This window comes from Nicotiana sylvestris, chromosome 12 (assembly GCF_000393655.2).
Source record: "Nicotiana sylvestris chromosome 12, ASM39365v2, whole genome shotgun sequence".
Taxonomy (NCBI): Eukaryota; Viridiplantae; Streptophyta; class Magnoliopsida; order Solanales; family Solanaceae; genus Nicotiana; species Nicotiana sylvestris.
In genome coordinates, this window is record NC_091068.1 from 15,799,171 (window position 1) to 15,871,259 (window position 72,089).

At 37.4% G+C, this 72,089-nt stretch overlaps 3 protein-coding genes across 3 annotated transcripts in view; 1 reads left to right on the forward strand and 2 right to left on the reverse strand.

Annotated features, from left to right (window-relative positions):
• The first annotated feature begins 1,615 nt into the window (after positions 1 to 1,615).
• LOC138882717 (uncharacterized) lies at positions 1,616 to 2,125 on the forward strand. The gene has a single exon (XM_070163337.1). It carries the CDS (start codon positions 1,616 to 1,618, stop codon positions 2,123 to 2,125), a length of 510 nt encoding a protein of 169 aa, XP_070019438.1.
• A 7,484-nt stretch (positions 2,126 to 9,609) lies between these two features.
• LOC104235380 (protein arginine N-methyltransferase 1.5) lies at positions 9,610 to 28,990 on the reverse strand. The gene is made up of 23 exons (XM_009789116.2): positions 28,754 to 28,990; positions 23,591 to 23,708; positions 22,654 to 22,763; positions 20,391 to 20,480; positions 20,197 to 20,265; positions 19,458 to 19,549; positions 19,244 to 19,319; positions 19,062 to 19,148; positions 17,328 to 17,418; positions 16,574 to 16,665; positions 16,453 to 16,488; positions 16,303 to 16,371; positions 15,050 to 15,118; positions 14,856 to 14,909; positions 14,663 to 14,737; positions 13,875 to 13,967; positions 13,648 to 13,751; positions 13,136 to 13,184; positions 12,940 to 13,026; positions 12,104 to 12,209; positions 10,718 to 10,805; positions 10,423 to 10,516; positions 9,610 to 10,153 (listed from the first exon to the last, which is right to left on the reverse strand). The coding sequence occupies exons 1-23, from the start codon at positions 28,889 to 28,891 to the stop codon at positions 10,070 to 10,072; spliced, it is 1,971 nt and encodes a 656-aa protein (XP_009787418.1). The 5' UTR covers positions 28,892 to 28,990; the 3' UTR covers positions 9,610 to 10,069.
• Positions 28,991 to 70,439: 41,449 nt separating this feature from the next.
• The window catches only part of LOC104245048 (uncharacterized), a 3,885-nt gene continuing 2,235 nt past the window's right edge, over positions 70,440 to 72,089 (reverse strand). The window contains exons 2-3 of the mRNA XM_070165550.1: positions 71,586 to 71,792; positions 70,440 to 70,853 (exon numbers count right to left, since the gene is read on the reverse strand). Of these exons, the coding sequence (XP_070021651.1) occupies positions 70,571 to 70,853; positions 71,586 to 71,792 (490 nt within the window). The 3' untranslated portion in view covers positions 70,440 to 70,570. The remainder of the gene's footprint in view (positions 70,854 to 71,585; positions 71,793 to 72,089) is intronic.

A 72,089-nucleotide genomic window follows, 5' to 3' on the forward strand; every position in this document is an offset into this window, starting at 1 on the left:
TAAAAAATTTCACTTTGGAAAATAAAGTACTTCATATAATAATAACTTTATTTTTCGGACTCAAATCTTATACTTCTGATTAAGGATATAAGGGTATTTGTCACCCCACACAACTTTGACGGTAAAAGTTATAGTTAGAAAATATAGCTTTGGTCCTAATACATATATCCATAAGAGGTGCTAGCTAATAAACCTGCCAATTAGTTAGTTTAACCCTAAACTCTAATGATATCCTATATATACACTATTATAGATATTGAAAAGAGACGCTTTTCATAATACCAAAACAGTTAGGGTTTAGTAATGATGTTCCTTTAATCTGCATTAAGCTAGGCTATAGAAATAAGGGAATTTATCCGTCTTATGAGGACTCACAACAACCAATAATTTGAGTCGTGGTTGTTACAGATGATTCGCTTCCACTATAAACAAAATTCGTAAGTCTCCGAACTAGTTTTTAATACAGTTATGTTAAAGTTTGAAAAAGTACCACACTTTTTGTATTATAGTAGTACTTATTGCTAGTATAGACGACAAATAGTGTAATTTTGGCAGGTGACCTGTGAGCTGCTGCAAAAGTATTCACAAGTTCTCGCAGTTTAAAAAAAATTATACTGAAAAACAATATCAATATACGGTTGAAACTTCTCTATAACAGTCTTATTTGTTCTAGACCTTTTTAGTTGTTATAGCAAAATTAATGTTGTTATATAGAACATATATTATATCATAACATGAAAATTGATTTCAAAAGAAACTTTGACTTTTATGAGTACAACACATTAATGAGGCTATGCATACTTTTTTTTAATAAACGATATAATATAAATTAATATGCATCATAATACAGGATTTTCGTGGACCAATAATTCATGCAAAATAGACTCATAAACTAAAGAAGTAGACCTATTTACAGCTTGTTTGAATGGTTGTTCCCTTTGTATTGTATCGTATTGTTACTTTAAATATAATGTTTGTTTTGATTGTTACTTAAATTTTACTGTATCATATCATTAAATCATCATTACTGTTAAGAACTAATTATTTGTATTGATCGGTTAGTTAGGAGTTAGTGGAGTCGCTAGTTAGTTAGAAATGACAGTTGTACCAATCAGCTAAGTAGTTAGCAAGTTAGTTAGTGGCTAGCCGACTTTGTTTTAGCTTAGTTGTACAATTGTATATAGTGGAGGTTCCACTCATTTTTCTTTTCTCAATTAATTCAATTCGAAGTTATGGAATCTTCTCTCATCTTCTTCCTCTCTCTCTTTGTGCTCTCATGGCGTGAAGATCACAGTTGCACTACCATTGAAGCTCAACTTCAAGTTGCAGCAAAGCTTCAGATACTGTTCTATTGGCTAATTCTGATATGGTATCAGAGCAAGGAGCATCAATTTTGGACTCGCTTCACAAAGTTTGCTAGTTCTACTTCTGCTACTGACTATTCGAACTAGATCGCGCACATGCAAATTCATTTCTCCATTGATTTCGAGTTGTAGTTCTGAGGACAGGTTATGTTCTTACTTCTGATCTGTAATTGTTTGAGAATTGTTGCTAAATTCCTAATCACCATATTTTCTAGCCCTCAAATCGCTTAGAAATTTTCTGGATCATAAAGATGAGTACTGGTGAGGATGATAATCAATCAACACCGACTGTGACTGAGTCTCTTAACCAGTCAGGTGTTGATACTAGTAGTCCTTTATATATGCATCCATTCGATAATCCTGGGGCAGCTCTAGTTCCTGCTCCATTTGATGGTTTTGGTTATCGATCATGGAGAAGAGGTGTGATGCGAGCATTATCTGTGAAGAATACATTGGGATTTATCAATGGAGAGTGCAAAAGACCAGATCCAGATTCATCAAAATTCCGCCTATGGGAAAGGTGTGATGATATGGTCACATCGTGGATCCTGAACTCCTTTACCAAGGAAATTGCAGATAGTATTGAATATGTAGCTGATGCATTCGAATTGTGGAGAGAACTTGAGGATCGGTATGACCAAACAAATGGGACAAAATTGTACCAAATTCAGAAAGAGATCAATGATCTATCTCAAGGATCCCTTGATATCACTAGTTATTACACAAAAATGAAAAATTATGAGAGGAACTTAATACCTTGATTGCCAAATCTCATTGCACTTGCAATTGCTCATGTGGAGCTAAGGAAAGTATGCATAAGGTTGAACAAGATATGAGACTGATACAATTCCTTATGGGATTGAGACATACACTGTTGTTCGAGGCAGCATATTGATGATGAATCATCTTCCCTCAATTGCTCAAGCATTTTCTTTGTTGATCCAAGAGGAAAGGAAGAGAGAAATTAAACCAAGTGGTCATTTAGCACTGGAGTCATCAGCTTTGAATGCTAACACAATCAGGCATGGGACATTCAGAACAAACTACTCTCCCAACAACAATCACAGCAACAGGAATAGGCCTTTCTGTGATTATTGTAAGAGGTCAGGGCACACCAAAGAGAAATGTTACAAGCTTCATAGATACCCACAGAACTTTGGCCACAATCAGAATCTAAATACAAGTCAAAGCAATTTCAATAAAAATGCTAGGCAGAACCCCAACTATAATTACAATTCAAACAACAACAACAATAACAGATTCAGTAAAGGCAATAGAACAGTGGCCAATGCACATATAGCAACTATTGACACTCAACCTGCAGAGACTGAGAAGTATGCCAGTCATGACAATGCTCAGAATGTGAGTCTTACCCAAGAGGAGTATAGCCAGTTGGTGAGCCTGCTGCAATAATTTCAATCAGCAGGAGTAGGAGACCATGGAACTGGAGCCAATGCTATATCAGGAGCAGCAAACTTTGTAGGTATGATAGCTTGTACTTCCTTAATTGACTTTGGTAAACTCTCATGTGAATGTTTCAAGAACAAAGTTGATTCATGGATTATAGATTCAGGGGCATCAAATAACATGACCTTTAACAGATCCTTATTAACCAACATAATAAACTTACCTTATCCCCTGTTAGTCATACTTCCAAATTGCTACAAAGTAAAGGTGACAGAAATTGGTAGTGTGACTCTCACTTCTAAGATCACTCTAGATAAAGTAATATTTGTTCCCACTTTCAGATACAATTTAATCTTTGTCCACTCTTTGACCTCTCACCTCAACTGTCTTGTTGCCTTTGTCAAACTTTGTTGTATATTGCAGGCCCCTTCAATGAAGAGGCCTCAGATGATTGGTAAAGTGAGATATAGGCTATATATCTTATGCCCAAGTTGTTTGAAGAAGAACAATGCAAGCTCTGCAGTAAAGGACAATCGTATACTACCTACCATTTCTACTTGTTGCACTTGTAACACACACTGTCCCTCTCATTCTATTGTAAATATACCATTTCATACCAATAAGTGTATATCTTTTCCAATTGAAAGTAATTCATGTGCAAGTGTTAAAGAACAAATTTCTTTTGCAAGTCCATCTTCTGAATTTCCTAGCATATTCTCTCATTCTTGGGCTGAAAATAATGTGAATGTGTTGTGGCATAATAGACTTGGACATGTCCCCGTTGTCAAAATGAAGAAGATTACCTCTATACCTGCTAACTTCTCCCCCAAACAACCTTTCAACTGCACCATTTGTCCAATGGCTAGACAAGAAAGACTACCATTTTCTCAGAAAACCAGCACAACTAACAGAATCTTTGAACTTTTTCATGTTGATATGTGGGGTCCATATCATGTTCCTACACATGATAGACATAAATATTTTATAGCCATAGTGGATGATTATAGCAGGTCCACCTGGACTCACCTCTTATCCAACAAAAGTAACGCCATTGAGATACTCAAAAATTTCATGAATCTAGTGGAGAATCAGTTTGGTGTAACTATCAAGTTCATAAGGTCAGATAATGGACTGGAGTTCACCAGTAGAGAAGTAACCATGTTATTCCAATCTAAAGGAATCATTCATCAAAGAACTTGTCCCTACACACCACAGCAGAATAGTGTGGTAGAGAGAAAACACAAATACCTTCTTGAAACAGCCAGAGCCCTCCTTTTCCAATCCAAGCTACCCCTAAGATATTGGGGTGAATGTATCCTTCGTGCCACTTATATAATAAACAGACTACCATCCAATTCTATCAGCAATAAGACACCATATGAGTTGCTATATAGAAAATTGTCAAAATACTCCCACTTTAAGAGCTTTGGTTGCCTATGTTACCCTACTGTACCAGTACCACATAGGGATAATTTCAATCCCGAAACAATACCTCATGTCTTTGTTGGATATCGTTTCAACACAAAGGGGTACAAAGTTCTAAGTCTAGCCACTAGAAAAATTCATATTTCTAGAGATGTGGTTTTTAATGAATCCATTTTCCCTTTTAGTGTTAGTGTGAGCAAATCTTCTAAATCATTTGTTCCTTATCCAATTATTTTCATTGAATCTCTAAGTGAACAACCTTCTGAGAATAAAAATGTCACACAGACTCCTGAAATCTTGAATGATCAAAGGAGTGTAGACAACACATTTGTTTCTATGTCACTTATGCATGTAGCTAGCCCTTCACCTTATGGAACACCTAGATCTTTACCACCTAATGTATCATCACAACATAACACTAAACAGGCCAATGTAGAACAAGTTCATCCAACAAGACGGTCACACAGGGTTCACAAACTTCCCACATACCTGCAGGACTATGTCAATTCCCTACCTCAACTTAAAACTAATTATGCTTCCCTAAATGCTTTGTTCTTTGTTAATCACCATATTGCCTCTGATCTACTAACTCCTGATAGTCAGACTCTTGTGAGAAATGTTTGTCATGGCAGGGAACCATTATCATATGAGGAGGCAGCCATTGATCATGCATGGCAAGCTACTATGACACAGGAATTTGATGCATTATACTCTAACCACACTTGGGATTTAGTGATGCTACCACCTGGGAAGCAAGCAATTGGTTGTAAGTGGGTGTATAAGGTGAAACACAAAGCAGATGGTAGCATTGAGAGGTTCAAGGCCAGGTTGGTTGTCAAAGGTTACACTTAACAAGCAGGCATAGACTATATAGAAACCTTTTCACCAGTTGTAAAAATGACAACAATCAGGGCCTTAATAGTTACAGCAGTTAAGAAGGGCTGGTCCATCTCACAGTTGGATGTGAATAATGCTTTCCTCCATGGGGATCTCAATGAAGAAGTATATATGCAGGTACCACCTGGGTTAGTAATAGACAAACCAGGTTTAGTCTGCAAACTGAACAAGTCTCTCTATGGTCTGAAGCAAGCAAGTAGACAATGGTATGCAAAACTGACTGAGGCATTATGCTCAAGGGGCTACACACATTCCATGTATGACTATTCACTCTTCTATAAAAGGAATGGAAATACATCAGTATATGTTGTTGTATATGTAGATGATGTGTTATTGACTGGAACTGATCAGCAAGAGATTGCACAGCTCAAGAGCTTCCTACATGAGCAGTTCAAGATCAAAGATCTAGGACAGCTTCATTATTTCCTGGGACTGGAAATTATGTATAAGGATGATGGGGCTATTATATCACAAAGAAAATTTGTGTTGGATCTGCTGAAGGAGTACAATTGTCTGGAGCACAAGGCTTGCTCTTCACCTTTAGACCTTACTATAAAACTAAAAGCCAAGGAAGGGACAATACTGCATGATCCCACTTACTACAGGAAATTAGTAGGCAAACTAAATTTCCTAACCAACACCAGATTGGACATAGCATATAGTGTTCAACACTTAAGCCAGTTTATGTAGGAGCCCAGAGAACCTCGCCTGAAAGCAGCATTTCACTTGTTAAGATACCTAAAGAATGAATCCTACCTTGGGAATTTTCATGTCAAAGGATGGGGACCATACAGTCAAAGCATATTGTGACTCTGATTGGGCAGCCTGCCCAGACTCTAGGAGGTCCATCACAGGCTACCTGGTTTTGTTGGGTAGCAGTCCTATTAGTTGGAAGTCTAACAAGCAAGAGACCATATCTCTTTCTTCTGCAGAAGCAGAATATAGAGCCTTGAGGAAGGTTGTGGGAGAGTTGGTATGGTTACGCAGACTATTCAAAGAATTGACTGTTCATTTTTCCCTGCCTATTTCAGTCTTCTGTGATAGCCAGTCTGCCTTGCATATTGCAAGGAATCCAGTATTCCACGAGAGGACCAAGCATATAGGAGTCGATTGTCATTTTGTGCGTGATCAACTACAAGCAGGCTTGATCTCTCTCCATCATATCAGAATAGATAACCAGCTCGCGGATATCCTAACTAAAGCCTTGACAGGGATCAAACACAGTGCTACATTAGGCAAGTTGGTTGTGTTTACTACACCTCTAACTTGAGGGGGGTATTAAGAACTATTATTTGTATTGATCAGTTAGTTAGGAGTTAGTGGAGTCACTAGTTAGTTAGAAATGACAGATGTACCAATCAGCTAAGTAATTAGCAAGTTAGTTAGTGGTTATCCGACTTAGTTTTAGCTTAGTTGTACAATTGTATATAGTGGAGGTTCCACTCTTTTTTTTTCTCAATTAATTCAATTACGAAGTTCTGGAATCTTCTCTCATCTTCTTCCTCTCTCTCTCTCTTTGTGCTCTCATGGCGTGAAGATCACAGCTGCATCACCATTACATAACGACGAAAAGTGTCACTTTATGGAACAACGGATTTGGTGTGGTGGCATCATTATTTTCTCTCATCTTGCCCTTCCTTATTATTAAATAATCATATTTTATCCTTTATCCTACTCTTTTATATAATAATTCTACTTTGTATCCTATCTTTTCTTAGTCATATTGCAAGTTTATTGTTCATAGTGTTGGTACGTGACATCATGAAACAACGACAAACAATACAGTCTATCCAAATGTTATATTCATTAAACAATACAATACGATATCTGCTACTGATCCAAACAAGTTGTTAATAATTGTCTAGCAAAAATAGTTCCTAATTTATCTGCTACTGATGCTTCCATAACAAACAGAGGGGGAACTGACAAACATGCAACTGTTTTTTTTTTCACTCGCTTGTGGCTCGACTAAATTCGGATTCGCGCCGAAAAATGTCATATCGAGGAGTAAAATGCTCCCTAACAAAAGCGACTTCATATTCAAGACTTGAACCCGAGACCTTGGGTTAAGGATGAAGGAGTCCTTACCACTCCACCATTAACCCTTGTCAGTAACTATGCAACTGTTATATAGCCGTCAAGTATCATATGGAATAAAATTTTAGTTTCATTTGAAGTTATTCCTTCTTTACCTTCATTCTCTTCTTTTTTTTTATAGTTCAAATCTAACTAAAAAGGAAAATGTCCGATTATCTGCAAACTAATTCAATGCCTAGCAAATGGATGTCAGAATATATAAGCCAAGATTTTATCTTCTGCAATGCAGTGACTTTTTGTGGGATTTTATCTTATTTTTTGGATAATTTTTTGGGGAAGTGTCCAGGAAATAAAATCTGAGGTAAAATATGTGAAAAAACAATGAATGCTCCTCTAAGTTTGAATGCCTCTGGTTATTTCTCGTTCACTTCACTCTTTCACTATTCCCGCTATTCTACGTTCTTGATCCATTTTTATCTTCTTTTTTATATACATATTATCGGTTAATTATCTAAATATAAATACACATTATTTTTCAGTTTGTTGGCACACGTTATCTTTTTATCTGTACAAAGAGACTAATACATATATATATATATATATATATATATATATAAACTATTAATATTTATTTTTTCATTTTACCCTTAATATGACATACCTATAAGATCATTGATATGATAATTTGCTGCAGATCCATCAGAAGGGTAGTTTTGATAGTTTATGTACAATAACATAAATGATATGTTTCAAAAAATAAATTTATTAAGTTATGTGTCGACCTATATTATACCAAACAGATTAGGAAGGATGCCTATCTCGTTGGCATAGCAAGAATTTTTACCAATGAAGTTCAAAAATAAAAATAAAAACAAAACATACGAAGTCAAGAGGTCTCATATATATGCATAAATTTATTTATTTTTTTACCTTATATACAAAATATTATTTCCCGACAAAGGAGGTTCAGATGAATCCCTTTTCGCCCCTAGCTCCGTCATTGCATAAGAGTATGCCATGTTGTTTCACATGCAATATGCAGACTATGGATATGGATGATAATGGTTTGTTTATTTTACTAAATTATCTATTATATATATTATACATGTAAATCTTTTGATATACTTATCCAGCCGTTACAATTATTAGAAAAGAACAAAGACACCGCAAAATTATGGTGTTTTTTAACATGTCCAAAGATGAACATAGATTTCTAGGGAGCACAAATGGGGAAGAACTCTGAAAGACAGATCTGCAGTCATTATCGTGATAATCAATGTCAATTTGTCTCTTTTACATATTTGGTTCTCAACCTCTAAGAAGGCTCAAAAGATGTTCTTTTATTATTTCCTCTATCACATTTTACGTGATACGCTTTTTTTAGTTTATTTTGAAAATGAAAGACATATTTTTATATTCAAAATAATTTAACTTTAAATTTTTTGTTTTATTTATAATGAAATTTTATAACCAAACAAATATTTATAATTAATTTTAGTCCATAAAATTTAATCTTTCTTTCTTTTTAAAATTTTGTGCCAAGTTAACTAGTGCTACATCAACTGAGAAGGAGTAATTAGTACTATATTATGCAACTTGCTAAGCACCTAACATGAACAAAACTTGAGCCAGTGTTGAGAGAGGGAGAGCTAACTAGTCAGTTCAGTGGGATAATATAAACTTAAGTTCTTGATCAAATTGACCTGTCTTGTTGGGATGACAATTTTATTGATTAAATCATAAAATAAAAGAGAGAAAGAGAGAGAGGAGAGAATAGTGTTTGAAGGATGGATGTGTTAGGATTATTTTATTTTTATAATAACTATGGTGTCCGACCAACTTGTATGCACCTAAATTAATTCTAAATGTTACTTATTATTTCCTACCATTACCATCGCATATATGAACTAACACGGTCTACGGACATATGGAAACCTAGTGTTTTTGCATCTGTACCTTAGATCTCGTGATTCTCCATCTACTTCATATACCATTAGCCCACACCTTTGGACGCAAAGGTGTTAGGATTGTTGGGAGATGCATGCACATTCTTAGGGCCAGGCCATACTCGTCCCTCGCCCGGTGACAGTTGCACATTTTAAAAATAGTAACATAATAATAATAATAATAATAATAATAATAATGTTCATAAAATAACGGGCACTACTTGTGCAAAATCCTGTGTATATCATTATCCTGTGTAGTTTCAACCCACCAATGATAGCATCAAGAAGTCTTATCAACTATCCCCAAGGGAGCTGGCTAAAAAGCTCTAACGCATTGCAAATACACCTCCAGTACCAAAGCTTCATTTTCTCTTTTGAATACTTTATACAAACACTATATGATATAGTCTAACTGTACCCGTAAATCATATCCCCTATTCAAAGCTTGACAAAGATACACCATATACATAACTTTAAGAACCAATGAACTGTGTAATCATCCCTCCTCCTCGTCATTTCCTTAAATAGAATAGTGAAAGTAAAATAAGAAATCAATTAAGAAATACATTCATACAAATAAGACGAAGATGCTAAGTGATTCAGGGGAAAAACAATAATACCATCACTCGGCGTTTTATCTTATACATGTTAGAGCAACTATGGGATTTTACACGAGGAAGATCACATATAGCACAACCCAAAATACATCCTAAAATGAAAAAGATTATTCGACTACATTGATTTAACGTATCTGCACCTAACTCTACAAAATTTCTACTGAACAAAATTTAAAGGGACCATGAAGAGCACAGACAATCAATTGGGTGCTCAACACCAGTTGGCATTTCCACAGCTTTCGCGAAATATCAGCGATGTGAACTGTGGAGGCATGATTATGACAGTTTTAACAAGTAACATTAGACTTGTAAATCATTTGAAATTCAATATCACACCATGTTGTCTCGAAAGCCCAGACCACACTGAAGAAAAATCTTACAAGCCAACCCAGTAAGAGCGACCATTACAGTTGTGTATAGGAGATGAACTGGGAGAAGTCACGCACCACTCGTACCAAACCTATTTTCCATGAAGCAAAAAATTCAGAGATTGCATTCAACAACTCATAATGAGGTTAGGAGCAGATACGTCTTTCAAGTAAATTTTCACATCTGGGTCCGAGTATGGAAATTCAGATTATCGAGGACAAGGATTCAGTTTTCACTCAAAAGGGAATTTTCCATTCTGCCCGGAATTTCATCCAAATCACTTCATGATTTTATTATCAAAATCATTACTCTATGTGATACAAAATGGGATCAAACACAAACATGTTTGGAAATAATTACCTTTGAAGTACCACAGCAACGCCAAATATGAACTTCTAGAGGAACACCCGGTTGAGCAACGATAGGCGTCCGCAATGGGAAAAATATAGGGAACCTGGTAAGAATGAGTAAGAAGTTAAATCGAGGTGTACTAACGATTTAGTGGGTAATTAATTGTACTTCACCAAAACAAAGTGCTATAAAAAAGAGAATAACACTACATCTACACCAAAAGACTAAGTAACTCAAAGAAGATAGCTCAAATGCCTCTACACGCCCCTAGAAAAAAAGCAGGCAGAACAAAGAATTGGCATACCAGCTGAACATGTTCGGTGTTGCTGTTGATGGTTCAATACCAAGATGAACGTCCTTGTAAAGTACAGCATCAAAGTAGCCTGCAAATCCTGTTATTTATAGGCGAAATCAATGAGAAGTCAGGCAGAAGTAAACAGAAACTATTCTTGTATAAAGCTTTACTAAACCAAGCATTGGTAAAACCAACAATCTAACACCACATCAGTCCAAAAGATTAAAAGAAACTATGTATTCCTAACTCATCAGTCCCTTAGCTCATGGGAATATGATGAATTCCGCCAATGCTGGACATGGAAACTTAGACGGATAGACTTGACAACATTAACGAATTGCAATAACAGTAAAAAAGAAACCTTTTGTTTTCTGTATAATCATCGACAGATTACCATTGGCATCAATACAATATGAAGTAACTCGCAGAAGGATGAATGACTTCTCCTCGCTTAAAAGAAAAAACAGACAGGGAAACAATTGAGCAGTAGCACATATTCCTTTTGAACAAGGCACCGGTGAAACCAGCTCCCACTTGCCAAAACCATTATGCCTCAACCCCAAGCTATTTTCAGATGGCAATAAATTCTTACTAAATCCATTTGGCTCTATTTAGATGAAGGAAATGGATCTGTTTGGATCAGGAGCCCAAAAAGACCATTAATTGCTAGATATTATGACACATTCATGCTAATCCAAATCGAATGAATAAAATGATTTACGTTCACTGCGTATTCATCAACTTTGGTTTTTCCTAAAGTTACTATAATTTGTTCTAAGATATACTTTAATTTTATTTAGCAAAAAAAGAATGCTTATAATTTCTTCAAAGAGGTTTATTGGAAATGGGGCCAGGTCAAAATGCCAATTGGGAACTGTTGAATAAATAGAAAACAGTTGCAAAAATGGATATATTATATGGGCAGAACGAGGAAACACAACCAAGGTGAAATGTAGACATGCCCAAAAGTCCATCCAAGACAATATATATCATCCGCTCTGACCAAAAGGTTTAACCACTAGCCCAGCGAACAAAGACTAATAAACTTATGGTTCAACAGCTGAGTAAATAATGAAAGTGGTAACATAGGGACAAAATTTTGTTCTGGATTAATGTTAAACTGGGTTCAATGAGCATCTCTAAAATGTCACCATTTCTTCAGTGCATCTATCTTTACACCATCCTTCACTAAAAACTAAGGCATCATTTGGACTATATTATCCAGCAACAATTTCACGATGAGGAGAGTGTTTAGATACCCATCTTTTTTTTCACCCTTTATCACAAATTTCTGAATCTGTAGCTGATTAGTAACGACAAACATCATTCTTCATATTTATGGTATTTAACTACAAAGTGAAGCACATGAAATCAGTATATGAGAATGACAAATACCATGAACCAGGGCTGATCCAGTGTCAGTGGGTATCTCAAATCGTAGCTTCTTATACCGATGATTGCTTTTCGTAGTTGAGTGCTCTGGATGATTGAATGTAAAGACCTAACAAAAGATAGAATAACCAAATTTAAGCTGCAGAAGTGATAGCTCCTCCAAATGACATAATACCTTTGAGTTAGCACCAGCAGTACCTATGCCTTCTTTCTTTTTTCCTTCTTTTCTTTTTGGGTAATTTTTCCTCTTTAAATCATCAGGTTCTCTTTACTCTTTGCCTTTGGGACACAGGATGTGGTTCACTACAGTGAGGTTGGAAATGGGATGCTCCACATCTCAAAATCACTAGTACTCATAAAGTCATAACATTTTTCTTTTTCATGCATTGTTAATTTTTCGTTATTTTCTTCCTTGCTCTTGTGGAGAAGAGGAGTGTTATGTCTGGTTCACGTTACTCACTTTACTGTTCGTGAAACACATTGAGTGGATTCAATCATCAGTATGAATTTCATTATGTTTCTGTGCTAAGCTTCTTCTTTGTTTCCCCGAAACCAGTTGCAACATTTTGAAGGGAGAAAATTTACAAAGGTAACCTTGTGATTCTTTTTTCCCAGGAGTCAGCAGTTTAAGCAACTCTTATGAGTGTCTTTGAACATTTTGCAATGTTTAGCCTTTTCAACATTCCCAGGAGTCAGCAGTTTAAGCAACTCTTATGAGTGTCTTTGAACATTTTGCAATGTTTAGCCTTTTCAACAGTGTGTAAATTTATTTGCTGATCTCATTAGCGGAAAAACTGTAAAATTCTAATCAGGATGCTTCATGACGTAAAGGAACTTACTGGTTGAGGAGAAGTAAGTCTCGCTATACGATGGAGCTTGACAACATAAGCAGTTTCGAAGTGCACAAGATCTTTGTGAGATTTGATCTGTGATAATTGTATCAATCATATAAAAGCTAAAATAGATAAAGTGAACATGCAAAACTTAAAAGGGAGGTCACTACACCCCATATAATATTAAAAAATGAGGGCTTACATCGTTGTATAATTTTGAAGCAGTCACAGGCTGGAAAAAACTTGTATACCTGAAATAAGCAAAGAAATTTAATATCATTGCAGATTAGTAAAAATTGTAAGTTTAGACGGACATAATCCACTTCTAAATCGATTGCAAAATGTGCAGTTAAGAAAATAAAAGAGATTGAAACTACAGGAAACAGTGAGAAGACAAACATCGTTTCTCAAGGAGACAAATTTCCAATATAGGTGTTTATGTCACCAAAGGAACTTCAGTGCTCCTCATGGAATTACTGTACCTCCCCAAATTTGTAATGGAATCACAGAAGTCTAATATTATCAGACATGTGAGCTAATTAGTAAGTTTCTACTGCAGATGCTCACAAATGAGCAGGCGCTAACCCTATTCATATACGATCTTCACTGCAAGAGAGCAGTGAAATATTAATCAGATATGTGGATCGTGTTTAACTAGTGTATACCCTTAAACATAAAAAAACAAATGACCATATACAGTATTTGAATACATACGATGATGGAATTGAAATTCCGTCTTCCTTAAGGAATCTCTGAGCACCGTCGAGACACTCAGGTGACAGCTCATTGTCACCAAATGACCCAAGCAATTCACTAACCTGTATTAGTTAAAAATATATGATGAGTGAGGAATTCAAACGACAATTTGCAAATGAAAGAACAAACATTATATTTTATGAAGAAGATGAATTGTTTCTTGATCTGAAGACTCGGTTTAATACCAAAATGTCAGCTTTCTCCGGAGCATCCCAGCAGCGCATGTCACTTGAAACTATGGTGACAATTTTTTCCCAGCCCTCAATCTTTAGTAAGCTCTGTCTCAAATAAACAGTGTACGCCAAGATAATAAACATTAATGAGTCAGCTAAAACAGTAAAAGAGAAGTCAGTTAGCTCCCAAATCTTCCAACAAAGGGTTTTATGGAAAGAGAATAAAACAACTAACGATTTGGATCTTCCACCAAATTTGAAGTCAATAAAGATCCAGAATCCATAAGTGATGTGAAATGCATGGAACAAAGGATTCAGAGTTTTGCTTAATCTTCAAATTATGATTTCCCCCCTTTATACATTTCAGGTATACGTAATATGTCTCTCAGCATCCATACATCCAGCTTTATATTGCACTCTTTACATTGTGGGACGTCTCAAAATGTTTAACACCGTTCCATTTCCATTCAACTTTCACAACATTGAAGAATTCAAATTCATTAAACTATTTGACTTTCATATTTTATCTGATGTTTTAATAAATTTTCTGTCTATTACTTCAATATTTCTTCCATTATCCTCAGATAATTTATATATAAGTCAAACTAGAATCTAAACAGCCCAAAATTTCAAAATCCAGCCATTTCGATGCTTTCTTATTTCAGTGGGTATCTTAGAATAGCTACTGGAGTTTATGAGAACTAAACACATTCTAGACTTGAAAAGAAAGGAATAGCCACAATATCCACGCATCAAAAGTTCATGAAGCTAAATTAAAAAAGACAACAATGAATGATTACATGTAGGGTGACAATTGCATTTGGATTTTTCTCGACAGCATAAACTCTCAACTTGCGTCCAGTTTCTTCAGCAGCCTGTTAGCGACAAGGTAAACAAAACAAAAACAAAAAAGGATGATATATTGGCAAAAGTCAATAGTCTGTCTTCCATTTTTTTCTTGTTTTTACATTCTCTACAGTAAGACATTTACACCTGCAAAGAAGCTCTGACGAGAGGTCCACGTCCAGCTCCAACAACCATTAACACCTGCAACAAGCATTTAAAGAAGTCAGATTAACGGCTGAGGATGCCACCAAAATTAAACTCAAGATGAAGTCCCGAGCTGTTTAAATGAGAACAAGTTAACATCTAAGCAAGATAGATAATTTTCAAGACAAAACCCTTACAGTAGTGATTGTAGATGCATTTTCATCTGGAACCCTGTCCACTAAAGCTTTCGCAACCGCTCTTTGATACTGCGCCAGAATAGGAGTCAACAGTGATCAGGGAACACAACTTTACTAGTAAACAATACACTTACCGCTCAATATTTACCAATTAACCACTGACTCTTCCCCAACGTTATGAAGGGAAGGCCAGTTGCGAATAATTAAAAGGACTACGGAAAGGAATCAAGTGAAAGATAATAAGGTGTAACATGTGAGTGTATATCCGTACATGTATTTGCTAAGGATGATGAAAACATGAAAAGCAAAGCAATCAGGCAGCTACAGTTTTCAACTATATGATGAATGAGACAAAACATTTACAACAACAACCCAGTATAATCCCACTAGCGGGGTCTGGGGAGGGTAGTGTGTACGCAGACCTTACCCCTACCCTGGGGTAGAGAGGCTGTTTCCAAATAGACCCTCGGCATCCTTCCCTCCAAGAACTCCCCACCTTGCTCTTGGGGTGACTCGAACTCACAACCTCTTGGTTGGAAGTGGAGGTTGCTTACCATCAGAGCAACCCCTCTTGTCGAATGAGACAAAACATTTATTTTACAAATATGATTTCCTTGTATCCGAAAATTTTATTGTGCCCTTTGGCTTCCACTGGATAAGGATGCAAGTTAAGAGAAAGAGCAACCATCTTAAGTGTCTTCAAAATGCAAAATATAGAATTATTAGGGTAGCGAATTTAAATAATCCTTGCTTTAGTGGGAGTATAAGGTACAGATTAGATGGAGTTTGTTCATTATCAGATCAATTCTACCCCAACTTGCACAACTATTTGAATTGTAGTCTGCATTTCGATAAATTTTGAGATTCCTCAAACGACTTCATACGAAAATATTTGGGGAAAAACTAAGGAATAAACACAAGCACAATGAAAGAGTCAGATCTCTTGCTATTCAAGTGGTGAAGACTAAAACCAAAGTGCTAACACCATGTTGTCAACATCTGTACACGTCCCTTAACAGGGCAGCCTCTTGTTTCTCCCAAAAACAACAATAGATGATAACAGATTAAATTTTAATGGACATTTTTCTTTCAAACAGAAATGAGCATTGCAAAGGTATACCAGTTTTAATTTTTTTTTATAAAAGACACTGCTTAGTACTTCAGAACATTCTAACCTATAGCAACTACCAACAAGCCCTGACTAAGTTTTGTTTGAGCTTTGTTGCTATAATTGACAATAAGCTTGCACATACCTGTATGTACTTGATCGAATCTTTCTCGAATGTTTCATAAGTTTGCGCCTCCAAATTGTCCATAAGAGGCTGAAGGAAAGAAATCAATAAAAAGAAATTCAACTACCATATAGAAGAAAATTATGAAGATAGAGAAGAAAGTGAACCTACCTGTAGGGGAGACTGTAAGTAATCTCTATAGCCAAGCTGAAATAGAAAAAACTCTCATTTAAGCTTAATAGAAAAGCGCCACCCAGTCACTAACACCCCCAATGCACAGGAGATACACTACCTCAAAGCGTTCTTGTTCGGGAAGTGGATCCATCCTCTGGTACAAATAAGCAATGTAGTCCAGGCATGACCTTAGCGGATGTCGCTGCATGCCTGAACAATGTTAATACAAACTAAAGCATTCTTGCTAACAATAAGACTGCACATAAAGGAATAGAGAACCTAATGCTTGCATTTCCAAAGGTGTATGCTCTGGCGATTGAGAAAGAGGCTATGGTGGTCGATTGTTTTACGAGAGATAACAAGGGTTCACGAAGGATATAAACTTCCTAAGGCCACCAAGACACAAATAGGACAAGACTGAAGAAATCTTCCTGATGGGGGTAAGGGGGAGATGGTTTGAAATAGATAGGAACGAAATCTTTTATGATGATATCTTGTTATATTGAGTTAAGAGAAGGAGACAACAGGGAGGTGAAGAAATATTATGTGGCACAAGGCGTCGAAGAGATGGTCTTGTTTCGCAGTGCATGCTATATTAGTAAATTAAAGGAGATATAGGTGAATTGGAGTTTCTTATACTTAGAATATGGAGAGGATACGGATCATCTTGGTTGCACGTTAGCTTGACAACACAATCAAAACGGTGGTTTTATGGATATTCAACATTTCAAGAGTATTATTGGTGACAGTGGAAATAACAACCGCCAAGTAGGATATAACAAAAGATTGGAGTGCAACAAAGGCAGATTAAAATACATCATTGGGACTTTCTGATTATCAAAATTAATCTCAATTACAGTTCAATGTCATACCATCAACGCCCTCACTTGGATTATTACTATTGTGATTTGACCCTGAAGTTCCCGCGGGGAGATTCTGCATTTGTTGTCCAGAAATCACTATCTGCAGGAGACATTTACAAGAGAGAGTTCATGGTAAGATCTCAAAATGATGAACATCACATGATTATCGAACAAGATAATTAGTTAGTAGAAGAGTCGAATGCAGATAACAATTCGGTAGATAACTCGGCATATGAAAAATAGCCGATATGACAAGTATTCTCAACTTGCTAGCAAATGGTTAGATGGGATGAAGCAGCTATACTCAAATTGGAAGTCTAAACACATTAAAGGAAAATATGTGAGCTTAAAAAGATCATTCATTCTAATGAAAATATTGAAACCCCTGCTAAACAGATGAATTACGACAAAACCATCTGAGAAATTTTACATATCCATCAAGTCCGAGAAACATATGCATGTTACTTGAGCAAAAACTTCAGTAACTCATCTGTAGGCAAAATTTTGAAAATAGGTCAGGACCAAGCTAAACTAACGTACCAATGTATTAGCTCGAACCACAAGAGATGTATATAATTTAGGTAATGAGTTACTAAAAATGGCCAAAACTGGAATAAGTGTACATTACACAAGAATCGTGATAAATAAAACGGTGGTAGTGTAAGTACTAGCTTCCACTTTGTCTTCAGTGTTAAACAACCCAACCCCCTTCAGGCCCACTTGCTCTTCAGTTTCAAAGAATCCCAATTCCATTCAACTCCTCACACACTCCACCTTTTATCAAGTAAATAAAGCTCCTCTAACACTCCACTTATCATTTTTATTTCTCCTTCATACACTACAAGCAATTTCCTTCCACCAGGCAATGCACCATTTCTCTTTCAAGATCCTGCTTGTAACTGACTATTCATATGCCCAGGCTACCGAGCTTTCGTCATCATCTATCATACCTCCCCCAGAAATGAGTCACCAGCAAGTGGTCCATGCATTTACCACCATTTTGAGCCTACACCAAGATTGACTCTTTCCTTTAGTTGCTTTCGAGATGAAACGAGACAGTGAAATCAAACACTCCCCAAGGGGTTTCCATCTGCGTCTATATCACATTTTGGTAAGGACCCTATTTCCTCATCCACGTGTTGCAGCAAATATTATGTCAATCCAGTTTCTGCAGGAATCCTAGTGAATGAATCACAGAATTTAGAGCATATGGCAAAGATGAATCACCTAAGCAATTGCATTTCCCAGAATTATTTGATCAAACGTGGCTAACTTTTCATGCTGAATCGTTTTGTCAGCCAACCATTTTTCCTTGGACCTTTCTTCAGGGTTGAGGAGCCCGTTATCATGGCCGAGTTAGATTTTAAGGTTAGTTACCTTCATGTAGATCTGTTCCAAACACTCGTACAGAATATGTACATATGGCTGAGTTTGTAACACGGTGTTAAGCAAACAATAAGAATTTGTAAAACTAAAATGGATCTACCTACGGCTATCTTTTACAAATGTATCAGCAAAAAAACATAGAGCTCAGCAGAAAAATATAGAGAGCGACAGAAGCATTTTCTCTACAATTGACAGAACAGTTTAGATTAGTGGCCTTTACCAGCAAATGATAAAAAAACAAAGACTGCTCCCAGTGAATCTGTCACCACTCTTTTACCCCAAATTTTCAAATATGCATTGAACTCTATTGTTAATGGCAAACTCCACAAAATAGAGATGAGGACGAGAATGTGCTACCTGAATTGAGTGGTTGAAAAACCCAGTCAATAGATTTTGGTGTCGTTTTGACAGACAAGGGTAGCCGCGGGCATTGGTGAGAAAAATCTGGCAAATCAGCACAGTAACATTTACTTACTTAGAACAAAAGCAGTATCAAGCACTACATTGGACAAAAAGGGGCAACCCCTTCAATTTCTTACATTGGAATTCATTATGGCAGCTCTAACAGGCTCCCCAAACCACCTCGCAAGTGAATTCGCAGAGGGCAATGAGCATCTAGGCAGCAAGTAAATTGCATGTAAGTATTCTGACATAATCACGTCAAAGAATGTCAATTTACAGAATTCTCCTCAAAGTTTATCACCTAGAATCCATAAAATTTAAAATAATAACACTATACAAATTTATACATACAGAACATCGAGTGCAACTGAGAGCTGACTATGATGTTCACCGAGAGTACGAAACGAGTTCCACATTTCCCACGAATCTCTATGTTCTTCACCCTGCTTGGCATAAAGAGATCCATCATCAAACCAAAGCACTAGTTTTGAACTTATCTATTAAAATTAAAGTGTTATGTCATAGCTCAGACAACATAACTATAGAAAATTAGGGAGAGAAGCTTTTGGGAGATTTATCAGGTCCACTAACTAGACTTAAGAATATTAGATGAGGTAGTTTGACTCGGCACGGAGTTTAAGAAAAAAGAAGAAGACTTTTGAAACTTGTGGTCTTAAAAGCTTAAGGGGTAAAAGGTTTGTGGGGCCATGACATTTGTGTGGCTATAAAAGCTTCTTAATATGAAACGGAGGGAGTAACTAGACTTAAGACTAAATGCAGACAATAGAAAGTGATAAGCAGGCCATTCACTTCTACCAGCAACTCCAGTACCAGCAAAAAGAAAACTAGAATCACTTCCTTATCAGAAGGTAATTTGAGTAAAGGAAATTAATCATCATGGTCAATGGCTTGGCCAGAAGGATCCAAGTGTAGCATAGAAAACGCCACCAAATTAACAATTATAATTATGACGATTGCTATACCATGATACCATCTTCCATTGGCACTGAATATTCAATAGACAAGTCTGACAGTTAGGGGAATATAAAGTTATAGATCTTCACTAAGCAGTCATGCAGCAATTACTCACCATAGAATTAGGACTTCTATTTCCATCGTCATCATCATCAGATTTCTCCAATGGAATCCTTAGCCACAACTTCAAGCCACAAAACATCAGAACGAGAATATGAAACAAAAAATATACAATGCACGCGCATGTTTTTAATGTTTAACAAAAATGGAGGAAAAATAACTAAACCATAACAAAGACAAGATTGACACCTGCATATTGCTTAGATTCTGTAGAATTTGATTCACACATCTAGCATAATTAGCACAGTTCACTCCCTTGGGTGCAGGAAGAAGACATGCCTGCAGGAACAGAAGGTTCATGAGCAATAAGCAAAAGTGTGTCGCTAAACTCAAGCAATTAAAGGTTGCACATACTGGAGAGCGCAAAAAGAAAAGTAACTTCTAACTGCAGTTACACAATCAAAGCAACCCCCCCCTCTTTTCTCCACATTCTTTTGATGGAGGCAAACATGGAGGGGCATGCAAAAGTTGTCAACCCAGTAGAAGGCCACACGGCTAGACAGTTTTTTCCATAATGGTGGTTACAGATCAACTTTTGTGCCTCAACTAGTCCATCAGGTACCTAAACCAGTACAGATACTGGGCAATTCTATCCACCTACGCTGGTATTCAGAACACTGGTCCAGCGCTGCTTTTATTCTAGCTTCATCCACCGTTAGGCCACACCTAAATTGCTTCGATACGGCAGTTTAGGCGCCGCACCCGTGTCGACATGACACTAGTATGGATGTGGGTATGGAATCCGTATCGGATATGGTCAAACAATTTGGGGTACTTTGACCACGATAGACAGAAAAAGTCGAGATGAGATACAATTTGATTCCCGAAATCATAACCAAAACTAGGGTAAATTTGAAGAAAATAGCATACCTTAACTCGGAAGTCAATCATTTACTTATCTATAACTTGAGAATAAAAAAGAAATTCAAACTTTACAATCTATACGCAAGTATTCCAAAATATTTCTCCTAATTTAGAGATATTTTTATATTTTTGAATTATTTTTAGCCGGATCCCTGCACTATATCCGTACTAGGATCCATGTACCCGAATTTTATTACATCTCGAAGGATCTGCACCCGTGTCGGACACCTGCACCCGTGTCCGAGCAACTTAGGGCCACACCACTTGGTACGCCTTCACAAATAGACTATTGCTAGAATTCAAGTTATCTTTAGCAGTTGTCAGCCTGAGGAAAATCTAGTGGCTAACGAAAGCAAATGCGCAAACAATGAGTTTAAGGTGAAGAAGTAGAACAGTCGGAAAAGTAGAATAACTAAATCCATTTACGTTCCACAGTCTCTAATATAAAGAAGCTTAAGGAACTAAATATGTCTGATCTTATCAAGAGCCCTTACGCTATATGCAGTTTATATAATGAATTAAGCCTTGAACAAACTGATATATAGGAAAGAAAACCGGCAAACGGCTCAGAAAATCTTGGACTTATGGTAACTTCAGCACAAGATTAAAAAATAATCCCCAGAGTAGGGGCATATATGCCAAGAAGAAACTCCAGGAAGGAAAAAGAACTACTGGCTAAAATCACCAATCACCAAAAACTCTCTCTTTTTTATAAGAGTGATGCCCATGCCAGCTTGCACACACCTCGACATCTGGTACGTGCTACTTTCCACCAGGTACTTGGTAACTCTATCCATCAATGGTTTAGGCAGATGGGAAAAAATCACATTGTGCTTATTGTCACTACTAGGATTTAAACCTTGGTCTCCAAGAGCAAAAACACACTCACTCACTCTCTCCCTCTCTCTCTATATATGTACACACACACACAAAATGTTAAAAATCTATTTCAAATCCATTGGTTAACATGCTCGTTTTCAGCCTAAGTTACCTCACCGACATTCTAGCTATCACATATAGGAAAAGAACAAGTAATAGGCAGACAAAAATGAAGAGTAACAGTAGCATGAGGTTCTTGCTTGTTGTCCTTCATCTCTGCATCTATGTCTCAAAATCAAAGTCTCCAATCAGATTTGACAAAATCCAACACAAACCGCATAGCATATTCACACCATTGGTACATTATCGTGTCAAGTCAACATGGTTCTGGTCAAACTGTTGAAATTTAAAGGTGGCTAAGAAGAGTCTGATGGAGACAAACAAATTACAGTAGCACTTACTGTATATGCTTAAAGACATTTTGGCGAAACGCAAATCTGTTATTAGAAATTTAACAAATACTCTTGTTCATGTCGATACACTTTTATGTGAATGAAGCATACTTTTGTATGTTGGATAAACACAAAGGACTTGTATTGAATTGGGGATTAAGCGGGTGTCAACCCTGTTTACTGTAGGGGAAAAAGACAGCCAGAGAAGCATATATAAAAACTAAACTGCAAGAAACATTAAAAATATGGAGATAATAAAAATAATGAGAAAGGAACACACTTGCAAACCACAACATAGAATACTGCAACAGTCTCACCTGCAGTGAAAGGTGAGAAGCCCAAGCTATTTCTTGTTTGAGAGCAATCTCAGAATCCCTCCGAAGCATCTCATCTTCAGAATCCAAGTCAAGCCATGAGCTAATTTTACCTAGATCACATGTGCCAGAAAAATAACAAAAATTGAGATGATGTGGAGAATGATCCATTAATATATCAATCACTATTTTAGAACCTTCATGAGTAGATTTCATGACAAGGACTATGGAGACGACAATTAACAAACAATTTGTTTTACAATGCAAAGTCAATCTTGGATATTACATTATAATTCCTCTGAACGATAAACAATATTAGCATCCCAAAATAAAAATGAGATTTTCTCCACCTATCTGCTTAGGATCCATGTGATGATTCATTTTGATTATCATATCCACAATGGAGAAAAAACACCAAGTCTGCATCTAATATACTGAGGAGAACACCCAAAGAGAATAAACTTGTGTATTCCTTTTTTTGCAGCGCAACGAAAAAACCAACAATAAATGCATCAATACTTATCACCAAAAGAAAAAACAATAGTAAATGTGTCAATCAGACATTAAGGGGTCGTTTGGTTGGAAAGAAGTTATCCCAGGATTAATAATCTTGGGACTAGTTATCCCGGGATTAGTTATTCCACCCTTCCATGGGGATAAAAAAACACTACAATCCTGCCATAACTAATCTCGGGATTAATTATACCGCAATTTTATCCCAACCAAACATGGGATAAACTCTTATTAAATTTAATCCCGGGATTAATTATCCCTTATCCCTCCTACCAGACGAGCCCTAAGAGACTAGCAAATGAGGATTCCACAAAGGGTTTTAAATTGCTGAGGAGGATAAGTAAAACATTCACCGTGCAAAATAATATACAATACTTGGACCAACATATATTAACTAAATCTAAGAATGAAGAGAAAGAAGTTCTACCAACAACATGACTGCTCCATTGGGAAGGGCTTAGCACCAAGTCTGACCCAGCAAATGGAAGCACCCCAGATCCACCATTGCTACTCTCCAGTAAGCTAGGCCTATAAGCAGGATCCATCTGCATCACAAAATTAAGGATTAATAATGCTATATTGATTAAGATGAAATTTATAGAGTTATTTTCATTCTGAAGACTAAGGCATCCCTTACTATTAGCACTCCAAGCAAAGATAGAATGCTCTAGTATAAGACGCTATAACGAGTGACATACTTATCGTGAAAAACAAGAGAACACATATCTTTAGCAAGCACACCTAATATAAACTTCGATGAGCGTCTTCTTTTTAAATTTAATGATGCTTTTTATTAGATTATGGCTACAGAGTCTATATAAAAAACAGTAATAACAAAAACAATAATAATAAAATTTTATGGTCATGACATGCCATTCTCACTAAGAAAACATGCCATCTTCTTTCACTAAATTCTCTAAAGCTCAATGTCATTCTTAATGTTTGTGCTACAATCTTTGTCTTTGCTAGACCCTTTTATCTCAAGACCATCTACCTATCACCACTTGCACAGGAAGTAGAAAGTTCCAATTAATTACACAAGTTTTTATTAACCAGATGGCTACAACAACTACATTCAAATCCAAACAAGTTGGAGTCGGCTATATGAATTCTCACTGATCATGTTTCTCCATTTAAACTCATCTCATGCCAATATTACGCAAATAAAAATAAAAATACTTTTAATTTTTGTATATTTTCTAAACGTATAATCTCTTTCTGGCTAAGCCACTCCTAAAAAATAGGACCTACATTTAATGTGTTAATGTCTAAGACATATTCTCCACTAATATGTATTGCCTATTTAGATCTTTTTCTTCCATTATACCCTATCTTTTACTACGTCCTTTTTTAGAACTTTCACTCACTAGATGGCTATCAGAAATTATTCTATTTTTTCAGCCCTCTCTTGAAAAAGTATCCTATCTTTTTCCACCCTCTTTGTGCCTCCATCAATAAGATTTTAAAAGATGCTATTTACTCCATTGCTTCCCGACAAAAGATTGATAGGAAAAGACTTGAGCTTCCTATACCACAATATTTCAATGAGCTCAATATCATCTTAGTATTAGTGCAAAATAACAACACTAATATTCTCCACTAATATGTATTGCCTATTTAGATCTTTTTCTTCCATTATACCCTATCTTTTACTACGTCCTTTTTTAGAACTTTCACTCACTAGATGGCTATCAGAAATTATTCTATTTTTTCAGCCCTCTCTTGAAAAAGTATCCTATCTTTTCCCACCCTCTTTGTGCCTCCATCAATAAGATTTTAAAAGATGATATTTACTCCATTGCTTCCCGACAAAAGATTGATAGGAAAAGACTTGAGCTTCCTATACCACAATATTTCAATGAGCTCAATATCATCTTAGTATTAGTGCAAAATAACAACACAAAAATTGTGGGATAGGTACAGTGTAGGAGTAAAATAGAATTTCTACTTGATTAAAAAACTTAGATAATAGCCCCATGAAACAAAATTCCAACACAATTCTACACTTGTCGTGCCCACTTTTCTTCACAAAAAAAAAATAATCGTATCCACTTTAACCCCCCCCCCTCCCAACCACAAACCAAGCCCCCAACATGTCATGCCTAATACCAAGAATGAAAGAACTAGATAACCACTAAAATCAAGTCAAATCTCGCAATTGTTGAAGTTTTTTGTGCATACATAGAACAACGGATCTATGTTTCTCATGAAGTCAATATCCCAACATATTAACTAAAGAAGAGAAAGGAATTACTTCGATGTGTATTTTACAACATAAAGGAAAATAATAAGGGCACATATGATAATATCAGGAACATATATAATGGGCCAACAAGCCACCCAAAATTCTTAACCCCCCCCCCCCAAATAAAGATAAGATACCATGACATTACTAGACCGGTGTAGTTAAAAGCCCATTTAAAGCGAGTTTAAGCTTGACGCTCGCTGATATCAAGGGTGTGCGGATTGCCTCGTTCAAGTGCATGCATAGAGCACTAGAACAAGTGCCTTATGGCCCGTGATTAAAAGGGCAGTACTAGAGAGGAAGTGATATATTAATTTTCATCAACACGTTCATGAAAGACATTTTAATCATTAGAAATAAGAAATTAGATTTAATACAAGACAACCAGTCATTGGAAACTTAAAGTTGCAAAACTAAATCAAATATATAAAATGGCCATCGGACTTAATTGAAATGATCTTTACTTCACATATTTCCTTTAGCTATAACTTTTCGACTCATTTCTCAAAATAATTATGGTCTAGAATTTTTTTACAGTGGTGGTGTTCGAGCCAACTTGTTATTGTCTACCATTATAGTTACTTTTTCTTGTGTTACATATATATTTTTTATATTTCCTTCATTAGCGAGTTTCTTCGTTACTAAACCCAATGCCATAATTGCGGCTTTACGCGTAAACTTTCCAAAAGACCTTGACACCTTTCTACACTCTTCGCATTTGATAACGCTTACGTGAAACCATAATTAACAACTAAAATAATTAATTAAGCTTACATAAGCATATATTCTCCTCATAGTGAATTAAAAAATAAATACTATTGAAGATATAATTAAGTTAATGAAAGTGTACTCCCTCTACTTGCGTAAGTTCTTACTTGTTAGAATAAGTGGTCAAACAATTCAACATAATATTAGAGTAGGCAGAGCTCCTCCATTCGAGTCTCTCTGCCACAAAGAATTTCCATGTAACTGACCCATAAAATGAATTAAGCCCACACATGAAGGAATGTGCTGAAGACATAATTAAGGAAATAAAAGTGTGTTCTTTCTAATATTTTGAAATTTTAAATGAAGTGGTAGAACAATGTATCAGATATTGTTAGTAGCCTTCATATTAAATAATCTCGATTTAAGTAAAACCCATGATAAAATGACTCTTAAGTGATTCAAAGATTGTTAATTGTGAAATTAATACCCCATGTTGAGGTAAAAAATGATTCCACTATTGCTTATACCATAAGCCAAAATTCAGCCATGCAGGATAACATAATTTCACATTTTAGTATTTTACATCAGGATTATTTTTCTAAACCTAATAATCAGACAATCTCTAAAGATGCTTACCACAACGTGTACTAAAACTTCCTTATGTACCTATTCAACTACAATGGTTTCAAAGCAAGTTGAAGAAAATTGGTCCATTATTCTATATTCGTGTACGGCGCTCAATCTCGATAAACCAAACATTATCCGAGGGAGACAAGAATATCGTCATAACTCCAACTTTTACAACGTCCCTACATATATTTCTCCTTATTCCAAATTCAATTATTGGAGAAAAAAAGCTAGAAAGACCGATAAGGAATTTTTTTTGTGGGAAAGAATGAATCAGGGGGAAAAAAGCATCATCTTTTGTAATGGAACAAGGTGGCAACACTTTCATTCAATCGAGACCCAGATACTAAAATATTCTTAGGTATGTACAACAACTACTACGATGCCTCAATCCCAAGCAAGCTGCGATTGGCTAAATAGATCTCCGCTCCATCTAAGCTCATCTGTTCTTATGTAAGTGAAATGTAAAAATATGCAAGCGGGAGTATGTTTGTGGAAAAGCATAATTGTTGCAAAATACAAGTATGCCTTAAATGGGTGTGGACGGGGACAGGATTTCTCGACACCGCACACTACTGAGAAGAGAAGACATATGTTCCTATAATAATATGGTTCCTAGAGCTGCATGGAAGGTTTACTTTCACTTGGTCAATAGCAATGGACTACAATATAGCTGAAAATTTATAGAAAATGGATAACCTATGTCAGTTGCTATTTATGTGCAAGCAATTGGGAAAGAATGTGAATTATTTGTTGCTACAATGCCACATAGCAAGTAAAATGATGGACAAGGCATCAATGGTTAATTTCAGCTACTAAATTTCCCCTGTCAAACCCCCATATTTTATTTTTCAGCTAAACCCTACACCTCTTAAATCCCATGTCAGGGAGTCAATAGTGATCTTTTTGCAATTTGTTGCATTGATGACTTGAATCACCAATCCAAATAACTGGAAGCTGCTTTACACTTGCCTCTTCGTCAAATTACTCTTTACAAATATGACAGAAATCCTTATCATAAACTTAGCAAATTACAATCATTAAAGTCTTCCATTTCTCAAAATCACACATCACTCAGCTAGCAAACCAAGTCATCAAATTTGAATTTTGAAAAGAAAAATGTAATGTCAACAGCCCGAGCGAAAGTGAGGAAGATCAAAATTCACCAAGAATTGGGCTAGGAAACACCATTCATGTTATTGTTGGTGACATACTGACCATTCACACATAGCAAAATAGGGCATTACGGCCCATATGTGACTGGCTAATTGGTCACCGTTAATCACATTTTCCAAAGTAAATCAAACATACTGAACAATGTCCTAGTCCAGCTTAAAAGACAAGAGTTAGTAATGTCAAATGTTTTATTCCTTATACATACAGCTCTCCAAACTTAGAATAAACCTTTTTAAAAACTTAATTAAGTCAAAAAAATTAAAGAAAAATAAAGGGGTTAAAAATTCTCGGTAAATGTGCGTGTTCCATCCTGCCGCATACAAAAGCATGTTATTAAATGCAACACGTTTCTAAATTTAACCAGTCTTTTTTGGAGTACATGAAAAAGTTAAGTAGCTTAAGAAAGTAGAATAACATCAGTTTTCGACATAACATATTTATTTTAGCATCTCAAAAAAATTAAAATTTGATTTTACTTTTTATTCTACAAGAAGATGGAAACTTGTTTCCTCATAAATTAGAATTAAGCTGAAAGTTCAACATGATAATTGGAAAAGTTTATAGACGCCAATTTATATCAAGTGAAAGAGCGCGAGCTTAGCTGTGTTAAAAGGATAGATTGTCCAAAGTTACAATCAAGTTTAAAGACTTCATTATTTCCTTTTATTCATAGTTCAATTTTTAATCAATAAAGTTCATTATTTTCTGAGGAATGATATTGGGGCAGGCCTAATATCACCGAGTTCCAAACATTCTAGGTTATGCTGTTTTTTGATGATCAAAATAGAAGAATTAAGACTAGGGTTTAGGGTTTAGAATCTACGGATTACTAACCAATGGGGCAACAACGAAGTCGAAGCCGCCGTGAATGTTGAGAGACAGAAGTTGAGGCATGTCATCGCTGAACTCCGTCTCGACTCCACAGTACTTGGCGTCATTTTTCTCGTCTCCTTGCCTTTCTCCGAGCGGCATTTTTAAAGTTCCTTCTACTGCGATTGGAGGCCGAGCTAGAAGAGCTCAAGTGTGAGACTGAGAGTGCTCGTACTATATATGAAGGGCGAACTGCGAAGGGCGGGGTTTTGCGAGGGCTTTAGCCTATATATGTGGAGGTGGCTAGGGTTCTGAATTTAATCGGGTCGGATCATTTCGGGGAAACCGAAACCCGATTGGACAAACCCGGGTTGAGGGGGAAGCAAACCTTTTTCTTTTCTTTTGGGGTCAATATGGAAGTTAATATTAGTAATAGTAATATGTAACATGTCCTTTGGCACGAAATACAAGTTATACATAAATTATAACATAAAGATTAGTTACGGATGAATTAATAATACATAATTTATTTTTTATTTGTGTTTGGCTCGTTCTTTAAAATTAGATATATAATATAGAGAAGTTAATTGCTCGAGTGAATTACCAAAAAAAAAAATAGATTTTTTTCTCAGCATAACTATAAAATTACATAGATGTATGTGTAACATGTTAAGGTTTGACATAGTAATTTGAAGAATACAGGTAAAAATATGAATTCAAAACGTTTTGTCTTTTTATAATCATTATTTGAGGTAAATTATCTAATAGTGTTATTTTCAGTAAAAAAAAAGTTGTTTAGGCCGATTATAAAGTTTTTGGTACCATTTTCAAGTTAACGTGAAACAATTTCAACATTGCCTAACATACGTAATATGGTCAAAGTGAAAATGTTTTCTTAAAATGGAAAAAGCAAGCTAAAGTGGCAAACTCCTCCAAAACTCATTTTTCTTATAACTAGCACATACATATTATTATTATTATTATTATTATTATTATTATTATTATTATTATTATTATTATTATTATTATTAATCTTGAACACTCAAAAGTTTACACGTTTGACTTGCTAATATTATTACTAGTCTTTATATATTTTTTCTGAAAAAAATTCCACAACCAACCAAACACCGGAAATATCTTTCCGAAAAATATCTTTCTGGAAAAATATTTCCATTTAAGTCATTTCCAAGGAAAGAATTTCTCCTGAATTGAACTTACAAGATGAACCTGATAAACATTTCAATTCGTGAATGATTCTTTAGGTATATTTCTTTTTTGGTCATAAGGAAGTACTTATACTAATAAAAATTAAGAGTGAGCATCAGTACAGGGAGCAGGATACGCTATAGGCATCGAAGTAACTAAACTAGTCCTATTAGAGTTTACTACATGCACACCTACAACGGGTGCATTACAAACCAAAACATCATTACTACAAAAACTATTTAGAAAATAGGTCGTTGGCGTTGAGGAGCTCATGGAAAACTTTTAGTTAACGAGCATCCGGTGAGTTGTTCCTACTTGATCTTGATGGTGCAATTACTGGACAAAAGGTGGTGGTGTTGCAAAAAGAAGACAACTGCTACCATCTGCATGTTTGGCTCCATATTTAGCTAGACTGTTTGCGATACTATTTTTCTCCCTGTAGACATAGTGGATAGGCGGGCTACCCAGATGTAGAAGCAACAACCTGCAGTCATTAATAATGTTAGTATAATGCATATTAGGTGTGGTGAGCATACCAATGATCTCCTGTGCATCTGTCTTAATGACGATGGGTGGTAGTTGGTTGCGCACAGCAATTTGCAATTCCATGAGTAGTGCAATGAGTTCTGTATGGACACTGGTAGCTTGGTGTGATTTACCGGCAAAGCCCATGATCCAGTGGCCCTGTGAGTCACGAAAGACACTTCCTATTCCGTAGTTTTGGAGCATTGATAAGGCAGAGCCGTCGATGTTGAGTTTATAGTAAGTAGCATGTGGGGGGTGCCATTTGATGTATAAAGGAGTGGGGGAATGTATTTTTCGACTGTTGTGAGTTAGGAAATAGTATTCAGCTGCTGTAGTGATTAGCAAAGGAATATTAATGGGAATTTTTTTATGTTCCAGTGTGTTTTTATTTCTTATACACCATATGTTCCATAGAGCAAAAGAGAAGAGGATAGTTGGAGGGATGTCATGTGGAGTGGAGGGTAAAGGCGTATGTATAAGCCTGTAGAGCTATGTTTTATGGTTTGCGTGAGTTGGAGCAAAACATTGGATTGGTATTGTTAATTTGAGAGAAACCCACAACTGAGTAGCTTGAGGGCATTCAAGAAAAAAGTGTTTCGCAATTTCTGGAGCCATATGACACTAAGTACATATATGGGATGGTATGATACTTAATCGTGAGAGATACGTAGCAGTTGGGAGTCGGTTGTGTGATAGCAACCAGAGAAAAAAAGATATTTTTGGTGGAATTGGGAGTTTCCAAATCCATATGTATGAGGGGTGCTGGTTGTTAGTTGGAATGAGCGATTGGTAGCTGGATTTGACAGAGAAATGGTCGTCCTTGGTAAGGCTCCAGAAATTTTGATCAAAATTTGTTTGGATAAAAGGCATATAGGTACTTTTCATGAGTGCCTTTAATTCATTTGGAAAGTCAAATGGTAGGCTGACAAAGTGTCATTCGTGATTGTAATAGTAATCAGAGACTAGTTTATGCTCCTCACGGGACAGTAGTGGACCATAGATGCAAGAGCGAAAGAGCATATTTTGTTTTAGCCAAGGGTCAGTCCAAAATTTGACGTGATGGCCAGTGGCGAGATTTCATTTGTAACCTAGGCAGCAGTAGGACCAACCATGGAGGATATTACGCCAAATAAATGATGCATTACGCTTGCGCAGTTGTTTGTATCGTATATATGTATTAAGGAGGAATTGTGCCCATACTTGGGTTAGATTTTGGAAAAGTCACCAGGCAAGGCTTGCGTATAGAGCCTTAGTTTTTGTGGCAAGGTTTTGTATGCCCAAACCTCCTTGGTCTATTAGTTGGGTTACCATACTCCACTTTATGAGATGTAATTTTTTCTTTTGGGGTGTTGTGCCCCATAGAAAATTTTATTGATAACGAGTGAGATGAGAAAGGATATGGCTGGGGATTGTGAGATATTGCATGATGTGATTTGGTAGGTGGTTAAGGGTAGAACAGATGAGAGTAGTACGACCTGCTTTAGCCAAGAATTTTATTTTCCATCCGGCAAGTTTGTTTTTGAAATTGTCCAATAGGAATTGAAAATCAGATTTTGAGGGTTTTTGACAAAGATGGGGAAGCCTAAGTATCTGCCAAAAGTTTTCCCTTCGTTTATATGGAAAAGATTGAGCACTGATGTTTTGGTGGTTGTTGAGCAATTTTTGGAAAAGAATATTTTTGATTTATGAAAATTTATAGTTTGGTAAGAGTGGGTAGTAAAGTGATTAAGAGTGTCGATGATTGATTCGTATGTAAGGGGTGTAACTTTTGCAGTGAGAATAATATTATCGGCAAAGAACAAATGGGACATTAACGGACCTCTAGTAGCTAGAGAGATGGGCTGCCAAGCACAATAGTCTACTGTCGTGTTTATTTTGCGGGAAAACATTTCTAGACAGAGGATGAATAAATATGGCGATAGTGGATCTTCCTGGCGGATGCCTCTGGTTGGGTTGAAATATTCAGTAGGGTTCCCATTGGTTAGGATTGAGGTGGAGGTGGTTGTGACACAAGACATAATCAGTTGAATAAAATTTGGGGAAAATTCAGTGTAACTAGTGTGTGGTGTATAAATGACCATTCCAGTTGGTCAAAAGCTTTCCCAAGATCTAATTTGAGAAGCGTGTATGGAGTTTTTTCTTTCATTTTACGAAAACGAGACATTAATTCCTAAACAATAATTGCATTATCAGCAGCTCGTAGTTTTTTCTGGAAACTAGATTGGGTGGGATTGATAAGATGTTCCAGGATCAGTTTTAGTCTATTTACAATAATTTTTGTAATAACTTTGTAAATAGTATTGAAAAGGCTTATTGGGCGGAATTGGGACATTAAAGAAGCGTGTTTGTTTTGGGGGATTAAGCAAATAAGAGTGGTATTGATAGAAGGGTCGATCTTGTGATCATTAAAGGTTTTGTGACAAAAATATTTGACAAAGCTACCAATGGTGTTCCAATATTTTTGGTAGAAATAGGAGTGTAGCCCATCGGGGCCAGGTGCTTTTAAGGGTTTAAAATAGTGTATTGCATCAAGAATCTCTGCATCCTGAAGTGGGCTATCCAGAGAAATTTGATTTGCCGGAGTTACGACATTTGAGGGGTGTATGTGGCGGTGTCTACATGAGAGAGTAGATTTTGTAGTAAATAGTGTGTGATAATAATTTTTAATATGAGTTTTAATGAGGTGTGGGTCAGTGAGCCAGTTTTCCCTAGATCTTGTAGGGCAGTGATATGATTATATCATCTACGATTTAAAGTGGAGAGATGAAAAAAATATGTATTTGCATCTCTATCGTTTAACCAGTAGATACGCGATTTTAATTTTCAGAAGTCTTCTTCTAGCTTAAGGATTTGTTTAAATTTAATTAATAACTGATGTTCCAAATTTTGAAGGAATATGCTAGTGGGGTAATTTACGGATGATTGGATGCCTCCTAAACGGGCTAAGTTTTCTTTTACGTTTGAAAATATTTTCAAAAGTGGATTTGTTCCATTTTTTGACTACTTCAGTAAAGTGAGCAATGACTGGTAATAGTTGTGGTTTTTGCCTGCCAAGCTTGTTGAACTAATGCGGAAAAAGTGGGGTGTGAGGCCCAAATTGTTTCAAATCTAAATATTTTTTGTCTAGGTAAAAGACGGTAATATAGTTGAAGTAAAAGAGTGCAATAGTCAGAATGTATACGTGGGAGGTGTGTAACTAGGGCATCTGGATAATGATTTATCCATTCATAATTTGCTAGGAAGCGATCTATACGTTCGAGAATATTGTGTCTACGGAACGACTGTTTGTCCAAGTGTAACGGCTACCTTTGTAACCGAGGTCACTTAGGTGGCAATAATTAATACAATCTAGGAACTTATTTGATCGTGAAATATTAATTGTTCGTCCTCCAAACTTATCGGAGGTGTGGGTTATTTCATTAAAGTCCCCTCCTATGAGCCATGGCCCTTGTAGTTATCATGTAAGCACATTAGATTTTTTCAAATAAGTTGTTTATTTATAGAGTCAGTGCTAATATATTTGGCAGTAAATAACCACTTATAGGGAAGGGGATTTACCTGGATGTGGCAGTGTATCTCTTACTGAGTTGTGGCCACTAGTTCCACTGTAAGTGCATCACTATTCCACAATATTGCAATTCCCCTCGATTGGACCACAGCGTCCACCTCAGCCATGTCCATAAAGTGAAAATCTTCTTTCAAACTTTGATGGTCAGCACGGTGTGTTTCGAGAAGAGCAACAAGAGAAAGGACAATGATAATCGAGTAGAGAGTGGAAATTACGTCGGAACTCAGGAGATTGAGATGCTCTACAGTTCCATATAATGAAGTTCATATTATTATTGGATTGAGTGAGCAGTTGACTACTCTGTGTGTCCTCCAAGGTGTTGTGTTGCTCCTCTGGGCGTAGACGGAGTGTGGGAATCAGTAGTATTGCATACTTTCCCACCTCTAGATTTGTGGTAGGTCGTACATATCAGTAGGTTTGGAGGGCAATTTAGGTAAATTTTTCTTTCGTACTCCTCCTTTTGGACAAAGACTCTGATGTCGTCGAGCCAAGCTAGAACTGGGTGCTTTTTACCCGTTGTAAGTCATTGCTGCTGTCATTTCTTGTTGAAAATCGTTGTTTTGTGCGTCGAGATTAGGAAAAGGGGGTGGGGTTTGTGGGGGTGATTGAATAGGTGGTGTCGATGGTTCCAACATTATGTAGGGTGGATTTGGAAGAGAATATGGTTGTATCAAAGGGGTTGAGGGAACTAGCTATGTTGGCGGGTAGAAGGGCATTTGAATGAGGTGGGGATATAGGTGGGTGGTGTCCCAGGTTGGCGTTGGTGGAGTGAGAGGTTGGTAGGGTGCAAGATAAGGGGCTTGCATCATAGACCAATGGTACCTGCATAGATTTTCGTCCTTAAGCTCATCCCTTCCGTGATGATTTTTGCAAGGTCTCTCGGATTGTTGATGAGAATTATGACTTCTTAGTTGTTTACCTCCATGGTGAAGGTAAGGACATGGTTTTGTAACCCCACCTCCATCCAAGAGGTTGGTATGGTCGTTGCATGGGTAGTTTGGGCTTGAAGATTGTTGTGTTGGGTTCCATTATGAGGTGTGGAGGAGGAAGTAAGTGTGGAGTGTGTTGATGTATTAGTCTATGTGTAGTGCTCCTGTTGTGGTAGTTTGTTCTTCTGTGTGGATGAGGAAATTGGGTGGGATACATATTGAGTATTAGAAGAAGATATGTGAGAAAGCAGCGTGGTATTTGAGGTAGCTGATGGGTGTTGTGTAGTTGATGGCATATTAGTGGTGCAATTTGCCGGTTCTGAGTTGGAGGTGGGTTATGTTTGTTGGGTTGAGGTAGCTGTTGTGTGGTATTGGGGTTGGGGAGGTCATCATTGCATATTTGCATGGAGACGGTAATTGGTTGTAGTGTTGTAGAAGAAAGGTTTGTGTTGGTATTAGGGATATTTTCATTAATTGGAGGTAGGGAAATATAAGGGTATAGGTTTTATAGATTGACTGAGTGAGATTGAATAGAGGGATTTGAGGGTTCCTGCATGGCTAAAGGGTTAACGTGTCCCTCCAATAATGCTGCATGGACCAGAGGAGGTGTGGGTACTTGGGTTTTTTCTGTGGGCTTGTTGGCCATGTGTATTGGGTAGCGGCTTGTTAAAGGGTATATGGATTAATGGGCTAGTTAGAGAGGGTTGTTTAGTGATTAAATCATTATTGTCTTTATTTAGTAGATAAGCAAATTTATTAGTGTTGTTAGTTAGAGAAGTTGAGAGTTGATTAATATTAAGAGAGTCATTATGCTTTGTGTTAATGGAGAGATTAGTAAAAGACAAAGTATTAGGGTTTTAGACAAACCTGTAATCTTCACGTGGGTGACTTGTGGTGTACAAGGTGGCGGAAGGAAACCCGCTGCCAATTGAGTGGATGTTGGTCTGGCGGCGCTTGATTTTAGCAAAGATTTCCTTGGAAATTGAACTATTTTCCATTCTATCATTTGGTGGGGGGAGGTTGATGTACTGGAGTCAGTAGGATTTGTTTTGGTGAGGGGTATGAATTTGAGATAGGGTGTGTTGGTGGGGAGAGTGTACAGGCCCGTGTAGTGTGGCCAAGCCTACCACAGGTAGTGCAATGCATCAACCTTTATAGAGGATGGTTTGCCGGTGACTACCAATGGAGATGTGAGTTTTTAGAGGTTGGTCTAATGGTACTTTGACTCAGAGCCGGGCATATCTTCCTCTGGTTGTTTCAGAGGTACATGCATCAATGTTAAGTAATTTGCCAATTTTATTACCTAGTTTTTTTAGGATCTCAAAGTCATAAAATTATGTAGGTAACTCAGGAAGACGCAACCAGATGGCGGAGTAGGTCAGCTTTGTTTCAGAAGCCACGAATTCCGGCTCCCATTGATGGACATAAAGAAAATAATTTAAAATAAACCAAGGACCATCATGCAAAGCACGAAGCATATTTTTCTTTTTTTGAAATTTAATTAAGAAAAAATCAGATCTTAAATCAATAAGAGGAAGATTTTTAGTGGGCTTCCATTGAGCGTAAATTTTTTGGCGAAGAAGTTGGTGTCCAACTTTGCGTCCAAAACACTTGACAATGACTAAGTGTTTCCATGGGGCATAGAGTCTTTTTTTTCCTTTGGTGAGAGAGGGATAAAATTTGAGGGGTCAGTTGGTGCATTACTTTCATCTGTGATATCAAGGTGTGGAGTTGGGTGATGAGGTTGATGAAGAGATGGAGATACAAAGGTTTTTGAGATCAGTGTGTTAAGGTAAGATATGGGGCTTGGAATAGGGTTTTTAGTGGGAAATCAGGGGGGGGGTCAATGTGCATAGCTCCACCAGTTAAGGTGGCTGGAAGGGGAGGAAGTGGTGGTGACGAGTCATGAACGGATGTCATGATTGAATAATTTGTATTGTGTGGGAGTGGATAGAGAGCATTTTTTTCTATTGTGAAGAAGAATCTAGTAAGGATGTCCTACTAATGTCTGTGATAGGTGGGTTGATATTCTATAGGTATATTATAAGAGAACCAAACTTAAACTGAATGCAAAAAGACCAAAACTACTTCAATCTAACATGTTGGAACTTCATATATTAGCGTGAATTCTTGAAAACAGCTTATATCCAAGCAAAGTTAATGAACCGAGACGGGACATAATCCACAGGCTATTTGTAAACAATCAGAGAATAAGCATTAAATCCCTATGATTTGCCAAAGAGTATGTACATTCCAACTAAACAAACAAATAAAAAAATGGCAGCTAATGAACCGTTAGAATCATATCTAAACTTTAGGCACACAAAACCATCCAAGGGAGAGAAATGACACACATGAATAGGCATCATAAGCAGTTGTTAGTCGAAAATCTGAGTTCATTTCTACAGAACGTATGCATCAAAAGGATCTTCAAAGACATGACCAAAGAAGTTGCTACCCTAAAGGACCACTGCAATGCATGACCAAACGCGCTATCCAATAAACCAAATGCACTATCCCGAAAAGCATTATTGCAGAGGCCTCTTGTTTTGCGTCTACATCAGTGCTACTATTTTTTTGTGTTAGGTGTTTGTCCTAATTTCTTACTATATTTGGTTTTCCTATCTCTTGAAGGAAAAAGGGCAATATAATTACCTTAATTGGGTTTTTTCTTTTTGAAGAAGGAAATTATAATTCTCCTATATTTGGCTAGTCTTTTTTCTTGTAGGAAAAGGTTTCGACTTCTATAAATTGAGGATCTATCCTTCTCATTCAGTAGTATCCACAATGTAGCCATATGGGGTTTGAGAGTTGTGTTTAGGGGAAAATTTTACGGGACAAGTGTTTGTGTGTCACTTGTGTTTGCCTCTTCGTGAGGTTGTTCTCTCGATATTTTGTACTCATTTTATTATAGTGAATTACTCATCTCCATCGTGGATGTAGGTCAGTTGACCGAACCACGTTAAATGTTTGTCTCTTTTGGTGTATTTCTCTTTGTTGCCTGATTTATCGTCGTTCAAAGCTTGCGTTGCTAGCTTCCGCATGACACTTGATCATTTTGGTCAAAGATGTCAAGCATGCTCCAGACTTTCTTTTCAATTTGATCTCCACAAGAAGATTAGACGATGAAGGTTACCATAATGCCCTCTTTAATGGCCAATGGAAGCTCACTAAGGGCTCATTAGTAGAGGCTCGAGGAGTCAAGTCTGGTCAATTATATGTGACACAAGGCTCTATTCTTAATGACTCCATAAATCTGGTGGAAAATGATACTTTATCAGAATTGTGGCACCGAAGACTGAGTCATATGAGCGAGAGGGGGATTACATGTTTGGCTAAAAAAAGTTTGCTTTCTAGAGTGAAACAAGCAAAGCTGAAAAGGTGTATCCATTGTTTAGCTGGCAAACAGAAAAAGGGTTTCCTTTCATAGCCATCCTCCCTCAAGAAAGCCCGATTTATTAGAGCTAGTACACTCTAATTTGTGTTGTCCTTTTAAAGTAAAGTCAAAAGGTGGTGCACTTTACTTTGTGACCTTCATTAATGATCATTCTCGTAAGCTCTGGGTGTATCCTTTGAAATCTAAAGATCAAGCACTTAGCGTGTTTAAGGAATTTAAGGCCTTAGATGAGAGACAGACCGGGAAGAAATTAAAATGTATTCGCATTGACAATGGTGGTGAATATTGTGGTCCCTTTGATAACTATTGCAAGGAAAAAGGAATTCATCATCAGAAAACTCCGCCCAAGACACCTAAATTGAATGGTTTGACAGAGAGGATGAATATAACTCTAGTTGAGACTTAGATGCTTACTTTCAGAGGCTAAACTTCCAAATACATTTTGGGCGGAAGAACTTAACACTGTTGCCTATGTTATCAATTTGTCTCCTGTTGTTGCTTTGAAAGGTGATGTCCCAGACAGAGTTTGGTTTGCCAAAGATGTTTCTTATGATCACCTGAAAGTTTTTGGGTGAAAAGCTTGTGTGCATGTTCCTAAAGATGAGAGATCGAAACTAGATGTCAAAACTAAGCAGTGCATCTTTATCGGTTATGATCAAGATGAGTTTGGGAATCGGTTTTATGATTCAGTTGACAATAAACTTACTAGAAGTCGTGATGCAATATTCTTTGAAGACCAAACTATTGAAGATATTGACAAAGTTGAGAAGATAGATTCTCAGAGTAATGAGAGCTTAGTTAATATTGATCCAGTTTCAATTGCTAAGGCACCTATTGCACATGAAGGAACCCAAGACGGTGATGGAGGTAGTGATCAAGATCAAAATGATCATCATGCTGTAGATGTTATTGATGTTCCAGTTGATGAAGTTGTGGTTGATTAGCAACTAATTCTTGCACAGGTAACTACTTTGAATGCTCCTGAAACCTCTCTTAGAAGATCTACAAGGGAGAAGCAAAAATTCATGCGCTATCCTTCTGATGAGTATGTACTTTTGACTGACATGGGAGAACCTGAGAATTATGATGAAGCCATGCAAGATACTCACAAAGATCAATGGATCGAAGCGATGTAAAATGAGATGAAGTCACTCCATGAGAATGACACATATGAGTTAGTGAAATTGCCGAAAGGTAAGAGAGTTTTATCTAACAAATGGATATTCAGAATAAAGTAAGATAACCATACCTATGCGCCTAGATACAAGGCGGGGTTAGTTCTTAAAGGTTTTGGCCAGAAGAAGGGAGTTGACTTTGATGAAATTTTCTCCCCTGTTATGAAAATGTCTTCTAATCGTGTGGTTCTAGGCTTAGCTGCAAGTCTAGATTTAGAGGTTGAGCAGATGGATGTCAAGACTACTTTTCTTCATGGTGATTTAGATGAGGAGATTTATATGGAGTAGCCTGATGACTTTGTAGTTAAGCTTGCAGATAAGCATGTGTTTTGCAGAAAATTGGCAGGCATGAAGCATGTCAATAGTTCCTCTACTTGAAGACACATTTGGCCCCTTGGTTGGAGGGGGAGTTTGTTGGGCACATGCCCATTTTGTCCAGTCAAATGACCAATGGCCTAATCTTATTCTCTTTTGGTTTCCATTTTTATTCGAAATTGGATTCAGTGTTTATTTCTATTTTGAGTGGGTTTTGGCTTTAAGAGAAAGCACCACTCATGATCTATAAATAGGACAACCTTAAAAAATTATTCCATGCTCATTGATACAAGTCTTTGAAAGACTTAAACACATAAAAGTGGTTTTTGAGAGAGCTTTCATCAAGAGAGAAGAGAGAAGAAAAGTATTTGTTTTGTTGCAGATTTTTATTCCGACCAGCCAACTTCAAATCACGTTTTTCGATTCGTTAACCATTGGATCGGGTTGAAATTTTGACTGATGTTATAACATCTTGGTCTTGGATTTGAATGGTGAAGATCGGATTTGGAGGTTTGTAGCATCTGATTTTGAGTCTCGAACAACAACTTCATTTTTGTGGATTCTCCTCTTTCTTTAATTGATTAGTTGTTGCTCTTGTTACTATTTTTGCTCCGTGTTTGGCACTTGTTGTGTAGCTAATTTGGAGAACTTTTGTAACTCTCTTATTGTTATAGTTGAGCTTTTTGGATCTTTGTGATCCCGTGGTTTTTACCTTCGATTTGAAGGGTTTTCCGCGTTAAAATTTGGCGTTCTTTATCTTCTTTATTTTCGGGTTTACCTCTTCCTCGGCATAACATTTTGTTGATGAGCATCAACCGCGTTTTTCATCTGAAACCAGAAGATAACTGTCATATTGGTAACAACATTTTGCACTGGGCAAAACCAACTAGGCCAATAAGATATTACATATGCATAATTCCTCTATAGGCTGTCAAAACCTAGCATAGTTGGTCAGCAGAATGAACATGAACAACTTGAACCCCCTTCTGTTGAACATGGTTGTGCACAAAGTGAAAGTCCACCTCAATATGCTTCATGCGACTGTGAAAGCCCTGATTCTCGCTTAGGTAAGTGACACCAATGTTGTCATGGTAAATTGTGGGAGTATCTTTGATAGGAAACTTCATCTTAAGCAATAGGTTTTTCACCCATAACAGTTCAGCAAGAGCGTTGGCAACAACTCTATATTCAGCTTCAGTTGATGAGAGAGAAACAATTTTCTGCTTTTTTGAAGACCAACTGATAGGGTTATGATCAAGAAACAGAATATAGCCAGATGTGGAGGATCTGTCAGTGAGATCTCCAGCCCAGTCGGCATCAGAATACATGTGCAGATTAAAATCACAATTTGGGGATACACGGAGGCCAAACTGGATTGTACCACGAAGATACCTGAGAACACGTTTCAGAGCTTTCCAATGTAGGTTTGATGGTGATTGCATAAATTGGGATAGTTTATTGATCGCATAGGAAATGTCTGGCCCTGTAAAAGACAGATATTGAAGTCTGCCTAGGACTCGGAGATAGCGAGTTGCATCTGTAAGGTCAGCCCCATCATTGAGTTTGAGTAAGGCGTAGTTACTCATTGGTGTTCTGCATTTTTACAATCAGACATCAATTCTGCACTTAGAATTTCATTGATATAATTTGCTTGAGATAGAATAATGTCATCGGAACTGCGAATCACCTCAACATCAAGAAAGTAATGAAGGTTTCCCAAATCTTTAATTGAGAAGCGAGAATCAAGGGAAGCTATAACCTCATTCACAGTGATAAGATTGCTGCCGGTGACGATGATGTCGTCAACATATACCAGAATGAACATGACACCAATGTTGTTGATCCTAATGAATAGAGAGTTGTCCGATTCAGTCTTGACAAATCCCATGTACAAAAGATGTTCTTTGAGTGCATTGTACCAAGCCCGAGGTGCTTGCTTCAGGCCATAAATTGCCTTGCGCAACCTACAGATATGAGTTGGGTTGTTGGCACAAGTAAACCCCGGAGGTTGCATCATGTAAACCTCCTCTTCAAGATCACTTTGAAGAAATGCATTGTTGACGTCAAGCTGACGAAGTGGCCAGTGAAATCGGAGAGCAGCAGCAAGAATGATTCGAACAGTGGTGGGTTTGACAACCGGACTGAAAGTCGAGTGAAAATCAATACCTGGCCTCTGAGTAAATCCTTTTGCAACTAGTCTCGCTTTGTAGAGATCAACCGAACCATCTGCTTTCCTCTTAATCCTGAAAAGCCACTTACATGAAACAACATTTTTAGAATGATCATTTGGAACTTGTTCCCAAGTACGGTTATTCAGCAAAGCATCAAATTCTGATTTCATAGTTGTTCTCCACTCAGGGAGTTTCTCTACTTGTTTGAAGGTATGTGGTACAAGTGAGGTTTCTAACTGAGCAAGATAGTCAAAAATTTGCTTTGGTTTTTGAATGTTATTCTGTGAACGGGTGATAATACGATTGGAAGGGGAATGGCAGCGGGAAAGTATGGGTTCGACTAGTGGTGCCGCTTGGTTCCCGCTGGTTCGAATAGAGACAGTAGGAGGAGGTGCCATAGGTTTGGATTGGGGTGGTCTACGGTGATACACTCGAAGTGGGGGAGAGATTTGTGAAGGTTTAGATGTAGAAGATGGTGAATTTATAGGTGGGTTGGGGTTTGGCGGTGTAGTGGTCGTAGAAGATGGGCATGGGCAAAGAGACTCCTGGTCAATGGGAATTATAGAATAAGAAGGAGTTAGAGGATTACCTGGAGTTGAAGTCTTGGAAGAGTCCGAATTTGCTTCTGCCACTGGCACGCCGGAAATGGAGGATGAGGATGGGTCAATTTGATTTGGGGAAGGAGATGTCGTTTAGGTTTGGGGTTCTGCCACAGGAGATGGTATTTCAAGGTGGTGGTGGGGGGGGGGGCAAGTCTAAAATATTAGAAATATTAGGGGTGAGATTGGGTGTATTAGAAAATGCACTAGTTGTCCATTCCAGGTGCCTTTTTTGAATTTTAATATTAGAGAACAAAGTTTTGAAAGGAAAGTTATTTTCAACAAAATGCACATCACAGGATAAATAAATTTTTGATGAGATTGGATCAAAGCATTGGTGGCAGTGATGGGACAATGAAAAACCGAGATAAACACATGGGGTGGATTTTGGTTCTAGTTTATTTTTAGAGTATGTTTTAAGCCATGGAAAACATAAACACCCAAAAATTCTTAGAGAAGTATAATCAGGTATTCTACCAAATAATTTTTCAAAAGGAGAAATATTATTTAAAAGTGTGGTAGGGAGTCGGTTAATGAGATAGACCGCATGGTGACAGGCAAAGGACCAAAAAAGTGATGGGAGAGACGCCTCATGTAAGAGTTTTCGTGCAGTCTCAATAATGTGACGATGCCTGCGCTTAGCAAGAGCAACTCTTTGAGGTGTATATGGTGGAGTGGAAAGGTGTTCGATACCGTGAAGCGAGAGATAAGGGTCAAGACTTTTGTACTCTCCTCCACCATCAGTATAAAGCGATAGAATTTTGGTATCGAAATGTTTTTCTATCAAAGGATGAAATTTTTGAAAAATTTCTCTGACTTCAGATTTATTTTTAAGTGTGTAGAGCCAAGTGTATCTTGTGTATTGATCAATAAAAATATAGTAATATAATTTTTTATCAACAGATAACACAGGAGAGGGTCCCCATAAATCACTGAAAATAATTTGAAGAGGTTTAGAGCTTTCCAGAGTTAATGTGTGAAACGGATGCCGATGGGCTTTATTAGACAGACAAGAATTATAATAAAAAAACTTGTCTCGCTCAACAAATGGAGCGAGAATTTATTCAAGACATATGCAAGAACTCTAGAATGCGGGTGACCCAATCTTTGGTGCCAAGTGGTCAGGGAAGTTGAAGCTGTAGATGTGTGAGCTTGTGGATGTGATTTGGGCCACTCATACATTCCATTTTTGGTCCGGCCTCGTGCCAGCGGGGTTCGCATTTTCAGATCCTTCACAAGAAAAGAAAAAGGAAAGAATTCAACAGATGTTAGATTGTCCCGACAAAATTTAGAAACAGAAATAAGATTTCATTTAATAGTTGGAGCACATAGAGTGTTGTGAGCACGTGATTTTTGCCTCAAGAAAACTACTCCAAAATAAATCAAAAAATAAAATAAATCTCTTTTAGTGTGCAATTTTTAGAATTTGTGTGGTGTTTGTAAATTATTTGTGTTGTCTGTAAATGTTTGCTTTGTTATAATTAAACAAAATAAAAATAAAAATATATGTTTCATGCATATCTAGGATTTAATTATGCATTTAATAATTGATTTAAAAATAAAATCACAAGATATGCATTGGTTCTATTTTAAATGTTTCACTGTGTGATTAATGTTTTGTCTATGTGTTAATAATTGTTAAAAGTAATCAGTATATTTGTAATGATAATTTTTGTTTTTAATAATTTTAATTAGGATTTTAATAATTAAAAAATAAAATTGGAAATTGAAAAGAGTTGATTAAAATGTAAAAAAACGGACTGGGCCATTTATTTGACAAAAATTCAGGCCCAAAACAATACATTTTAACCCAGCCCAAGTCAGTCAACCCGAAGACCATCAAACGACGTAGTATAGGGCAAATACTACGCCGTTTGATGATGCCCGGCCATTTAATTTCAAATGCAAACCATACGGCGTCATATGGTTGCAATAGATCGGGGCCGTTCATTACTTTTGATCCAAGGACTCCCAGGATTTTGACCTAACCCGTGATCCTTACCCGATCCAGTACCCGGGCCGACCCATTCCTCAACTAAACCAAAACGATGCCGTTCATATAAGCATATAGATCCTGGCCATTCATTCTGCCTGATCTAACGGCCAGTATCAATCCACCTTCCCCCTATATAAACCCCAAATCCTTACCCCGGCCCCCTAACTAAACACCCCCTCCTCTCCTGTTCATCATCGTCCTCAAACACGCCCCTAACCCTAGCCGCCCTAGCATCCCATCGCCTGAAACCCGGCGGCAACAACGCCGCCTGTCACCACCTTAACACCCCAGACTCCTCACAACTTCCTCTTCACGGATCTGGCATTGGTTTCCTTCAAATCAGGCCCCAACTCTTCGAATCTTAAATCGAAGGTTGGCCTGAAAACTTTATCTTCTCCGATGGCCTCCAAAATAACACCACAGCTTCCCCTAGATACCCTAGCTATGAATCTAGTGTTGGTTTGGTTCGAATCCCCTCAGAACTCTTCGAATCTTCTTTTGAAGGTTCGAATAAAAAATGAACTCACTCAGATTCCTTCCAAATTAACACCAAATGACCCCTGGGCTTCCCTCACCCTTGTGTCATCTTTGGTTCCCTTCGAATCTGCCCAGAAGTGTTCGGATTTAAGATCCAAAATCTGAAACCCTAAAAATTTTCCAATCTTGGAATTTTTTCAATTCAAACGAGGGATTGAGGTTTAATAAGGTCTGTTTGATTTCAAAAGTCCGAATCCAAGTTGAGTTTGAGTCCGGTTGAATTTGAAGAAGTAAAGGTATTTTCCCTATTTTTCTTTTTGTTTCCTACGTATGTATAGTTGTTTGTTTTAATAACCTGTGTAATTTTTCATATTTTTGGTTATTTCTGTGATTCTGTCTCCTACCCGTCTACTTGATCAAAATGTGAATTGTTTCTGTTGGTTATGATTATTTACAATGTGTGTAATCGACTCGATTAAACTCGTCGATTAGTTGTGTTATAAATCCTGTTCCTGAAAATGTTGATTGAAACAACCTGTTTTGGATGGATTATTTTGTTGTAATCAGTTATTTCGTATTTGATAGTCAGTTGATTAATACTCGTTTGTGAATCAATAAGTCTGTCAAAATAAATGTTGTGTATATGTTGTTTCCTGAACTTTAAGCTTCAGGGCATTGTCAGTATATTGACAATGCTCCTGTATTTGTTTAATTTTAGTCCAATGTTGAAATTCAGCTTGATTGATATGCTGAATTCAATATAATGTTGTTGTGATGTTAGGTTCAAATTCAATTTCACAATTGTTGGGTAGATACAAATGTGTTGGGAACTTAAGAGAATCTGTATTAGCTGTTTTAAATCAGGTTGATAATTAGGTTTGAACAGATTTTTAAATCTGTTTCATAATAGATTCTGATCTCGTATTAATGGGCAGTAATAACAGTAGGATTTCAGGGCATTTCTGGGAATGAAACAGTAAAAAACAGTGTTAGTACTAGTGTGCTGGAAGTGGAGTGTTAGTGGCTGTTAATCTAATAGGATAATAGGAAACCAAAGGAAGTGGAGGGGCTGAAATAAAGTAAAGGTATCCTTAGTGCTGTTTGAATAAGAAAAAGCAGTTCAGTGGCAGATTTTAAGGGAAAATCTGCCTTAGATAACAAAAAGGGGTCCAGGCAGCACTTAAAAAGAAAGGGACAGACCTGTATAAATACAGGAAGCAGGACACAGATTTTAGGAGGAGATTTGGAGAGAGATTTTTAAGACTGAGATTTTGAAGAAAAGAAAAGAACTCAGATTATTTTGTAAGAAGAGGAAAGAGAGGAAGAAAACAGAAAAAGAAATAGAAAAGAGAACATTCACACACACACACACATAATCTGAAACAGATACAAAAGCAGAAACAGAAAAATCAGAAATAGGAATCTGAAACAGGAAAGAAACTGAAATCTGAAAAATGTTATTCTTCTAGAATCTGTCCGTTGTTTGTTTGTGGATATTGTTCAGTTTGAATCTGAAATTTTTTCTCAAGTTTCTGTCACTGTTCATCTGGGTTAACGGGTCTTGTTCAGACTTGCTTTGTTATTGGTATATTCTGCCGGTGTTTTGTTGCTGCTATTATTGCTGAAATTTACTCCTTCTACCTTTATTTCCAGATACATATCTTTTAAACTCATGTTATGAAGAGCTTCAACATGACAAATAAATGAAGCTTGGAAATTATAATTCTGTTTTCCATTCGTCCGAGTTCATTAGTTTAAATTTCAGTTTTGTTTCATGTTAGTTAACTAGTAGTGAATTCAACACGATGGCTATAAGTTAATTGTCTTATTTTGAAATTCATATAAAAGCTTTGTAATAATGTTAGCCATTCCGAAATCTCATTAGTTTAGTCATATTTGAACTGTCAAAATAAGGAACATGGCAGAAAGTTGGCCATTATTTGAACTTTATGGTATTGTTAGTTAGGTGCAGCATAATATGAAAATATCAAGGAAAAATACATTATTGGACTATTTGGTTAGTAGTTAGTTGTTGTTTAAAGCTAGGTGATGTTGGTTGCATTTTGCTATATTATGGCATAACAATGGTTATGTTTATAATCAATAGTTGAAAGTTGCCTTAGTAAAATCCGCTATGTTCACAATGTCAAAGATATGGCGAATAATGTTGTATGCAATATCATTTTATTAAGTCAACAAGTAGACTTATTCTCTTTCTTAATAACAAAGGGCCTAGGAATTTATACAATGCGAAAGTAGTGTTTAGCAATATCCCAAACTTAATCATAAGCAGAATTAATTAAAATAATTTCGCCTATTAGATTAAAAACAAGTATATGAGAATGAGATGAGATGTATAAGCACGAATTGCAACATTTTATATCAATGGTAAGTAGAAATAGAATTTGCATTAAATAAAAATAATGAAAATTCTTCAAAAATATCTCTTCCCTTTATAAATCATTTTTAGTTTCATATGCAATTCATTTTTGGGTATATATATATATATTATATTTACGAGAAAAATGGTAGTCTTAATCACACTTTGTTTATTTTACTCCTAAAATTTGAATGGCTCGAAAGAATATAATTCATATGTGAAAATATAATCAGCTGTAAACATTTAATAAATTGTGAATTCTTTTCAAAGAATTTAAGGGCCTCTAAAAATGGGAATTTCTCATGATTTTCACATAAAAATGTATGAATATAATAAACAATTTGTGGAAAATCCATAATACCATTACAAATATTTTGCCCGATTAGGGATGCGTTCGCATAACCTGATTATATTTTTAAAAGCAAATTCGGATTATGCGTTCGCGCAACTTCGAGCGAATATTTAATAAAAGGGATTTCTCCAAGGATGTTAAAATAATTTCATATAACCCGAGATGTGCAATTCACTGTTTAATCATACAAGAGCGACGATGTTCTTAATTTTATTTCTAACTTCGAACGTATGATTTTTTTTATATATAATAAAAATAAAAAAAAAAAATATTATCAACCTTTTGTGTACACGTATGCGTGGCACGATTCTCTGTAATTATAAAAGGTATATAATACGAATATACGTACGCGTAATTCGTTTATATAATTGTAAACAATAAACAGAAGCGGTAACAAAATCCTGCAATAAAAATGTAAAATCAAGATAAGCCAAGAATAAAAAACAGTTAAGTGACCGTGCTAGAACCACGGAATTTGGAAATGCCTAACACCTTCTTCCGGATTAACAGAATTCCTAATAAATCCCGTTTCAACTGTCCTTTAATTGGAGAAAACTCCCTACGCGCCCCGCGGGTGCGGAAAAAGGAGATGCGACAGCTCTGGCGACTCTGCTGGGGAATTTTATTATTTCCTGTAATCCAGAACCACTGGTTCAGGGTTTAAAGAATTCGAGCTTAAAATAAATGCGATAATTGGCTTTATTTACTATATGATTTTCAACTGTCTATATGCTTAATATGCTAAATGTTTTTTTTACCGCTTTAATATTATTTGAATTGTGAATATATACAACTGCTACGAAACACTCTTCTTTCTGAGTCTTCTGAATTTATGGTGTACACGTGCGCGTGACCCACCTTTCTGTTAAAGTCATACCAAATAAGACGGAGTTGGGACAAGTAACTAGGCCGGGTAGAGTTTCGTGCTCCCGGTACGTTGCCCCCACTTCGGCTCAAACTGTCCGTTTGGGTAAGCCAGGTTTAGAACAATATGCCTCAGGTTTTTACCTAGAATAACTCAGCCATGTACCGGATCCCTAGTAGGAACATCTATTTGCATCATGCACATCTGACCTTGGAGACTCAACACAGGGGTTGGGTCTGTCTAGGACAGGTGAACCCGAAATAAAAAGACCATCCTGATGCATCCTACTTGTTACCTGTGCATTCATTTGCCTCGAACATGCTTGTTGACCAGCTTAATTGAAATCATTGTGAGAACCGAGGAATAAATGGGTTGTTTTTTTAAAAGAAAAAAAATCCCAAAAAATAGTTTTAAATCTTGAAAAAAAGGGTGTTAATAAATAAATAAAAATGAAAATGATTTTTTTTAGTGTATATTTTCAAAATGAATCTTGACTTTATTAAATTAAATTTCAAATACAAAATGAGCACCACACAAAACCCCCTATCCACGAATACAGACGAGTTTCTGTTTCAGCTTCAAATGTGGTGGTATGAATTTGGCGAAGATGGTCAAAAATGGGTCGTCAAGCATTTGGGAAATCTCACGGATATTATGAAAGTTAAACCCCGTGATGATCTGATTGCGGCGTTAGTAACTTTTTGGGACCCTGTTCACAATGTCTTTCGTTTCTCTGACTTCGAGCTTACTCCTACATTAGAGGAGATAGCTGGATATGCTGGTTTTGACGGAAGTCTAAGAAATCAAAGCCTGATATTCACAAAGGCTCCCTCGGTACATCGATTCTTCGGTCTTCTGAACATCAGCAGTCAAATCAGGAAAAGCAATGTCATCAATGGATGTTGTTCCTTCAACTTTTTGTATTCAAGGTTCGGAAAGTCAGATGGGTTCGAAATTCATGAGAAAGGCCTTACTAACAAGCAAAACAAAGACACTTGGCAGATTCACCGTCGCTTTGCCTTCATGGTGGCTTTTCTAGGAATCATGGTCTTCCCAAACAAAGAGCGAACAATTGATATTCGCACCGCAAAAGTTGTGCAAATCCTCACCACCAAGGAAAATCACACCCTTGTCCCCATCATTCTCTCAGACATTTATCGGGCGTTGACTTTATGTAAGTCAGGAGCAAAAGTCTTCGAAAGATGCAAAATTTTGTTGCAAATGTGGGTGATTGAACATCTCCGACAACAACCCAAGATCATACAATATGGGCCAAGCAATGATAATTGCATCGAGAGTTGTGAGGAAAGAATAAAGGGTTATAAGTCCCCAGAAGGGATAGAAGCATGGGTATCTCATCTAAGGGCTTTAACGGCAAATCAAATTGAGTGAACTTTGGGATGGCTCCTGATGAGGGAAGTGATACACACGTCAACCTCAAATAGTTATTTGCTACTATTGGGATTAAGAAGCATCCAGCCATATGCGCCACTAAGAGTCCTAAGACAACTAGGGAGATACCAAGTAATTCCTGATGATGAAGATTTGAGTATGCAAGTAATCGAATTACACCCGGAAGCCACTATTCCCGAGGTTCTAATTCAACAGATGTGGAATGGATGTCGATACTTGAAAAGTGATACTCAAGTCCCAAACACTACAAAGGGTGAGATAAATCCTAGATATACAAGGTGGTTTGAGAAACGGTCTCGCGTGGATGATGTACCAGAACCTGAGCTAAGAAGGCCAACAAAAAGACCCCATATTCAAAACTTTAATGATAAAATCCAAGAGCGGTTAATCTGGGGAGAAAAGGAAAAAGGGTACAAAGCAACTATCCATGCCCTAAAGGAAAATCTGAGGAGCCTCAGTCTGGAGAAAGATTTGCAAGCACAAGAAGCTGAAGGCGAGAAGAAGAGTCTAGCTTGTGAGAATGAAAATCTTCATGCTCGATTCCAAAAAATGAAAAAGGCTTCTGAAACACCAATAAGGAGTTGGAAGGATCAAAAAACCATCGCCAATCTTTTTGAAAGAATGCAAGATTATGATTCCATTCTTGCTACAAATGAAAGGGCGTTGAGCAAAGCAAAAGAAAGAATCCAACAATTAAACGAAGAAGCCAGATCTAATAAGGAACGCCAAGATAGGCAGTCCGAAGAAGACCGGGCACAATTTAAGAAGGAAAAAGACCATTGGATACGATCAGAAGACCAACTTCATGCACAACTAGAAGAGGCAAGAAGATACAACAGAGAACATCAACAAGCGGACATCGATAGAGAAAGAGCGCAGGCAAGATTAGAGCAGGCCAGACTCCGAGCTCTATTAGAGTCAGCTCTAGATCGTGAAGCCCGTGTCAGAGATATAGCCACCACTCGCCAGCAGCAATTGCAGAACCAAGACCAACGTCTCTAAGATTTCAGGGCACAAATCCACGACCTAGCGGTCTACACCTCTCAAAGTTATGTAAACTGCCAAGGAATGGATTATGAAAGGTTTACAGAGCATGCACCCATTTTTGCCCGTCATCTAGCAATGGAGTTGGAAAGGATGTATCGTACGCTGGGAGGTCATCCAGGTCAAGCCCCACATTGAGCAGATAATCCAATAATTGACAACAAAAGTGGAAAGTGGGGCATGTTGTGAGATGTTAAGAGTTGTATCTTTTATTTTTTAAGTGTGTGTGTTTCAAACCATTTTCTTATAAAGTTTTCTAATGTAATGTCTATTCCATCTTTGTATAATGAATAAAAAGTGTTTGCCTCATGTCCGAACTACGCAAGGTCTGATTCATGCGGGGGCATGATACGTATGCAATCTTTATAAGATTCGACCACCACAATAAAAGATATATAAAAAATAAAATAAAAGTGAGTAACAATAAAAATTTCAAGAAAGCTGGGACGACACAAGCAGCCGAGCAAATGCATAATAGAAAGGGGTTACTTGTCTAGGAGCATTGCATCTCAACGTGTAATTATATATGTGTTAAACTCTCAAAACTAACAAGTTTGTTCATTTCCAGAATTTCCAGTTAGTTTCTCTAAAGAGTATACTGGCATATTATCATTATCACACGAGATCAAAAGGACCAATACCCGAAAGTATGTCTATCCCAGATGTTGACACAGGTATTGAGCTAGAGGAGATGGATGTCGGGAAAATGAAAGAAGAGATGTTTAAACTCAAGCAGCAAATGGCTGAAATGTACCAGGCCTGGTCTACAGGGCAGTTACCCCCATCTTACCTAACTAACCCTGCTCCATCAATGACTCAAACTCAGGATAATATTACCACTGAATTATCCCCAAATTTCCCCATTTACCAACACTACCGAGGAACCACCTCTCAGACACCGCAGTCTCCCCCTCCTAAACCAGTTCCATACTTTCCTCCACCTGTAACTCCTGTCTTTATGGTACCTCCCACAGCTACACTCCACAAATCTCCTAGTGAGCCTACATTCCAGGCCCAAGACAACCAATATTACCCCCGGAGCCCACCCTCAAAGCCTCCGAAATCCATTCAACTACTCCTTGTTTTGACCTCCCAACCGAAATTGACAAGCCAGCCAAAAATGATGAGCAAGAAGAGATGTTCAGGAAGGTCAAAAGTCTAGAACAATCGTTTAGAGACATGAGAGGATTAGGTGGGCAAGTCAGTGTAGCTTACAAGGATTTGTGCTTGTTCCCAAATGTACAATTACCAGTTGGCTTCAAGATGCCTAAATTTGACCTATACAATGGGCATGGCGACCCAGTAGCCCACTTAAGGGGTTTCTGTAGCAAGATACGAGGAGCTGGGGGAAAGGACAAATTATTGATGGCTTACTTCAGTCAAAGTTTAAGTGGATCAGCTTTGGAGTGGTATACACGCCAAGACCATGGGAGATGGTACACCTGGGATGACCTGGCACAGGCATTCGCATACCATTTCCAATATAATCTGGAAATCATCCCAGATCGATTATCTTTGACAAAATTTGAAAAGAAACACAATGAAAGTTTCAGAGAGTATGGCTTCCGGTGGAGAGAACAGGCAGCAAGAGTGGATCCTCCTATGAAGGAGAGTGAAATTGTAGACTACTTCCTCCAAGCCTTGGAACCAACTTACTATGCCCATTTGGTTTCAGCAGTAGGTAAATCATTCAACGAAGTAGTAAAAATGGGAGGTATGGTGGAAGAAGGCCTCAAGACAAATAAAATCATGAGCTATTCAGCAATTAAGGCGACTACTCAAGCTATTCAAGGCGGGGTAGGAGGAATCGGAAGAAAGAAGAGGGAGGAAGCAGCGGTAGTTGATTCAGGAATTTGGTCGGGACCCAGAAGTTCACCGTCTTACTATAATCAACAACGACCTCGCCAATCAACTTACCACCGCGATTCATCCCAACACTACTATCACCCTTCAGAGCCTCATTTTTCCATTAACCATGCACAAGCATACAATCAGCCACCTGTTCACGCTAATTGGCGTGCTCCTGCCATACCAAGTACTTACCCACGAGCCTATCCCGGACCAGGTTTCAGGCCTAGGCCAGCATTCAGGGGAGAAAGGGAACAAAAAAGAAAACCTACACTCCATTGGGAGAGTCTTACACTAGTCTATTCCACAGGCTGAGACAGCTGGACATGCTAAGACCAATACAATCCAAGCTACCCAATCCTCCTCCAAAGAATTTGGACTACACCATTAGCTGTGAGTATTGCTCCGGTACACCAGGCCATGATATGGAGAAATGTTGGCATTTGAAAAATGCAATACAAGAGCTGATTGATACTAATAAAATCGAGGTTCAAAACCCCGAAGCTCCCAATATCAATAGAAATCCGATGCCAGCCCATCAGGAGGCCAATATGATAGAAATCATACAAGCTGATGGGGAGACAAAGAAGCCGTCACAAACTGTCATGATGATCAAGTCTCATGAAGCCAAGCCAGATAAGCAGTTAACAGAGGAGAAGCCGGTACCTAAGCAGAGCAGAAATGGTGATGAACCATCTATGGTAGACGAGAAGGGGTCTTCGAGCAAGGTTGCCACAAAGCAAGAAAGGTTGAAAGTGATAGTACCAGGGGTTGCCAGTAAACCCATTGTAGTTGTGGAAGGAGCCCGTGTAGATCGGGTTATTATCACACCTGTAACCCAGCTACCAGTGATCAACAACAAGGCCATTCCATGGAACTATGAACGGGTGACTGTAATGTACAAGGGAAAAGAAGTCAAGGAAGAAGTGTGTGAGGTGCAAGGCTTGACTCGTTCGGGAAGATGTTTTACTCCCGAAGAGTTAAGAAAAACTAAAAATAATCCAACACCAATAAAGAGAGCTGTGACGGAAGAAGAAGCGGAAGAGTTTTTAAGAAAAATGAAACTCCATGACTATTCTATTGTGGATCAACTGAAGAAGACGCCCGCTCAAATTTCATTGTTGTCATTACTGATCCATTCAGAGGAGCACCGTCTGGCTTTGATGAAAATCCTGAATGAGGCTCATGTTCCTGAAAAAATCTCTGTAAATCATTTGGGAAGAATAGCCAACAGAATCTTTGAGGCAAACAGAATTACATTTTCTGATGATGAATTGCCTGTGGAAGGTACCGAGCACAACAGAGCTCTTTACCTCACCGTGAAATGTGAAAACTCCGTAGTTGACAACGGATCAAGTGCAAACATCTGCCCTCTCTCCACTTTAAGCAAATTGAAAATCAAAGAAGAGAGGATCCAGAAGAATAGTATTTGCGTACGGGGGTTTGACGGTGGAAGCAGAGATTCATGTGGCGACATAGTGTTGGAACTGACAATAGGGCCGATTGAATTCACAATGGAGTTTCAAGTACTGGACATAACTGTTTCTTATAACTTGTTGTTGGGTCGACCATGGATCCATGCTGCTAAAGCAGTCCCGTCAACACTACACCAGGCGGTCAAGTTTGAATGGGATCATCAAGAAATAGTTGTGCATGGGGAAGAAAGTTTAAATGCTCACAGCAGTGCCATTGTACCGGTCGAGGGAATAGAAAATGACCAGGGACCATGGGTATACCAAGTGTCCGATACAGTGTCGGTAGAGAAAATTCCAGAGGGGAAGTACCTTCCGAATCCAAAGATAACCTCTGCATCAGTCATGGTAGCCTATGAAATGTTATAAAATGGTTTTATACCCGGCAAAGGTATGGGCTCATCTTTTCAAGGAATTATACAACCAGTATCTCTCCCCGAGAACTGGGGAACATTTGGTTTGAGATTTATACCCACTATCACCGATGTGAAAAAGGCCAGAAAGCTGAAACACAAGGCATGGGTTCTTCCAAAACCAGTCCCACATCTGTCAAAGTCTTTTGTCAAGACCGGTGCTAAAAATCGCCCGATAACAACAATTCCTAAATCCCGGGTCAATCCTGAGGAGGAATTAATTGAAAGGTTCGAGAAATTGTTTAGTGATGTGAATATGTTGGAAAGCGGAGAAGGGTGTAGCAACGCAGAAGTTCAATTCGTTGGGCCAGAAACAAAGCTCAATAATTGGAAAGCCACTCCTCTCCCAATTCGAAAGGAGTCTTGGTAGTTTATTTTGATTTTCTTTCAGTTTGTTTGGGTTACTTCAGGGTTGTAATCCCAAAGCTTATCTTACAGTTTGTTTGAAGTGTGCAAACCTTGTTATCTTTCATCATCCAATAAAATACAGTTTCCTTTTTCATTATCATTCCTGATGGTTTTCTTTTTCCCTTTCTTCTTTTTCTGTACAGTTCTTTTTACGTTGGCTCTAGTGATATGGCATGCATGAGGAACCCTCAGCCCAGTCTTAAAAATCAATCTGGTTCCGAAATATTAATTCAAGAAATATATTGTGATTATGAATCAGAATATGATGAAGATGAGGTTTTTGAAGAGCTTAGTAAAGAGTTAATTCACTTTGAGGAAAAAACCAAACCTAACTTGAGTGATACCTATGACATCAATATAGGGGACACGAGTAATATCCGGGAAACTAAAATAAGTGTCCATCTCGAACCAAAGATCCGAGAAGAGTTAATTAAAGCATTCATAGAATTCAAAGATGTTTTTGCATGGTCATATGACGACATGCCGGGCCTGAGCGCTGATTTAGTGGTTCACAAATTGCCCACCGATCCAACGGTGCCTCCTGTCAAGCAGAGGCTGAGAAAATTCAAGCCTGATATGAGTGTGAGAATTAAGGAAGAAATCACCAAACAGTTGGAAGCAAAGGTCATTCGAGTCACTCGATATCCTGTTTGGTTAGCTAATATCGTTCCTGTACCAAAGAAAGACGGCAAAATTAGAGTATGCGTCGACTACCGCAATCTCAACAAAGCAAGTCCGAAGGATAATTTCCCATTACCCAATATCCATATTTTGATCGATAATTGTGCCAAACATGATATAGGGTCTTTCGTAGATTGTTATGCCGGGTATCATCAAATTCTAATGGATGAAGAAGACGCAGAAAAGACGGCATTCATCACACCATGGGGAACTTATTACTACCGAGTAATGCCATTAGGTTTGAAGAACGCCGGAGCAACCTACATGAGAGCGATGACCACAGTGTTTCATGATATGATACACAAGGAGATTGAGGTATACGTGGACGATGTAATCATAAAATCAAAGCATCAGGCCGACCACGTTGGGGATTTGAGGAAATTCTTCTTAAGACTTCGCAGGTACAACCTCAAGCTTAACCCTGCCAAATGCGCATTTGGAGTTCCGTCTGGAAAGTTGTTGGGATTCATAGTCAGTCGGCGAGGCATCGAGCTAGACCCATCAAAAATCAAAGCCATCCAAGAATTGCCACCTCCAAGGAACAAAACTGAAGTAATGAGTTTGTTGGGAAGGTTAAATTACATCAGCAGGTTTATTGCTCAGCTCACAACAACCTGTGAGCCAATTTTCAAATTGTTGAAAAAGGATGCTGCGGTCAAATGGACCGATGAGTGTCAAGAAGCATTTGATAAGATAAAAGGGTACTTGTCAAACCCACCCGTGTTGGTCCCGCCAGAGCCAGGAAGACCTCTGATTCTTTACTTAACGGTCTTGGAAAATTCATTTGGTTGTGTATTGGGGCAACATGACCTCACTGGCAGAAAAGAACAGGCCATCTACTACCTTAGCAAGAAATTCACAGCTTACGAGGTTAAGTATACTCATCTGGAGAAGACATGTTGCGCCCTAACGTGGGTAGCTCAGAAGTTGAAACACTATTTGTCTTCCTATACCACTTATCTCATTTCGCGTCTGGATCCGTTGAAATATATTTTTCAAAAGCCTATGCCAACGGGAAGACTTGCAAAGTGGCAGATATTGCTCACAAAATTTGACATCATCTATGTGACTCGAACTGCAATGAAAGCCCAAGCATTGGCTGATCATTTAGCTGAAAACCCGGTCGACGAGGAGTACGAGCCGTTGAAAACCTATTTTCCTGATGAAGAAATAATGCATATCGACGAGATGGAGCGAATTGAAAAACCTGGCTGGAAACTTTTCTTTGATGGGGCTGCTAACATGAAAGGAGTCGGGATAGGAGCTGTAATCATTTCTGAAACAGGGCATCACTATCCTGTTACAGCTCAACTGCGATTTTATTGCACCAATAATATGGCTAAATATGAAGCTTGTATTATGGGGTTAAGGCTAGCCACAGACATGGGTATCCAAGAAATTTTAGTCATGGGAGATTCGGATCTTCTGGTACATCAAATTCAAGGAGACTGGGAAACCTGAGATTTGAAGCTCATACCATACCGACAATGTCTACATGATCTTTGTCAGCGGTTTCAATCAGTGGAGTTTCGGCATATTCCAAGGATCCATAATGAGGTCGCCGATGCATTAGCTACCTTGGCATCAATGTTGCACCATCCAGACAAAGCTTATGTGGATCCACTACATATTCGAGTCCACGATCAGCACGCTTATTGCAATATGGTTGAAGAAGAATTTGATGGTGAACCATGGTTCCACGACATCAAGGAGTATATCAGGATGGGGATATATCCCGCACAAGCCACAAGAGATCAAAAGAGGACCATTAGGCGATTGGCAAATGGATTCTTCTTAAGCGGAGGAGTTTTGTATAAAAGAACACCAGACCTTGGATTATTAAGATGCATAGATGCCAGACAAGCTACAACTGTCATGTCTGAAGTACATTCGGGAGTTTGCGGACCCCACATGAGCGGATATGTGTTGGTAAAGAAAATCCTCCGAGCTGGCTACTATTGGCTTACCATGGAGCGAGATTGTATTAGTTTTGTGCGCAAGTGTCACCAATGCCAGATACACGGAGATTTGATTCATTCTCCACCATCCGAGTTACACACAATGTCGGCACCATGACCCTTCGTTGCCTGGGGCATGGATATGATTGGACCAATTGAGCCGGCAGCATCCAATGGGCACAGGTTCATTCTGGTAGCCATTGATTATTTTACCAAATGGGTTGAGGCCAAAACATTCAAATCAGTGACCAAGAAAGCTGTGGTCGATTTTGTCCACTCAAATATCATATGTCGATTCGGAATCCCAAAGGTGATCATCACAGATAACGGTGCTAATCTTAACAGTAACTTAATGAAGGAAGTATGTCAACAGTTTAAGATTACACATCGCAACTCTACCCCATATCGGCCCAAGGCGAATGGAGCAGTCGAGGCAGCCAACAAAAACATAAAGAAGATACTTCGGAAAATGGTAGAAGGTTCAAGACAATGGCATGAAAAATTACCATTTGCATTATTGGGATACCGCACTACTGTTCGCACTTCAGTAGGAGCAACTCCTTATTTGTTGGTATATGGCACTGAAGCAGTAATTCCTGCAGAAGTTGAGATTCCTTCCCTTCGGATCATCGCCGAAGCAAAGATTGATGATGATGAATGGGTCAAAACCCGTCTGGAACAGTTAAACTTGATTGATGAAAAACGATTGACCGCAGTATGCCATGGTCAATTATATCAAAGAAGAATAGCAAGAGCATACAACAAAAAGGTGCGTCCACGGAAGTTTGAAGTGGGTCAACATGTGCTGAAACGTATTCTTCCACATCAGGTTGAGGCAAAAGGCAAATTTGCCCCGAATTGGCAAGGACCATTCATTGTGACCAGAGTATTATCGAATGGTGCACTATGCTTAACAGATATTGAAGGCAAATGCATAGACATGGCGATCAATTCTGACGCGGTAAAGAGATATTATGCATAACTTTTTGAATGTTTGTATTTAGCATTATTTCGAATGTGCACAAAAAGAAACATCAAGCGACCCCAATCAAGAAACTGGGGCAAGAATTGTATTGGAAATAAGAAAAAGATTCCAAGAGTTGTAATTTTAAACACATACCAAAACTGTTTAGCTTTTGATACCTTTCCATTTCCAACCACATACCAAAAAGACCTTTCGATCAATCTTAGAAAAATGCCTGAGTCAAGCAAATGAAGATGGTTCATAACACTCTGGTACAAACAAGAAAAGAAAGTAAAAATGAGAGAGTCTTATAGGTGAAAACCCACACGGGCACCATAAGATGACATAAGTTGAGAGAAAGTAAAATGAGAGAGTCTTATTGGTGAAAACCTTCGCAGGTACCATAAGGCGAAAAGGAAGTAAGAAATGAAAAAATGAGGAAGGTTTGTTGGTGAAAACTCTTTGAGATATTGCAAGTCAAACAGGTCTGTAAAATGAAAAATGAAGTTGGGTTATGGAAATTTTGGGGAAAACAAAAATGAGACAATTGAAAGGAGATTGATTAAAGGACTGGGTTGATTAATCCAAATTGCATGCCATGATCATTGGCGCCGGTAACTCCAATCAGATAAGTCCTTTATTCCTTCTCCAACAATTATCCAAATTTGGATTTTTCTTTTTAGATTGTCGAAATCATCATGTTTTCGTCACTAATAATCTTACTCTTCTAAAGCTTTTGAGATGAGTTTTGTTCCAAACAAATAGGAAAGAATGTCAAGGTATACTACCAAGATTCAAGGTTGCATAGGACAAAAATACGACCATGATGGGCAAGAGGTAATAAAAAATAATAAGATATGGGTGTAAGAAAAGTGGAATCAAAAGCGGATCAGCAATGTCAGGAGAACATATGATTACGGTTAAAGGGGTTTGAAGGAAAACATACAGAGGGGGATCCTATAGTTAAGGATCAATTACAAGGACAAATAGTCTTTTCAGCCATTCCAAGGCAACAAAACAAGACAGAGAAGCCCCATCGTCGGCAAGAATGCCCCAGTTAACCATCCTGTTTTTAAAACTAACAAAGTTTTCTTTGATTTAAAAAAAAGGGGGCAAAAACAACATTGGTGTCAGGAAAAACCCGATGAGAGTTAAGAAGAAGTCAGGCGTCCACCTGGAGAATGAGGATAAAAAATTAAGAAGAAATCAGGCGTCCACCTGGAGAATGAGGATGAAGAATTAAAGAAGAAGTCAGGCGTCCACCTGGAGAATGAGGATGAAAAATTAAGAAGAAGTCAGGCGTCCACCTGGAGAATGAGGATGAAAAATTAAGAAGAAATCAGGCGTCCACCTGGAGAATGAGGATAAAAAAATTAAGAAGAAATCAGGCGTCCACCTGGAGAATGAGGATGAAAAATTAAGAAGAAGTCAGGCGTCCACCTGGAGAATGAGGATGAAAAATTAAGAAGAAGTCAGGCGTCCACCTGGAGAATGAGGATGAAGAATTAAAGAAGAAATCAGGCGTCCACCTGGAGAATGAGGATGAAGAATTAAAGAAGAAGTCAGGCGTCCACCCGGAGAATGAGGATGAAAAGAAGAAGTCAGGCGTCCACCTGGAGAATGAGGATGAAGAATTAAAGAAGAAATCAGGCGTCCACCTGGAGAATAAGGATGAAGAATTAAAGAAGAAATCAGGCGTCCACCTGGAGAATGAGGATGAAGAATTAAAGAAGAAATCAGGCGTCCACCTGGAGAATGAAGATGAAGAATTAAAGAAGAAATCAGGCGTCCACCTGGAGAATGAGGATGAAAAGAAGAAGTCAGGCGTCCACCTGGAGAATGAGGATGAAAAGAAGAAGACAGGCGTCCACCTGGAGAATGAGGATGAAAAAAATTAAGAAGAAATCAGGCGTCCACCTGGAGAATGAGGATGAAGAATTAAAGAAGAATTCAGGCGTCCACCTGGAGAATGAGGATGAAGAATTAAAGAAGAAATCAGGCGTCCACCTAGAGAATAAGGATGAAAAGAAGAAGTTAGGCATCCACCTGGAGAATGAGGATGTAGAATTGAAGCAACAGAAGTCAGGCGCCCACCTGGAGAACAAGGGAATATAATTGAAGCATTGAAATCAAAAGCCCGCTCAAATGAGAAAGGAGCACACTTAGAGTCAATAAAGCAGAGGAGTCCAACAAAGTCCCCAGCAGGAAACGACAAGAGTTCCAAACAGATAAAGAAAATACGAGACACAATGAAAAGGAATACGGAATAAGCCAAATGCCCAAGAGTCACCAAGATATCAAGACAACAAGAAACGCAAGGGCATGATCTAGATAAGATTTTATAATTCATATACCATAGTCTAGTTTAGCTTTTTGTATTACCTTTGAAGCAAGGTGTAATAAGGAGGTCAGCAAGCAGTAAAAGCAGCACGAAACAGCAGTAACATCACAGTCTCATGGTAGTCCCTGCTACCCAAAACTTCCCGAACTACATTGACCTGATTCCTTTATAGCCAAGGATATGTAGGAAACCTTTGAAGCAGAGGTTCGGTCAAATCTTTCAAAAAATGCTTCCCACAGAGTATTTGAACGGGCAAAAATCGCTCGTATCCGCTCACTTTATCTTTGCACGAAAAAACTCTTCGAGTTTCCGCACAAAGAGGGGCAGGTGTGAGCACGTGATTTTTGCCTCACGAAAACTACTCCAAAATAAATCAAAAATAAAATAAATCTCTTTTAGTGTGCAATTTTTAGAATTTGTGTGGTGTTTGTAAATTATTTGTGTTGTCCGTAAATGTTTGCTTTGTTATAATTAAACAAAATAAAAATAAAAATATATGTTTCATGCATATCTAGGATTTAATTATGCATTTAATAATTGATTTAAAAATAAAATCACAAGATATGCATTGGTTCTATTTTAAATGTTTCACTGTGTGATTAATGTTTTGTCTATGTGTTAATAATTGTTAAAAGTAATCAGTATTTTTGTAATGATAATTTTTGGTTTTAATAATTTTAATTAGGATTTTAATAATTAAAAAATAAAATTGGAAATTGAAAAGAGTTGATTAAAATGTAAAAAAACGGGCTGGGCCATTTATTTGACAAAAATTCAGGCCCAAAACAATACATTTTAACCCAGCCCAAGTCAGTCAACCCGAAGACCATCAAACGACGTAGTATAGGGCAAATATTGCGCTGTTTGATGATGCCCGACCATTTAATTTCAAATGCAAACCATACGGCGTCGTATGGTTGCAATAGATCGGGGCCGTTCATTACTTTTGATCCAAGGGCTCCCAAGATTTTGACCTAACCCGTGATCCTTACCCGATCCAGTACCCGGGCCGACCCATTCCCCAACTAAACCAAAACGACGCCGTTCATGTAAGCATATAGATCCTGGCCATCCATTCTGCCTGATCTAACGGCCAATATCAATCCACCTTCCCCCTATATAAACCCCAAATCCTTACCCCGGCCCCCCTAACTAAACACCCCCCTCCTCTCCTGTTCATCATCGTCCTCAAACACACCCCTAACCCTAGCCGCCCTAGCATCCCATCGCCTGAAACCCGGTGGCAACAACGCCGCCGGTCACCACCTTAACACCCTAGACTCCTCACAACTTCCTCTTCACGGATCTGGCATTGGTTTCCTTCAAATCAGGCCCCAACTCTTCGAATCTTAAATCGAAGGTTGGCCTAAAAACTTTATCTTCTCCGATGGCCTCCAAAATAATACCACAACTTCCCCTAGATACCCTAGCTATGGATCTAGTGTTGGTTTGGTTCGAATCCCCTCAGAACTCTTCGAATCTTCTTTTAAAGGTTCGAAACAAAAATGAACTCACTCAGATTCCTTCCAAATTAACACCAAATGACCTCTAGGCTTCCCTCACCCTTGTGTCATCTTTGGTTCCCTTCGAATCTGCCCAGAAGTGTTCGGATTTAAGATCCAAAATCTAAAACCCTAAAAATTTTCCAATCTTGGAATTTTTTCAATTCAAACGAGGGATTGAGGTTTAATCGACCTTAGTCGAAGTATTTTCAGTTGAAAATACTTCGACTAAGGTCTGTTTGATTTCAAAAGTCCGAATCCAAGTTGAGTTTGAGTCCGGTTGAATTTGAAGAAGTAAAGGTATTTTCCCTATTTTTCTTTTTGTTTCCTACGTATGTATAGTTGTTTGTTTTAATAACCTGTGTAATTTTTCATATTTTTGGTTATTTCTGTGATTCTGTCTCCTACCCGTCTACTTGATCAAAATGTGAATTGTTTCTGTTGGTTATGATTATTTACAATGTGTGTAATCGACTCGATTAAACTCGTCGATTAGTTGTGTTATAAATCCTGTTCCTGAAAATGTTGATTGAAACAACCTGTTTTGGATGGATTATTTTGTTGTAATCAGTTGTTTCGTATTTGATAGTCAGTTGATTAATACTCGTTTGTGAATCAATAAGTCTGTCAAAATAAATGTTGTGTATATGTTGTTTCCTGAACTTTAAGTTTCAGGGCATTGTCAGTATATTGACAATGCTCCTGTATTTGTTTAATTTTAGTCCAATGTTGAAATTCAGCTTGATTGATATGCTGAATTCAATATAATGTTGTTGTGATGTTAGGTTCAAATTCAATTTCACAATTGTTGGGTAGATACAACTATGTTAGGAACTTAAGAGAATCTGTATTAGCTGTTTTAAATCAAGTTGATAATTAGGTTTGAACAGATTTTTAAATCTGTTTCATAATAGATTCTGATCTCGTATTAATGGGCAGTAATAACAGTAGGATTTCAGGGCATTTCTGGGAATGAAACAGTAAAAACAGTGTTAGTACTAGTGTGCTGGAAGTGGAGTGTTAGTGGCTGTTAATCTAATAGGATAATAGGAAACCAAAGAAAGTGGATGGGCTGAAATAAAGTAAAGGTATCCTTAGTGCTGTTTGAATAAGAAAAAGCAGTTCAGTGGCAGATTTTAAGGGAAAATCTGCCTTAAATAACAAAAAGGGGGTCCAGGCAGCACTTAAAAAGAAAGGGACAGACCTGTATAAATACAGGAAGCAGGACACAGATTTTAGGAGGAGATTTGGAGAGAGATTTTTAAGACTGAGATTTTGAAGAAAAGAAAAGAACTCAGATTATTTTGTAAGAAGAGGAAAGAGAGGAAGAAAACAGAAAAAGAAATAGAAAAGAGAACATTCACACACACACACACAATCTGAAACAGATACAAAAGCAGAAACAGAAAAATCAGAAATAGGAATCTGAAACAGGAAAGAAACTGAAATCTGAAAAATGTTATTCTTCTAGAATCTGTCCATTGTTTGTTTGTGGATATTGTTCAGTTTGAATCTGAATTTTTTCTCAAGTTTCTGTCACTGTTCATCTGGGTTAACGGGTCTTGTTCAGACTTGTTGTGTTATTGGTATATTCTGCCGGTGTTTTGTTGCTGCTATTATTGTTGAAATTTACTCCTTCTACCTTTATTTCCAGGTACATATCTTTTAAACTCATGTTATGAAGAGCTTCAACATGACAAATAAATGAAGCTTGGAAATTATAATTCTGTTTTCCATTCGTCCGAGTTCATTAGTTTAAATTTCAGTTTTGTTTCATGTTAGTTAACTAGTAGTGAATTCAACACGATGGCTATAAGTTAATTGTCTTATTTTGAAATTCGTATAAAAGCTTTGTAATAATGTTAGCCACTCCGAAATCTCATTAGTTTAGTCATATTTGAACTGTCAAAATAAGGAACATGGCAGAAAGTTGGCCATTATTTGAACTTTATGGTATTGTTAGTTAGGTGCAGCATAATATGAAAATATCAAGGAAAAATACATTATTGGACTATTTGGTTAGTAGTTAGTTGTTGTTTAAAGCTAGGTGATGTTGGTTGCATTTTGCTATATTATGGCATAACAATGGTTATGTTTATAATCAATAGTTGAAAGTTGCCTTAGTAAAATCCGCTATGTTCACAATGTCAAAGATATGGCGAATAATGTTGTATGCAATATCATTTTATTAAGTCAACAAGTAGACTTATTCTCTTTCTTAATAACAAAGGGCCTAGGAATTTATACAATGCGAAAGTAGTGTTTAGCAATATCCCAAACTCAATCATAAGCAGAATTAATTAAAATAATTTCGCCTATTAGATTAAAAACAAGTATATGAGAATGAGATGAGATGTATAAGCACGAATTGCAACATTTTATATCAATGGTAAGTAGAAATAGAATTTGCATTAAATAAAAATAATGAAAATTCTTCAAAAATATATCTTCCCTTTATAAATCATTTTTTAGTTTCATATGCAATTCATTTTTGGGTATATATATATATATATTGTATTTACGAGAAAAATGGTAGTCTTAATCACACTTTGTTTATTTTACTCATAAAATTTGAATGGCTCGAAAGAATATAATTCATATGTGAAAATATAATCAGCTGTAAACATTTAATAAATTGTGAATTCTTTTCAAAGAATTTAAGGGCCTCTAAAAATGGGAATTTCTCATGATTTTCACATAAAAATGTATGAATATAATAAACAATTTGTGGAAAATCCATAATACCATTACAAATATTTTGCGCGATTAGGGATGCGTTCGCGTAACCTGATTATATTTTTAAAAGCAAATTCGGATTATGCGTTCGCGCAACTTCGAGCGAATATTTAATAAAAGGGATTTCTCCAAGGATGTTAAAATAATTTCATATAACCCGAGATGTGTAGTTCACTATTTAATCATACAAGGGCGACGGTGTTCTTAATTTTATTTCTAACTTCGAACGTATGATTTTTTTATATATAATAAAAATATAAAAAAAAATATTATCAACCTTTTGTGTACACGTATGCGTGACACGATTCTCTGTAATTATAAAAGGTATATAATACGAATATACGTACGCGTAATTCGTTTATATAATTGTAAACAATAAACAGAAGCGGTAACAAAATCCTGCAATAAAAATGTAAAATCAAGATAAGCCAAGAATAAAAAACAGTTAAGCGACCGTGATAGAACCACGGAATTCGGAAATGCCTAACATCTTCTTCCGGATTAACAGAATTCCTTACTCAGGATTTCTGGTTCATAGAATAACAAATAGAGTCATATTCTCCTCGATTCAGGGATTAAAACTGGTGACTTGGGACGCCTTAAAATTCCCAGGTGGCGACTCTGAAATAAATAATTAAATCAAGTTTCGACTGTCCTTTAATTGGAGAAAACTCCCTACGCGCCCCGCGGGTGCGGAAAAAGGAGGTGCGACAAGTGTGAGTTAGCTTAAAAACATTATTTGATGCATTTAACTGAGTAGAACCAATATGTGAGATGAGAATTTTGTTACCATCACCTATGGAGACATCCTCGTTGCCGTGATATGGTTGTAGGTTGTGAGGTTCGGTTGTGACATGGTGGGTGGCACCCGAGTCCACTATCCACGGGTCGGCAGTAGTGTTGAAGCCTGTGATATAATTGGATTTGGCCTCAAAATGATTATGTGACTTGGATCGACATACATTTGCAGTATGGCCAATCTTGTTGCATAATTAGCAACGAATAACACCCATGGGGTTATTGTTTTGGGGTTGCCACTGGGTGGATGAATTGGAGCGAGTATTATGTCGCCATGGTTGGGAGGTGTTATTATAGGATTGGCGGCGATTGTTGCGATTGTGGGCAGTGTTGGTCTGTTTGTTGTGTGTAGCAACTGCCGCTGTGATAGGACCGAGAGTTTTCTTAGCATCCTCATGTCGGATAAAGAGCTCGTGATCGAGCAATATTTCATACAATTCCTCATAGGTGACAGTGGTGTCATGTGCTCGTATGGCAGCAGATATCTCACGAAACTCAGGGCCAAGTCCACTAAGAATCTTGACAATAAGTTCAGAGTTAGTGACCAGAGCACCTGCAGTGGCAAGTTCATCAGAGAGGGACCGAATACGCTGAAGGTACTTGGCAATAGGAATGTTGTCTTTTGTGATTCGTGCAAGTTGGTCACGAAGGCTGAAGATCCGAGTCTGGGACTTGTTTGCATAAGCAATGTGCAAGGAGTCCCAAACATGTTTGGATGTGTTGGCAGCAACAACTGTGGAAGCAATGGTAGGGTCAACAGACGCTATACGAGCTTTTTGGATGAGTTGATCCTGACGGAACCAAAGCGTATAAGCAGGATTAGGAGTTGTATTGGTGCCAAAAGTAGTGGTCGGTGTGGGAATCAGGGTAGACCCATCAAGGTGACCATAGAGATCATGGACATGCATAAGCATGGAGAACTGAGCTTTCCAAGTGGCAAAATTGTGACTGCCACTAAGTTTGATAGGTAGTTGGGAAGCATGGTTGAATTGGATGATGGTTGTGGTGCCGACAGTGTTGTCGGCATTGACAATTCTGGTAGTGTTTCCATCTTTCGTCATTGGAAAGAAGAAAAAAATTGGATCGTGCTCGTTAGAGTTGTATAGGCTCAGATACCATATGAACACTCAAGAATATGATGGAAAACTGTATGTGTATTGAATGCCAAGCTCAGTTTAAATACAAGTCTTCCTAAGAGTACTCCTTGAATTAGGAGACTTATTCAAATCAAAACACTATCTAAAGCTAACTAACTGAATGATAAGTATGAACTAAAAGGATAAATCTAAATCTATATCTAATCTAAGGATAAACATGAAAGCTAAGAACTAATCCAAAACAACTAGGTACAACTGTTGTTCCAATAGCAATAATATTTTAAAAAAAATATTCAACTGAGAATACACTGATCAATCAGAAGTCTAAAACACAAGATAACAGAAAAGACAATGCAGAATCAATCCTGCTTAAATGATATATGTTTCAGTGGAGAGTTAATTACTTATACATTTGCAATCAATGGCTGTAAATATCTAGAGCAAACAATGACAAGAAACTAGACCAGGCCCGGAAGCATAAGGCAACAACAACACCAACAAAAAACCCAGTTTTGAGGTCTGGGGAGGATAGTGTGTACACAGACCTTACCCCTACCTTATAGAGATAGAGAGGTTGTTTTCGATAGATCCTCGACTCAAGAAAAAGTGAAAATAAAGCAACTAAATAGCAAAGAATATTAGCAATAATGTAACATGGTAACAGGGCGTGAATGCCACAACATGCATAATAAAGAACCATAAATAGGAAATTACAACAATAGTCCTAGTACTACAGGTCGGCCTAGGAGGAAGAGGAACACACTACTATCTGTCAACCTATAACCCTAATTATCGACCTCCACACCTTCTTATCGTGGGTCATATCCTCGGTAAGCTGAAGCAATGATTGTCATGCCTAATTACCTCTCCCCAATACATCTTAGGCATACCCATTCGCTTCCTCAGATCCGCCATGGATAACCTCTCATACCTCCTTACAAGAGCATCTATGTCTCTCCTCTTCACATGTCTGAACCATCTCAACCTCGATTTTCGCAACTTATCCTCCACATATGTCACTCCTACCTTGTCCCTAATAACTTAAATATGCCAGAACTAAATCTTAAATGTGCCAAAACCTTTAACAATACAAAAGCTAATGCAAATAGGAGTTAATGAAACTACCTATAAACCTGCAAAAGAATCACCGACAGATAGGCAGTGCTAACCCTGAAAAATCATACCGGCCTACATAAACAAGAAAGCAGAATTGAGGTTTTTAATATGAAAGCAAGGGCAAATATATTAAATGTTCATCCAAAAGAGTTTTGAGGGGATTGAGAGTTAAGGTTAGAATGTCGCACTACCTATCTGTCACCATGTCCAAAACAGCCTCAAATGTTGAAGCTGAATCTAGAGAGGAAATTTGACAATCAAATATATATTGTTTAGTTGACTAAACAAATTGACAATCAAAAATAAATGGCAGGTCTTACATATAAAACTCAGATACAGTTCCATCAAAGTCAAACAACAGGAAATAAAACTCACAGATGCCACACATTATTATCAAACGTAATTTTTTTCTTTTTTATGAAGATATTAACCTGTATAAAATTTTAGTGCACATGTCACCAATAACCAATAGCTAAGTTGCTCGGACTTATGTGCGGGTATCCGATACGGGTGCGGATCTAAAGATCGGATATATCCTTCATGATCTAAAATCTAAGATTCTGATCCAGGTAGAGGGATACGGGTGCGGTGACTTGGCTATTTTAAAACATAGCTATAAAAATATGCCTAAATTATGAGACATTATGTGAAAAACTAACATATAGCTTGTACAATGTAGTAACTCAATCTTTTATTCTCAAATTATAGGTAGCCATCTAGAAACGTACATTAGCTTTTGTCTTAAGAAATCTAAATACCAAATCTTATCTCTAATTTCCCCATAGTTTATGGTCAAAGTATCCAACGTCATTGACCAGATCCGGTACGTATCCCACACTCATACTAGTGTCGGTGTCGTGTCGACATGGGTGCACACAACTTAGATCAATAGCTTGAAGTCCAGAAACATCATGTGAGGAAATGAATTCACAATTCCTCAAGCAGTTACCTTTTAAATTAAGATTACTTAGGTTTTTAATTGTCTAAGGGTGCCATTTGTACAAATATTTACCTTTAAAGGAAAAAGGAAAAAAAAAAAGGGGGTGGGGGGTGGGGTGGGGGACACAATTGTACAAAGTGTAAATTGTGGAAGGAGAGGGTAGGAGTGGAGTAGATAGAAGTTCCTAAACGGATATTTAAACAGAAACTGTCAAACGTTGATCTTAAAGCAGCACAAGGCAGAGTCAGTTTCAGAAGAAATCTTAGTGTAGTAGGTGCTAATAAGGGCTGTATGACTGAAGAAAATCAAAAAAGGAGAGGCATACATGATTCAACTCGAGCATATGTTAATTGCTTCTAAAATATTCTGAAGACATCAACCACCTCTTTATAAATTGCCTACTTTTCAATGTGGATTTTGCATATGTATACTTTTGTTCATATATTTTTTCCGTATGAAAGGAGTGACTATAATTTTAAAAAAAATTAAATACTAAGTAAACTCTAATAAGAGAGGTTAAAAGTGATTGTTTTTTATTTTTTCTGTATAATTTGACAATTTTGATCCCAGAAATTTAATAAGGCAGTGATTCTACTCTCTGACATAATTTTTGATTTTTCTTTTCTTTTTCTCAATAGCGCGAGTTGAAATTCTTTTTCACTTATTTTTAGCAGGATTTGTTCTGCCAAATCTGACTTTATTCCCTTTTCTTTTATTTTTAGCAGGAATTTCATAGCGCGAGTTGGAACTCCAGTTTGGAAGGGACGAAAACATTAATTTAGCTCAAGTTAAGCGGACCAGTAATTACTTTACTACTCCGTGCCTCTTATACAAAATAAAAACTAAAAATAAGGCAGCCCCGTGCACTAAGCTCCCCGCTATGAGCTGGGTCCGGTAAAGGGCCAGACCACATAAAAACGTTGTGATTCAAAGTGAACCATTTGTTTATGTTCTTCAAGGCTAATAACTGACTCAAGATGTTACTCTGTAGCTCACAAAATAGGAACAAATCAACAGTGATATCAATTTAAATAAAGGAATCCATAATGATATTTATAATTAGAAAGACAGGAAATCATGTTTTTTACATAAGTTTGTACTAACAATTCCATATTGGCAACATCAGAATGACAAATAGAAAGTAGAACAATCTTCTTAAGCACTGCTCTTGATAACTTCATCATCTGCATAACTTGCTTTCAGCTCGCCCTTAACATCTGCGTCTTGGAAATAATCCTCGCGAGCGTTATCAGCTAACATCAAAGCCACCAACCAAAAGAGCGCAGAATCAAGAGACAAAAAGGCGCCTCCACCAAGAAGACCGGTCTTGGTTGTTGGGCAATCAGTTTGCAAGTTGTGATGGATGTTGCGCGTGATATGAAGTTGCTCGGAGATTGTAGGCCACAATATTAATGCTGCTGCTAAACCAGTTGTGCCCCTTTGATTCAAAGGCAGAAAATACCAAAAGAACCATAAGTTCAGTCACTCACATACAAGAACAACAACAACAACAACAAAAAACCCAGTGTAATCCCGCAAGTGGAGTCTAGGGAGGATAATGTGTACACAGACCTTACCCCTACCTTGTGAAGGTAGAGAGACTGTTTTAGGTTCAATCACTCACATCCCACCAAGAAAGTGAACTCGATAGCATCATTTTTAGTGATGAGATATAAGTTCAATCACTAAAAGAGGAAAAATGAGGCAACTAAAAGACAGGTTCATGTTCACACATGCATATTATGTGCCCTCCCGCAGTTGCATTTTTGTGTGACTAAATATTAACTTCCTTATCCTTGTTGTCATCGACATCATCTTCATCATAATTCTTATTTTAATTGTTGTTATTATAAAAAAGGAAAATTATTGTTACTTTTATACCAGTCAGACAACATTATTAGTGTTTTTATTTGTAGACAATGAAAATCAAATGAACAAGTATGTTACCAAGAATGATGTATTTACCAACTCGTGGGCAAAAACAGTCAACATAAGACATAGGGAATAGTGAACTAGGATTAAGGCTCAGGGTCTATCCAAAACAGTCTCTCTGTCCTGGGTAAGGATAAGGCTGCATACAATGTTGTTGAATAGTGAACTAGGATTAAGAAAAAGGTCAATGAATGAAGAGATTAAAAACAGTGCAAATGACCGGTTGAAGAGTACTTACAATGCGATGTTGAGGACCACAACAAAACTAGTGTTTTTGAGCAAAGCAGCTTGTGGGATTGATTTCCCTTGATACGGATAAAATAACGACAGGAAATCGGCCACAGAAGATGCAACAAGAAGAGCAAAAGACAAATAGCCCAAGGCAACAGTAGGGTCAGACTTGTATTTACAAATAACACGCCTTTTCCTGGTATTGCAGTCCCAGCTGCAATAAACATAACCAAAAAGTTCAAACTAAGGGAGGACGAAATAACAAAACATACAAGATACTTAACCACTATATTGTGCATCTACTCATCAATGATGCTCAATTGTCTACACTTCTCACAAAAAAATTAGGAGGAATCATCTTGTTTCGCACATTATACTTTTCACAATCTACAAATAGTTACAAGATAAGTGTTATATTACTTGGAAACCGCCACACTGCCTGACATACCACAAATAGGGGAAGAGAAAATCAAGAAACTGTTCCATGTTAGCTTTTTATAAGATTATTATA

What these genes read in the sequence shown, in the direction of transcription:
- LOC138882717 (XM_070163337.1), top strand. Translation starts at nt 1,616, where the DNA reads ATGAGTACTGGTGAGGATGATAATCAATCAACACCGACTGTGACTGAG.
- LOC104235380 (XM_009789116.2), bottom strand. Translation starts at nt 28,891, where the DNA reads ATGCCGCTCGGAGAAAGGCAAGGAGACGAGAAAAATGACGCCAAGTAC. An exon ending in ATTCGATCAAGTACATACAG is followed by an intron (nt 15,119 to 16,302) that starts GTATGTGCAAGC and finishes ATTCTGGCGCAG; the next exon opens with TATCAAAGAGCGGTTGCGAA. An exon ending in GACTTACTTCTCCTCAACCA is followed by an intron (nt 12,210 to 12,939) that starts GTAAGTTCCTTT and finishes ATCTTTTGTTAG; the next exon opens with GTCTTTACATTCAATCATCC.